The 59,641-nt window shown below is 37.9% G+C and overlaps 2 protein-coding genes across 3 annotated transcripts; both read right to left on the reverse strand.

Annotated features, from left to right (window-relative positions):
* Nucleotides 1-2,470: 2,470 nt before the first annotated feature.
* Nucleotides 2,471-27,802, reverse strand: LOC105358505 (adhesion G-protein coupled receptor G5-like). Its single transcript, XM_023950909.2, has 19 exons — nucleotides 27,639-27,802; nucleotides 26,397-26,500; nucleotides 26,185-26,254; nucleotides 24,837-24,871; nucleotides 22,967-23,001; nucleotides 22,429-22,499; nucleotides 21,691-21,725; nucleotides 21,020-21,095; nucleotides 20,049-20,190; nucleotides 18,747-18,857; nucleotides 17,855-17,980; nucleotides 17,215-17,260; nucleotides 16,993-17,087; nucleotides 13,832-13,947; nucleotides 13,475-13,743; nucleotides 13,290-13,389; nucleotides 12,493-12,622; nucleotides 11,689-11,845; nucleotides 2,471-11,474 (listed from the first exon to the last, which is right to left on the reverse strand). Exons 1-19 carry the CDS (start codon nucleotides 27,710-27,712, stop codon nucleotides 11,365-11,367), a joined length of 1,902 nt encoding a protein of 633 aa, XP_023806677.2. The 5' UTR covers nucleotides 27,713-27,802; the 3' UTR covers nucleotides 2,471-11,364.
* A 2,445-nt stretch (nucleotides 27,803-30,247) lies between these two features.
* LOC105358761 (adhesion G-protein coupled receptor G2-like) lies at nucleotides 30,248-58,829 on the reverse strand. Of its 2 annotated transcripts, XM_078944684.1 has the most exons (17): nucleotides 58,735-58,829; nucleotides 56,571-56,637; nucleotides 55,808-55,908; nucleotides 55,616-55,667; nucleotides 54,829-54,863; nucleotides 49,769-49,844; nucleotides 48,381-48,522; nucleotides 45,353-45,466; nucleotides 45,052-45,177; nucleotides 42,810-42,852; nucleotides 42,588-42,682; nucleotides 40,915-41,030; nucleotides 36,163-36,431; nucleotides 35,999-36,080; nucleotides 33,387-33,516; nucleotides 32,448-32,601; nucleotides 30,248-31,432 (listed from the first exon to the last, which is right to left on the reverse strand). In XM_078944684.1, the coding sequence occupies exons 3-17, from the start codon at nucleotides 55,905-55,907 to the stop codon at nucleotides 31,347-31,349; spliced, it is 1,620 nt and encodes a 539-aa protein (XP_078800810.1). In that variant the 5' UTR covers nucleotide 55,908; nucleotides 56,571-56,637; nucleotides 58,735-58,829; the 3' UTR covers nucleotides 30,248-31,346. The 2 variants fall into 2 exon arrangements, with proteins under 2 accessions (XP_078800810.1, XP_023809471.2); XM_023953703.2 differs by lacking the exons at nucleotides 55,616-55,667; nucleotides 55,808-55,908; nucleotides 56,571-56,637; nucleotides 58,735-58,829 and having other exon boundaries at nucleotides 54,829-55,539.
* Nucleotides 58,830-59,641: the final 812 nt, after the last annotated feature.

Genomic DNA, 59,641 nt, shown 5'->3' on the forward strand with positions numbered 1-59,641 from the left:
CCAAGGACACTGTTCAGATTCAAAAGAAAACAATAAAATCACAACATGTTTAAAACAATAAATTAGGTTAAAATCATTTATAAAATAAGATAGCAGAAGATGAAAAATTGTGATCAGGGGAAGCAAATTTAAACAGGTAGGTTTTCAGTCTGGATTTAAAAATGGAAAAGGAGTCAATGTTACAGAGGTCTGGGGGGAGAGAGTTCCAGAGTTTGGGAGCCGAGCGGCTCAAGGCGCGGCTTCCCATGGTGACCATACGGGCCGGAGGAACGGAATACTGAAGGGAAGAAGAAGACAGGAGAGAGAGAGAGAGGGAGTGTCTATATGGAAGAGATTTGATATATAAGAGGGAGCCAGGTTATGGAGGGCTTTGAACGTGTAGAGAAGGAGCTTGAATTGAATTGAATCCTGCAAGCTACTAGAAGCAAGTGCAGCTGCTGCATAACAGGAGTGATGTGATGGAAGGAATGAGTTCTGGTGATGATGCGGGCAGCTGAATTCTGGACCAACTGAAGTTTTCTTGGGAAGACCAGAGAGAAGTCCATTGCAGTAGTCGATGTGACCAGACTATGAACTAAAATGAACTTGACAGGTAGAGCTGAGTGTCATCCGCAAAACAATGAAAATCAATGCTGAATTTACGGAATATATTGCCAAGGGGTAGTAGGTATGGAATGGAAAAGGGGGTCGAGAACAGAACCTTGAGGAACACCAGAGCAAATGAGTGAGAGTTGAGATTTAAAGAATTCAGTTGGATAAACTGAGTGTGGCTTGAGAAGTATGAATGAGGAATGGAGATGCTGATGGATGTCTGGAGTTTTCTGGTTAAAGAATGACTGAAGAAAATTACAGTTGTCATCGGAATAGAAATGAGGAGGAAAACTGTTATGGCATTGAAAGATATTATTCATTTAAGAAAAAAATAATGTTAGAATTTCCTTTATTTGAGGGCGTTGTTGGACACCATGGCGTGAAGATGTGTTTCCCGAGGCTCCCCAGAGCAGCAACATAAATATCATTTTAAAGCACATTTATCCCATTTTATTTCTTTTTTCCACCAGCCTGAAGCATGTTTTTGATGTTTAAATAACCAAGAGGTCCATAACTTAACTTTTCGAGCCAGGAAGATAACTTTTTTTTCTCTACTTTTGTAGCAGGCCGCTACAGAGGCGCCGCTTTTTCCTCCGGATTCCCGGTCGGTTAGCAGTGCTAGCCTCAGCACGTTCCTCTGACTTGGATCCCATAAACAACCCTCACAATGCAACCGGTCCCCTACGACTTCACAATCTTCCACCGGGACAGCCGCCGTGTGAGTTACGCATGAGAAAGCAATATACGGAACTTTTCCCTAAAACTTGGCCGTCGCAGCTAAAGCTAATCATATCCGTGCCAAGCTAGTGGCGACTTCACTGGGGAATTAATCCGATTTGCAAATTCGCATCTGCGGTCAAAATGGGAGATAAAAAAGATCTTCGAAAGAAACGGGGACAATCTGAGGCGGGTGGTTCCCAGCGGCAGACTCCTGACCGGGGCTCTGTGTCTGAGGCTCATGTGGATGCAGTTATGACGGCGGCGGCCGACGGGGAACCCAATGCGGGTGCGCCGCTCAATGAAGCCACATTTACCAGGGCTCTGGAAGTTTTGAAGCGGGACATTTGTGATAAGCTGGACAGTAAGATCGATGCAGTTACTCATACGTTGCGGTTTGAAATCTCATCCGTGAAGGAGGAGTTTAAAGCTGCTGTATCTTCCCTACAAGCCACTGTCAACTCTCAGGGAGCCACCATCAAAGATCTGGAGGTCTCAGCCACAACATGCAGTGATGACCTGAGCTCTCTGCAAGCCACTGTGAAAACTCTAAAGGAGGAGGTCAAACACCTGCAAACCAAATGTGAAGATCTAGAAGGAAGATCACGCCGTAACAACATCCGTCTGATTGGTGTTCCAGAGGGTGCGGAAACCCCCGATCCCAGGGAATTTACCTCCCAACTGCTACAGGATCTATTGAAATTGGATGAACCCCCCCTGCTGGATCGCGCTCACAGAGCTCTTGGCCCAAAACCCAAAACAGGGGCCCCCCCTAGACCTCTGCTGGTCAGGGTGCACTATTTTCACATTAAAGAAAAGATGCTACGTCAGGCGGGGGCCAACACACCTCTCCTTTTTCAGGGCAAAAAGATCTCCATCTTTCCTGACTTTACACCTGCAGTGGCCAAGAAGCGCTCAGAGTTTACAAGTGTCAAGCGTCTACTGCACACCTGTCCGGGTGTCAAATTTGGTCTGTTCTATCCTGCAGAACTGATAATTACCCTTCCGGACGGGGCGGTGCGTAAGTTTACTGAGCCATCAGCAGCTACTGACTTTGCCAATAAGATTCTGGGAAACTCTACCTCCTAAGATGCACAACCACTTTTCATCTCACTAAGGTTTATGTGCGGGCTGCGTAATTTTTATTTATTTATTTATTTACTTTTTCTAAGCTTTTATTTCCTAACAATTTTTTCTTTTCTTAGTTCTAATATTATTCTGTTTATCTATGTTATTTTCTAGTTTTATCTATTTATATATGTATATACATATATTTATATATATATATATATATATATATATATATATATATATATATATATATATATATATATATATATATATATATATATATATTTTTTTTTTTTTACTTATTTATATTTTTATAGTATTTTCTTAAGCTTTAATTAGTAGAGGGGTGCCTTATTTTTTTTTGTTTTTATTTTATTTATTTTTTTATTATTTTTACTGAAAAAACACAATTTTTACTTGTATCTGTTGCTGCTCTGAGCCGACAGGAGCCGGAGCTCTGCTGGGACTTCAAGAGGTGCGAAGGAAGTGCCTAGTAGTTTGTAATGAGAGGGGTGCGCGCATCTTGTTTGGGAAGATGCTCCAGCATTTTGGGGTATGTTTATTTGGGTTTTTTTTGTTTTTGTCTTACTGTTTTGTTTCTCTTGGTCTTCAGATGTTTATCTTGTTCAGTGTCACACTTTATATACTACCTATCGTTTTGTTATGAGTGGCACAAGTAACCGACCAGCAGGTCGCTCTTATAAGTTTTGTAGTTGGAACTGTAAAGGTTTAAATCAGCCTATTAAAAGGAGCAAAGTTATTCGGCATCTGCAACACATGGGTGCTGAGATTGTGTTCCTACAAGAAACACATTTAAAAATCTCAGACCACTCAAGGCTCCGTAGAGGTTGGGTGGGCCAGTTATTTCATTCTGCATTTCCATCAAAAGCCCGTGGTGCAGCCATATTAATACATAAATCTGTTCCTTTTGTTCCCTCCAGCGTTATTGCTGACCCTAATGGTCGATACATTATTGTAAAAGGAAGCATATTTAACACCAAATTCATTTTTGCAAATGTTTATGCACCCAACTGGGACAATCATAACTTTTTTAGTTCCTTTTTCTCTAAAATCCCAGAGTTAACTTCCCATTTCCTCGTTCTTGGGGGGGACTTTAATTGTTGGCTTGGTCAACTAGATCGATCCTCAAATAAGCCTAGCAGACAATCAAATTCATCTAAAGTTATTAATACTTTTCTTCAGGAATTCTCAGTTATTGACACATGGGGTTTTCTTAATCCCTCACGCAGAGAATACACTTTTTTTTCTCCTGTACACCACACATATACTCGTATTGATTATTTCCTTTTAGATAGTCGGCTTGTGTTGCATGTTCGCTCTTGCTCCCATGATGCTATAGTCATATCTGATCATGCTCCAGTGATTTTAGACCTGGCAGTTGGCAAAAATTTCTCATTTCCTCCATGGCGCTTGAACACACGACTACTTGCAGACGAAAAATTTACAGCCTTTGTGGCATCTAAGATAGACCTCTTTATTGCCACTAACGTCACACCAGGTATATCTCCCTCCCTTCTGTGGGAAACTTTTAAAGCTTTCATCAGAGGGCATATCATATCCTATGCTGACTATGAGAGGAGGCAGAGGAGGGCAAAGGTTTTGGAGATCACCACGCGAATATTACAACTTGATGAGCTTTATGCTGCCTGCCCATCACCCGAGATCTATAACAACAGGTTGTCTTTACAGGCTAGGTTTGACCACTTATCATCAACTCAAGCTGAGGAATCTTTACTTAAATTGCAACACTCTCAGTATGAGTACGGAGACAAGGCTAGCAAATTACTCTCCCATCAGCTTCGTAGTGCAGCAGCAGCGCATCTCATTCCCCAAATTCAGACACCAGATGGAATCTCCACAGATCCTCAAATAATTAATAACCAATTTTGTGAGTTCTACTCATCACTTTACACCTCGGAGTGTACACCCAGCACTGCATCCCTGGACTCCTTCTTTAACTGTCAGAATTTTCCGGTAATTGAACATACATATAGCGATCGATTAGAGGAGCCCATAACGATTGAAGAAATTTTGCAGGCTATAAATAAGATGCAATGTTCTAAATGTCCTGGACGGGATGGGTTCCCTGTTGAGTTCTACCGAAAATTTATGCCTAAATTGGCACCTTTAATACTTAATATGTTTAAACACTCACTGGAAGTGGGTTCCCTCCCATTATCTCTCCGACAAGCAACTGTATCCCTTATCCTGAAAAAGGAAAAGGATCCTTTATCCTGTGGCTCATATCGCCCTATCTCCCTATTAAATGTGGATTATAAAATTCTTGCCAAGCTTCTAGCTATGCGTATTGAGGGAATTTTGCCATCAGTGATCAGTCCGGACCAAACAGGATTTATGAAAGGGAGATATGCCTTTTCCAATCTCAGACGGTTGTTTAATGTTCTCTATAACTCTTTAGACACCATCGAGCCTGAGTTTGTCATAAGTTTAGATGCTGAGAAGGCTTTCGACAGAGTTGAATGGGATTACCTTTTCTATGTCTTGGAGAAATTTGGATTTGGTAAAATGTTCACTTCTTGGGTCAGGCTTTTGTATACCTCCCCACTTGCCTCAATCAAAACAAACAACACTCACTCTGAATTTTTTCCTCTTTTTAGAGGTACGAGGCAGGGATGTCCTTTGTCGCCATTGCTCGTTGCTATTGCTATAGAACCTTTGGCCATCTCACTTAGATCCAAATGCCAGATTGCCGGAGTAACAAGAAATGGAATGGAACAGCGAATTTCATTATATGCTGATGATTTGCTTCTTTATATCTCGAAGCCCACTCTCTCTTTTCCTACTCTGCTCTCAACTCTTCACCAGTTTAGCCTTATTTCAGGCTATAAGCTGAACCTTGGGAAAAGTGAACTTTTTCCTGTGAATGTTGCTGCTCAAGCATATCCAACTGCCGTTCTCCCATTTCAGGTTTCACTAGATAGTTTCACATACTTGGGGGTGAAGGTTACCAGGAAATTTGAGAACCTTTTTAAGTCAAATTTTGACCCACTCTTAATCAAAATTAAGAGTGATTTGGACAGATGGTCGCTACTTCACCTGTCAGTAGCTGGCCGAATTAATACAATCAAAATGAACGTGCTCCCAAAGTTCTCTTTCCTTTTTCAATGCGTCCCTGCCTTTATCCCAATCTCTTTTTTCTGTAAGCTTGATCAGACTCTGTCTAGATTCATTTGGAACAACAAGCCTCCTAGAATTCGTAAAACATACCTCCAACGACCCAAGTGTGCAGGAGGGATGGCCCTGCCAAACTTTGTTTTATTACTGGGCATGCAATTTTCGCGTCATTAGGTATTGGCTACAGGCAGATGGCTTAGAGAGTGCCCCAGCATGGTTGAGCCTTGAGGCCTCTTCTTGTGTCTCGTCTTCTTTAAAATCACTAATCTATGCTCCTAAGCAATTACCGAGCCCTGAATATCACGATAACACTGTTATCAAAGCCACATTGAAAATTTGGTATCAATTTAGACGTTACTTTAAAATAAAATCTCTTTCCTTACAATTCCCATTGCAAAGAACCCTTCATTTCGGCCCTCAACAGTGGATGGAGCATTCTCCGTTTGGGTCTCCTTGGGTATCAGATCGCTCAAGGACCTCTATATTGAGGGCATGTTTGCCTCCTTTGAACAACTTACTTCCAAATTCGGTCTTCCAAAGAACCACTTTTTCCGCTACTTACAAATCCGTAGTTTTGTCAAGGAAAACACTCACCAGTTTCCATCCAGACCCCCCGACCATGATTTTGACAATCTTATGATTCCACCACCACTATCAAAAGGGATGATATCATGTCTGTATGAGAGGATATGTTTTATGTGCAAGTCTTCAACTGCGACGGTCAAAATGGCATGGGAACAGGATTTGGGTTTTGTGATCCAGGACGACCTTTGGGACAAAATCCTGAAGCGTGTCCATAGCTCCTCATTGTGTGCTAAACATGGATTGATTCAATGTAAAGTTTTGCACCGAACACACTGGACTAAATCTCGACTCTCTCGGATATACCCAGATATTAATCCTGAATGCGATCGTTGTCACCACTCCCCCGCCTCTTCTACTCATATGTTTTGGTCATGTCCATCACTTGCACAATACTGGACTAACGTCTTCGGATTCTTATCGCAGACCCTCAAATTGCCCCTCAAACCTGAGCCGTTAACTGCCTTGTTTGGGGTCATCCCCAATATGATAAACTTGCCAACACTACAATCTGATTTTGTGGCATTTCTCACTTTTTTGGCAAGACGCAGGATTTTGTTGTGTTGGAAGTCTCCCTGTCCTCCTACGCTAGAAATCTGGATCAAGGATGTTTTGCACTATAGTAAACTTGAAAAGATTAAGTTTACTCTACGTGGTGCCACGGGCAAGTTCTTTAAAATTTGGCAACCCTTTTTTGGACATGTTAACACCTTACAATCACGTAACATACCCACCTAGCTGGCTCTCATTTTCCTAAAAAATATACTTTTAGGTATTTCGATTATTTCGTTTGCGCTCACTCATTGTTACTTTAAAATATCACTGACCTGAACTATTTGTTCTCTATTTATGAAGACCCTCTTTATGTTTTTTTTTTTTTTTTTTTTTCTTTGTGTGTTCTAATGCTTTACACATGTCCTATTCGTGATCCCTGGAGAGTTTCTTTTGATATATCACACATGTTGTGCTGCCATTTTATTTTCTTAATTTTAATGATTCATTACTATTATTGTAAGTCTTTGGTGTATATTAGGCTTAGTGATGGGATGTGTATTGCCTTTCTGTTTGTTTTTTTGCTTTTGTTCTAGGTTTCAATGGGGGGGAGGGAAAAAAAAAAGTGTAATCATTGTTGTTATCATGTGTTTACTATTGCTGCTCTAAAATCCAATAAAAACAATTTTGAAAAAAAGAAAAAAAAAAGAATTTCCTTTATTTGCAAACAGTTCAGTAAAATAATGCTTAGCTGCATGGTAGCACATAGTACAGGTCATGCGTGATGGAGTGATGGTATGACTGTGGCAGTAACAGGGAATGGTATGGGGTATTTTGTTAATCTTATTTACTATTCTTACGTATTATTATGTGTTTGTTTTTTTATTTATTTTTTGTTTCCTTTCTTTATTATAAACACTTCTTTCAGTAATTTGTCTTTCAGACTTACAGAACTCTGTAATTATGTTTGTATAATGTTAAACTCAATAAAAATACCTTGGGTTAAAAAATAATTCTTTTTAGTGTTGGAAACCAAGTCCTTGTATTGTAAAATATGTCCTTTGTAGATTTCCTTCTGAATGGGAGGGTCAGATCTTTTGCAAAGCCAGTCTAACTGGCAGCATTATGCTTTTATTTTATGGAGTTCTGGAGTGAACCAGGGAGAAACAGACCGGGTTTTGACAGGAGAAAAATTGTTAAGAACATATAAAGGCTGTTATTATAACAATAAACCAGGGATGTATTGATGTATTTTTACAGCTTTCTTATATGCATTTTTTTAGCATAGCTTACAGTTCTTCTATGGATTTCTTTCATCCATAACATCCCATACAGACTCATGTAACTATGACAGCTGTTGAAAAATCCCTTTGGGCTAAGTGTAACAGGTTCAGTTTGGTCGTCATTGCACAATAAGGAGGACGAGACTCAATTCTGGTCACTGCATCTGTAACCCTTGTGCTATCCTAGGCACTTTACCGTTGGGAGTTGGGTCATCTAGACCCACTAAACAGTGCTCTGAACCTTTTTTCTTCAATGATTTGTGATCCTAATTGGTGTTCATGGATTACATGAAATCTTTCCACCTTTATCCACCTTCGTCATGGTAGGGAGAACACGACAATGTAAGGGTGGGGTCATCTAAAATGCCCCAAGGGTTAATGCCTTTAAAACAGTGCAAAAGAACATGGCATTAGTGGACAGCACAAGTGCAGCTCCCAGCACAGACTGCTCACTACAACTCAACAATTACAGTCATCCAAAAAATTTAATAAAATTACAATTTCTTCAATGAAATACACTCGGACACAACACCAAACTATAATAAAACAAAAAGAAACACACATACTTGGTAAATAAAACAGCATTTAAAATAATATAGTATTAAACAAAATAAAACAAAATGGCTGAAACCAACCTTTAAAACAGCGCAAAAGAACATGGCATTAGTGGACAGCACAAGTGCAGGGGGGTATTCCAGAAAGCAGGTTATGCTAGCTCCCACGGTAAGTTTGAGGCTAAGGAAGTTGATAACCTCAGCTTTTGGTTCCAGAAATGGAGGGATGTTTCAGGGTAGGTCAAGTTGCCATAGCAACTCATGCTCTGAACATAACCTGGTCTGAAGCAGGTTCAGTTGAAGGTTAGTTTGTTTTGAGAGAGGTGACATGGCGTGTCCATTTGAAGACGATTTAGTGGATGAAGAAGCTCAGATAATACTTTTTCCACCTTGAGAGGGTGATAAAACCACGTATGGATGTTGGAAAGATAAACTTTATACTTTGATCTAACTTAAATTATTTGCTTCAGTTAAGATAAATCATTTTTTCGTTAAGTCAGTTTAAAAATAACACATAGTTTTCAGACAGTTATTTTACTTTCATTCAAATTAATCTAATTAATTAGGAGTAACATTGGTGCTGCTGTTAGATCGACACCGCAATGGATTGTGGGATACCATTCCCTTTGCCTGTCTGGACGGATTTGGATTTAAGTGCGGTTGTTGACCAAATGTGTTTAGTTGTTTAGCTGTTTTACTGTGTTTCACCATGTTTTGATGAATTATTTTGTCCTACTAAGCTTAAGTCTCTCCACCATGAGTGAGAAGGAGGGAGAGGATGATAAGTTTATATAGCATCCCTACCACTAATTACTATACTGACAATGATGGAAATTCCTAAATAAATGTATGAACTTTAGGCATAACATTTTTTTTTTTTTATAAAAATGAGAATATCTTCCGGCTCAAACTTAGAGTTACAGTGATCCCTCGCTATAACACGGTTTACTTTTCACGGTTTCGCTACTTCACGCATTTGCAGCGTGCATTGTGTTCGGCATTCTGATTGGCTAAAAAGCCACTCTGCTTCTTCTCTACCTGTGCGTCAATAACGTTGCAGTTTAATATGTACACGTACGTAAAACAGCTTGCCAAATTTACATTATGTACTTGCAATTTCTCTTGATGTTGGCATGTCGGTGTATAAGGATGTTTTTGCGAAGAAGAAAAAAGAGCGACACCAACTGCCGATCACTATGTTCTTCTCCCGAACAAACACACCTGCAGCTGCACCGCGGGCTTTAAAAGAAAAATCAGGAGTCAGGATGCAGCGGCTCAGTCTGAACTTAGAGCAGTTAAATACACCCGAGTCACTATTTGTGCGACTGTACTTTGTATTTTTTCATAATCATCATTTTATATTTTCTCCCGTTTAATCCAATTACGCGGGTCGCGGTGGGCGGGGCTAATCTCCGCGATTTGACGCCTTCTGTTCACATTGATGATTAAAATTATTATTTGACAGTACAGTACAGAAGTTATTTGTTAAAAAACGTTTCTAAAGTACTTTGATTTGTGAAACAAATGCTTGAGCCTATAAAATGGTTTGTTCTTTCTTTTCAATGTATAATAGAGTATTTAATTGTATCATAATTGAAAAAAAAATAGAGGTTTCTACTTCACGGTTTTTGACTATCACGGGCTCTTTCTGGAACGTAACCCCCGCGAAAAACAAGGGTTTACTGTATATGAGAGTTCAAGAATTATAATTAATTAAGATGGAAAAAAGATTATTTGAATTGGGGTAATATGACATTTAGTTAGATAAATATGTAAATTTGAGTTGGATAAACAATTATTGAGTTTTATAGATGTAAGAAATTAGGTTGAATAAATTTAACTCAATTACTTGTTAACAATAGAAGTAATTCATTTACGGTAAGTTGGCAAAATTGGATAAGTTATATATATATGCGTCACAAGGAAAATGGAACTACGATCAGAAATTGTGCATTTACTTTGTTCTTCTACTACAAGCAGAAACTCTTTCTTTTGCTGATGCAGCCATATTACTTTTTTGATGGACGTATAATCTTTATACACCGTCATTACAAGCTCAGACTCCGTCTCACTTCCATCTCACTGAAGCATGGCGTTCTCTTTTGTTCAACACGCGTTTCCATGGTGACTCCGGAAATCGGCGATCCATTGAGAATGTCTTTCTGTACTTGACGTGCTCGTCCATTAACCCAGGGTTACCAAGTCGAGCGTAATTACACCAACTCATATCCGGGTCTTTTGGAACCGACACACCCAGAGTAAGCAAATTCAGGCGGATTTCAGCCAGAGTTCAGGCTGAAAGTCAGGCTAGTTTAAACATGCTTCCTGGAATACCCCCCAGCTCCCTACGTGATCAAAAGGAAAAAAAATGCCATTAAAAACTGGCACCAAAGAACACTTAAAAAGATAGTTAAAAATAAATCTAAACGATTCTACAGCAATTTCATGTCAATAGCATCCAATCTTTAATACATTTAGGAATCTAAAACCAATTTTTCAACAGCTAACTTAGAATATCGGGAGACCGCAGAAAACAACTCACCAGCAAAGACTGCTCACTCCAACTGAAGATGGAGGGGTAGTGGCCGCATGGTGAAGGCAGGGTGTGTCTCACTAATTGCCTTCCCTGCGCAACAGGTAGCAGTGTGAAACTAATTATTTTAATAAAATAATTGGAAGATTAACATAATATTTATATAATGTGTTACCTCAAAATAAAATACTTTCAAAATTAAATCATCACTGTAAAGTTTTGAGAATGTTCATAAAAAAAGAAAATCAATTTGCTACGTAAATATCTGCTAAAGGCACAACACCATAGTTAAAAAAAATGTTGCAAAGAAAGCAAATGTTATCAATGTCAGAATCACTGAACTCAGGTCCGGGACTGAAGAACAAAAGTCCACTTGGATGAGATGCTACTCCAAAATATCCAGGGAGCTTGTGGTGGTTGGTTTCTCACTTGGTGAAGTTGTGATGTCTTTGGTTTTTCTTAGAGAGAAAACGAAGTAGAGAAAGATGAAAAAACCTGCAGGAGACAAAAGAGAAATAAAGCTTAAGAACTCAATAATGAAATATTCTACAGTTTGAGGCCCATCAGGCCCAACACTTGCTTTGTGATTTGTGGAAATGTGCTGTTTTGAACACATTTAGAAAGAAATTGAGATTGATTTTGGTTTTATTTTGGGGGCCATCTTTAAATGTTGTATTTAGTTAAAAAATAAAATCTCAAATGTCCACACCTTGCAGTGAGTTCAAAATGCTGAAGACGTAGAGGCCAGGAGTGGTCAGTTGTCCAAACGAGAAGAAGATGATTCCCCAGGTAATCCCAAGCAGAGTGATGAGGACCAGCACGGTGCAGACGTTCTGCTTCAGTCCTTTCCAGTTCTTCTGCTTGAACTGAGGGACATGTAAAGAACACAAAATAATCAAATGGTATAAACTTGTAAAGCGCTTTTCTACTTTCCTCGAAGGCCCAAAGCGCTTTACAGTCACAGTCCCATTCACACAGTCACTCTCCATTCCCCACATTCACTGGTGCCAACTTTCCAGAAGTAATGTGGGGTCAGTAGCTGCATTTCCATGGACAAAAGTAATCGGAAAGAATGCCTGATCAGATTAAAAATGCGTCATGTGAACACGCCGTTCGGAATACTCTGCCCTGATCAGACTTGTTCAGATCAAAACATGGCAACCCAGTTTGTTTACAACGGGACTCTTCTGGTATTTTAACACTACTGCGCATGCCCAAATGTTTTATTACGCCCAAAAGTGTGACCATGTGAACGTTCGTTCTATATGTCTCGTTCTAGATGTGGAATTTAATCGGGCCATTGATCTGATCAAGATCAAGATATTTTGCATATGTAACCGCGGCTACGGTCTTGCCCAACACTTCAACACATGGACGGCAAGGCGTGACTCGAACCTGCAGTTTTCTAATCTGAGGTCGACCACCCCACCACGGATGCTGAATAACTTTGTCATTCAGTAAGCTAGTGTTCTAAAAATGAATAGAAAATAATACCCTAATTTGTGGATCTTACCTCTTTCTGACAGCAGTTTGTCATCAGATTTCTGACTGTTACCAAAAACACGACCATGACAAAGAGGAACATCAGACCAAACACTCCCACTGTGGTCACCCACTTTACGTTCTCATTGGTTATGTAGCATCTACAAAAAAGAAAGCAAAGAAAACTATTATAACTTAATAAGTTATTAAATTATAAATGATTTATTTCTTTAATCCAGGAACACATGTTTGTGTCATTGCAGTTGTAGGTAGCAATTCTTTTTTTAAAATGTAAGTGGATTTGCAAAAAAAACTGTTAATACCATTAGACCCCAATAATTTTGATGGATAAAATAAAATTAAAAAACTGCGATTGTCACAAGAACAGGCAGACAGCTGGATCCAAGTGCAGCAGGCTTATTAGCTCAGCTGAAAGTCTGCAAAGCTAAATCAGGGCCAGGCAGGCAGCAGTCAATAACAAGTTCATCCGAGGAGAGATAGGATGGTCAAAATACAGGCGAGGGTCGAGGCAGGCAGCAGGCAAATAGGGTCAGAAGACAGAGGACCAGGTCCAGAAATAACGCTCAGTAAGGTAGGCAGAGTGGCACAAACAATACTTCGCGCTGAGTTCAGTGCAGAACTTAAGTATGCAGCGGTTGATTGAGTGAAATGAGAGTCGGGTGTGGAGCATCCAGGAAGTGTGGTTAGAACTCTGGAGATAGTTCCCAATGGTGACCAGAGGGGGAGACAGTTCTGACTTCTGACAGCATTACTTTAAACTTAAAATAAGTTGCTAGATGTTCAATTTTGTTCTTTAGTTTTTCTTACATTGTACTATTAGTGGAGTTGGATGAGTCCACAACTGCAAATCTGCCATAAAACTCTGTGTTTATTGACAGCAAAATCAACACAATTACCGCTGGAACACCTGAAACAAACAAAAAAAATAAACAAAGAACTGTTTTTTCAATGTACACCATTAAACGTGTCTCCATTCAGCTAACGACACTCACCCCATCCCACCACACTGATTTTCAACATGTATCTATTGATGTAGATGTTGAAGACTTTGACGATGAGAAGGTAGAGGTGGAACCCCTCCAAGCCCATCCAGCAGAAGGTAGCTAACAGAGAGTAGTGGAGAGCAAGAGCCATGTAAACACAAAGGCCCGAAGAGGAGGACGCTGCAGCCATCTCACTGGGAAGGAAATGTAGGTTGAGGAGGATCAAGGCGATCGCCAGGCTGATGTGAATCTTTTTAGAATCATCAACTTTGATTTTCCTGTAGAGAAGATGTGATAAGCAATTGTTATTGAATACCATATATGGGTTGTAAGATGTAGGATATATAACAGAAAATACTTCAGTACCTCATTGTGAAGAAGACAAAAACTGTGACCACTAGAAAAAAAAGAGAAATACCGCAGCCGATCTCAGAAATGTATGACATTATCTGCTGGTCGGTGGAGGACAGGGAAGCGGATACCTGCAGGGAAAGTACATTTTGATATTGATCCATATAGTGGACATCAGAGCTACAAATGTATTCATATCAACCATCGTGTCAGACCCCCACCAAGTCAGAGTGTCCAGCGGATTTGCAATGGGACATTATACACTTTACAGCCCTCTTTGGGGTGGGCCAAGTCTTATATTTTGCTTTTTATATTCCTATTTTATGTCTGATTTCTGTATTGCCTTCTTTACAGATGTTTGCTAGTGCTGCTTTTGGGTTACATAAACTGAAAGTAATTCATTATTATTATTGTTTTTTAGCATATTTCTCAAGAAATTACAGCGCATGTGACCTGACATGGGTAAAAAAAAAACATAAATTAGTTCCTACGAAACATTAATTCATGTGATTAGTCATTCATAAACACAGCAATACTTGGATTTACAGCAGATACCTTCACATTTCTGTCTGTGTATATATAATGATGGTGTATGGAAGACATGGAGTATGTTTAGAGATCGGATTTATTTATTTGAAAAAGCTCTACAAAAGCATCGGTAATCACGTCTCCATGTCTGGGTTCATTCACAGTCTCTCCCGTTACGCACTCCGTCCTGCTGCAAAAGGCACTTCTGTGTTTCTGTGACCCACAGTAGTTCAAGAGGAGAAAAATAAAATCAAGAATCAAAATAGGCGATCTATTTATTATAGTCTCTATAAAAATAAGAAAAATATCATATGATTAACAAGGCCCGAGCTGGCTGCTTCCTCATGTCGCAGTGGCTCTCTGTCTGTCGGCCAGCCAGCCGCCCGGATGCTGAAATAGCAAGCTAACGTGCTCCGCTGCGGGCATAGCATAGTTTCTGTACTTATATTTGTCGTAAAAGATGTAAAGGAAAATTACTGATGGTTTCTTTTCAACATGTGGGCAGATTAAATAAAAGTTCTTTGTGCAATAGTCAGAAGTGAACATGTGAGGTTTTTTAAAAGAAAAATAATCTCTGAAATCAGAATTGACAAAGCCTCATGGATAAGAGGTGACACGTCTCCTAACTAAAAACTAAGTCCAGATGACATCCCCTAAACCTACCACTGTGATGGAATCAACCTAGATGAATGAGAGTCTTCATAAACATACTCGGAAATCACAGCAACTGCCCAACAGTTTATCCCAATATGGTAAAAATGTGTTTCTAATTGAGACCGTTTAATGTGCTTTACACTGTCAAACAGACTGTCATGGTAATTCTTTCAGTGATGCACCATATATACAGATACAAAATCAGGTGTCCTAATCATGTTGTGAAACCGGAGGAGCTTTGCAGAATCCAAGCGCGGACACAAAAATGGAGTGGCGCACTGGGTTTTAATATTATGTGGCAGAGGGGATGAATGGAGGGGAGGAGAAACGGCAGGCAGATGAGCAGACTGGCGGAGTTTTGCTGACAGACAGGGAGATAAATACACGGGCTGGCAGACTTTCACTCGTGAGGCACAATAATCTGGCGTTTGCCGACGGCTCCTCCTCTGAATAAGTACTCTCTGTAATGAGCTGCAGGTGACGAGATGATGAGGAGCAGGTGAGGAGTAGTCACTGCAGAGGCACGCCCACGGAACCACAACAAACCACTTGGTCTGGCCACAGGTGTATAAAATCAAGCCCTCAGACATGCAGACTGTTTTTACAAACAATTGTGAAATAATGGGCCTCTGTAAGGACCTCAGTGAATTCAAGCATGATACTGTCATAGGATGTCACCTGTGCAACAAATCCAGTGGTGAAATGTCCTCGGTCCTAAAAATTCCACAGTCAACTGTCAGCTCTATCAGAACAAAATGGAAGACTTTGGGAACAACAGCAACTCAACCACAAAGTGGTAGACCACGTAAACCAGGGGTCCCCAAATCCAGACCTCGAGGGCCGGAGTCCTACATGTTTTCCAACCAACCTGCCATTGAGGTTCCTTATTGGCTAAACACACCTGATCTAGGTAATCAGCAGCAAAATAGGCAGGGTTTCTAGAAAACCAGCAGCCCTGGATTTGGGGACCCCTGGCGTAAACTGATGGACAGGGGTCAGTTGATGCTGAAGCATAATGCAAAGAGGTTGCTGACTTTTTGCACAGTCAATTGCTACAGAGCTCCAAACTACATGTGACCTTCAGATTAGCCTAAATCCAGAATGCAGAGAGCTTCATGGAATGGGTTTCCATGGCCGAGCAGCTGCAATCAAGCCACACATCACCAAATGCAATGCAAAGCGTCGGATGCAGTGGTGTAAAGCATGCCACCTCTGGAGTCTAGAGCAGTGGAGATGCCTTCTCTGGAGTGTTGAATCCTGTTTTTCCATCTGGCAATCTGATGGACGAGTCTGGATTTGGAGGTTGCCAGGAGAACTAAATTTGGAACTGGATTGTGCAGAGAGTGAAATTTGGTGGAGGAGCAATCATGGTGAGGGCTTGTTTTTCAGGACTTGGTCCCTTAGTTCCAGAGAAAGGAACTATGAATGCTTCTGGATACTAAAACATTTTAGACAAGTCCATGCTCCCAACCTTGTGGGAACCGTTTGGAGCGGACCCCATCAGTATGTGACCTCACCAATTTGCTTTTGGAAGAATGTCTATAAACACTCCTCAACCTTGTGGACAGCCTCCTCAGAAGATTTGAAGCTGTAATAGCTTCAAAAGGTAGATGGACATCAAATTGAACTCTAAGGGTTAGGACTTCAGTTCATGTGGGTCAAGGCAATTGAGGCAATACTTTTGGTAATATAGTGTTTGTTGCATGAACAGTGTTTGTCAGTTACAGTTGGCCACTTTATTACCATCTGTGTAAAACCAATAAACTGCAATAGTGGCACTTTGAAGAGGCTTGGCTCCTTTTGTTACCATGCACTGCCGCCCAGCAGTTGCCTGCTTTTTCTGATTGTGGCCAGCCCAATGTACAGATTTAACAAAGAAAATATATTTTTCACACAACCTATTGATGCTTACAATAGGTTACTAAATTGTAAAGCATTTAGAAAATGTTAGCCTTAATAAGACTGTTGATTAAAGAAAGGAGGACCAGCCTTACCAGGAGTACACCAAAGTATGTGAGATGGTTACAAGAACAGGTGACTTGACTCTGATTTTTATCCCACAGGGTCAGGCAGCCATTACTGCTTAAATCTGGTGATAAAACAGTGATTTTTTTAAGATTACATACAAAAGACATAAATTCTCTGTTTTTTGTAAACTAAACCATAAACTTTCCAGCATTGACTTGTTTTGTTAGTAATAGAGTATCTTTACTCACTTCCAGAATCATCTAGGAACACACAGAGGGTTTTTACTGCTGATTGCTGTGACAAAATACAATCAAAACATTAAGTACCGGTATCTCTTTTTTCCCACTTATTTTTTTAATTTAAATTTTATTTTATTGGTTTCCTTTTTTCATACATATATTATTAGTAAGATTACAGGTGAGAATTAAATGCATTCAGGAACATAGTACACTATTGTTCTAGTGTCAGAATTGGCTGATCATTACATAAAAATTCTAGTTTGAATTCTGTTGTTTGTCTAAATGTATTTCTGTAGAACATTTTTTTCTAACATATTTATCTTATTAATTATCTTAAATAGCAAATTAAAACAAAAAGTACTAAAATATATTGTAAATAAAATAAATAGGTGGTGAAAATCCTTTACATTGGTTGGTAATAAAGGCTATAAATGGAGGTGGTTCTCACCTTAATCAGTACATTTATTGTGGCTCTTCTTATTTACTAGACAGATTTGGGTCAGTTTTTACATTATACAATTCAGATTTCTGGAGGAATTTCAAAATCTAAAAACACTAATGATTTATTGTAGTCTTTGGACGGTTCTGCAGTTTTAATAAGATGAAAGGCAGACATTATAAATGGATAAGTAAACAAAGACATAGTTACATTTTGTCCCAGTGAAAAACTCATGGTCAGGTTGACACGATCAGAAAGTCCTGAAATGGTTTTGTTGGCCACACTCAGGCCAACTAGTCTCTGCCCATACAGTTCAGACGTGCTGTTCTGAACAGTCTGTAAACAGAAAAAAAAAAAGAAACACAGTTTCATAATTGATGTAAACTGTCTCTTCTTATATGAATGGATAAATATTTACTATTGAAAGAAAGTGTCTAAAAATGTTTGGTGATATTTTCAGACTCCAGTGTTCATCTACGTCACACGTGTCAAACTCAAGGCCCGGAGGCCAAATGTGGCCCGCCATGTCACTTACTGTGGGCCGCGAGAGCATAAAAGTTTTTAATTTCTTAAAATATTTTTTTTTTAGTTGATTACATATTATTTATGTATAGCTGCAGTTGTAATTATTCAGTCTTTGGAGGTCTTATGCGTTTATGCAGACAAATTGTTGTCATCAAACCATCAGTTGATGCAAGGCTGTGTGCAGCCTTTTTTAGTAAAATGTAACACGTGTAATACATGTTCTTTCTAGCTCAGTTTTATGTTTTTTTTTCTTTTTTAACTTGGACAGTTTGATCGTGGGTTTTAATAAGCAGACAAAGCTTAAAAAGATTTATGCTAGAGTAACAAGCAAACATATGTTTTCAATGCAACTGTAATTGTACTTTAAAAAGTTATAATAAATAAATAAATTAGTTATTTAACATTAAGGAGTAGTTACATTTATTTTTAGTTCCGTTAGTTCAGTTACATGTATAAGTTATATCTGGCCCTATGGGGACAGCCAATATGCTCATGTGGCCCTCAGTGAAAATGAGTTTGACACCCATGATCTACGTGAACTAAAGCGAGTGTTTGATGTTCAACCGTGTTGTCTGACCCCATTTGGAAACTGAAGAATGCTGAAGATGATTTTGTCTTCCTTGCCGATATCCAAACTTTCCGGGAGGTAAACGCTCACCGTGGTGTTGGCACGTTGATATGTAACCGACTGTTCGTGAAAATAACAGCAAGTCAGATATATTTATTCTGTAGCAAAACATCCAACATTCATCCAACAACTTAGTTTTTCTGTACATTTGTTCTGATTTGTCCCTGCAGGAGACATTGCAATGTAGGCAGGCGGCTGTAAGGTCAAATCCTCAAGTCATATTAGCAAAGATTGATGCATTCAAGTTCAGTTCCTTTGGTTTTATTATACGTACAATTATTCAGTAACATAATAGTTCAACTCTGGTCTTCATGTGAATTTCTCCTCTGTGAGATGAATAAAGTTCAATTCTTTATTTGACAACATTTGTAGTAAGGCATCAAATGTCTCAAATTTATTTAAGATATTCAGCCTTACTTTATTTTAATTAAAAAAATAATTGGAAGAATTTCATACATTTACATCAAGTCTTCTAAAATTTTCACAACTGCATTTTATCAGCTATGTTTGCTTCTCAAAATTCATCAAACACTGAACTAATTCTAATTCTAGAGGACTTGGACTCTCATGGGATCCAAAAATGCTTTATTGCATCACTTGGAATTGTAAGTTTGTTTTGTTTAACTGCAAGCAAAGACAAAACCAGTTAAGTGGTCATATTTCTGCTGAAACAATTTTTACTGGAAAATAGAAGCATTTTAGGACATTATCTACAAATAAAGGTGTAATATTCAGACAAATACATATCCTGGCTGTAAGTTAAAACCTCACTTAATGTCTTCTATATTTAGAATTTTGCTGTGCATTTACATCAATGTTCCAATAAAATTCCAAAATATCTCTTCAGTCTGTAATTTTGAAATATTTCTTGTTTACCCAAATTGAATTGAATTTTATCTTCATTACTAGACTAATTACAAAAACGTTTTTTATTTATGTATATTTTTTAATAAGAGTTTGAATTGATCGATGACACAGGGAGTCGTTTCTTTTTATTTATTTTTTAGCCATGGTTAAGCACAGCTCTCTCAGACACGTACCACAGTTTTCACTGAGGTTGATGTCTGAACCTGCACTGGACCACTTGATTATTTTCTGTATTCTAAAATACAAACTATGCTTCATGATCCAAAATCATGCAGACTTTAACGTTCAGACATATTCCTGCAACAAGTTTCACCTGAAAACACAGCTAACTATTTTTCTTAAGTTTTGCTCTTGCACGAACACAAACAGAGCAGTTTGTTTTACCATATTCTTGTCAGAATGAAACTCAGTTTCATTGAGGGTTTCACCAGGCTTGTACAGAAGCGCTGAATAGCTGTCACCAAACAATAGAGTGGATTCTGACACGTCCGTTTCTTCCAGAACATCTTTTACTTCATTAATGTCCCTGGGAAAAAAAGAAGTTAAGCCTTAGCAGTCTGGGCCTTTTTGAGCATTTTCTTTACTAATTTAAATTTTGCTCCAATATTTTACATGTCAAATAAGGTTTTTGTGGAAACCTATTATATTATTTTTTTTAGTTCCATACAAGCCTCTATTTTTTTAAATCTTTTTCATTATATTGCACAAAAATGATGCATTAGACCTAAAACTGTACAAAGAAGTAATTCCAAAAATAAATATTTTCTGTTTCTCTTTACTCTGGCAGTATTAGAGCATGGAGATGGTTTGGTTGCCTTAACACTCGCCTGGTATTAAGATTTCAGATTTAATAAAATATAATCATTATTCCATAAGAAATGGTGAGTTTCTTTTTTTCTTTTATGTTTTTGTTTTGTTGTGCTACTTTTTAGAGGATAGCTGAGTAAAAAAAAATATCATCATAGCCACATTTTAATTCAAGGAAAACCAGGAGTCTGCTGGAAAAAATAAAGTTTGCAAGCGTCATTTTTGTATTTGTAACAAAGGTTGGTGTGTTATTTTTTGCTTTTTCTATTTCATTTTCTTTATACTGATATTAAATCCTTTTTTTAAATGTGCAACAGCAGTAATTTTCTGTATTAGTAGACCATATTTTAAATAACTAGTAACTAAACACTTGCTTTTACATTTACTTTTGTAATACTAGTGTTTTACTGACACAGTCACATTGAAAAGTAATTTCATTTGAAACAACAATTAACAATAGATTTATCCATTTACAAATCTGACCCAAAATATTTAGAAACCAAAACAATTAAATTACATCTTTTACATATGAAGTGTAAAAAATTTACCTTACAAAGTTTTGGTACATTCCACGCTTACAAAGGTTGATGAAACTTTCTACAGCACACAGTGACTGGAGAAGACCTGTTAAAATATGAATCTATATTTATTAGAATAAAAGCAGAACATGAGTTGATTGTATTACACAAAAACAAATAGCTCATGTACATTAACTTATGACATTTAATATGATCATTCTTACAACTTTTTTTTTATCAAAAAGAGTTACCTACAGTTCCCACAAACATTGATTCAATGTGCAACTTTTTAGATACAAAGATGTAAGGTTACCTATTTTCTTTTAACATCCATTTGTATTTTTGTTAGATGGAGTCATGTTATTTTTCTTCGGTCTCTAGATTATTTGTGTTGCATTCTGATTTCTTTGTTTTTTGCAGGTTGGCTGTGACTCCTCCCAAATAAACCCCGCCCTTTGTCTGTGGTTCACCTGGAGAGAGTCAAAGCTGCCTGATCGTAAATGTTAGTGTCTTAATTTATGATGCTCTTACTAAATTTTCCATGTTTTGTCTGATTTTGTTTCTAGCTCTCATTCCAGTTCAGTAATTCCTCGAAGATTTTTTTTATGAAATGTTTGTTTGATAAAAGAAGAGTCAAAGTCTTAACCAACGTGCTGTATACCATTCATAACTATCAAGATAATTTTTACTTTTGGACTCACCATTATCCTTCTTGGAGTCGTCATCGCATTTCTTACTGTAAAATAAACAGAATCCATAAAAATTCTAAAGTGGATCATGCTTGAAATCATGTCAGGAGTAGAAAGCAGAAATACACAGTTAGACCTAATTAAAATCATCGATTTATTTCCTAACACTTGATTGAGAATACAGAAACAAACAATGCAAACATGGACAGATTTCTGTTCTACCACTGACACTAAAAGCATTTAATTAACCTTTTCATGATCATTACTTACAAATTCTAATATAATGAGCAAATCAGCTTAAATTCTATACTTGTACATACTCAATACTTGATGTTGAAGGTCAGTTAAAATCCCAACACTGACATTTTGTTGACTCATGGTCATGTGTGTTTCAAATGATACTTTGGAAACATCTACATGTTGAGGATTCAACACGTTGGTTAAGCCGTCACTTTGTTTAGGACTGTAAAGCACAAAAGCCTCTTCATGATCACACATGGTGTGATTACATCACTTTGTTTATGGCCAGACTGGAGGAAAGAGGATCTGGTCTTTGGAGACAAAACCTCAGCTCACAAGTACCTGCCTTTACACTCACCTGGTCTTGAGATTTCAGATTTAACAAGATATGCAAAGCGTGCATTATTCCATAAGCCGCTCACATTTATCCATTTACAATTCTCACCCATAATATTTAGAAACCAAAACAATCTAATGACCTCTTTTACATATGAAGTGTAAAACATTTACCTTGAAAGTTTTTTTTTTTCCAATACACATCTTGATAAAATTTTCACCGGCACACTGGGATTTGGATGGACCTGTTGAAATATTTTTCTATATTAGAATAAAAGCATTATCTGGATAATTTCTGGGTTGACTGTATCACACAAACATATAGCTCACACATACATAAACTGATGACATATAGTACGATAATTCCTAAAACTTCTTTTTTAGGTCTCTGGATTATTTGTTTTTTAATTGTGGTTTGAGTTTTTTTTTGCAGGTTGGCTGTGACTCCTCCCATATAAACCCCGTCCTCTTTCTGTGGTTCACCTGGAGTGAGTCAAAGCTGCCTGCAGGTAAACGTTAGTGTCTTAATGTATGAAGCTCTTTCTAAATTTTCCATGTTTTGTCGGATTTTGTTTCCAGCTCTGATTCCAGTTCAGTTATCCTTCGAGGACTTTTTATGAAATGTTTGTTTGATAAAAGAAGAGTCAAAGTCTTAACCAACATGCTGTATACCATTCATTACTATCAAGATAATTTTTACTTTAGTGCTCACCCGTGTGCTCTTCTGACATGTTCTTGCATTTGTGACTATAAAAAAAAAATCTGTTAAAATTCAGAAGTGGATCATACTTGAAATCATGTCAGGAGTAGAAAGCAGAAATACACAGTTAGACCTAATTCAAATCATCTGTTTATTTTCAAACACTTGATTGAGAATACAGAAACAAACAATGCAAACATGGACAGATTTCTGTTCTACCACTGACACTAAAAGCATTTAATTAACCTTTGATAACTGATTATTACTTTAAAAACTCTAATATAATGAGCAACTCAGCCTGAAGTCTTTTTCTAATACAAACTCAATACTTGATGTTGAAGGCCAGTTAAAATCCCATCACTGACATTCTGTTGACTAATGGTCATGTGTGTTTCCAATGATGCTTTATTGATTTTGGGTTGACTGTATCACACAAACATATAGCTCACACATACATAAACTGATTACATATAGTAAGATATTTTCTACACATAAAACTTTTTTTTTTTAAGTCAGAGTAGATTTATCAAAAATAGTTACCTAAAGTTTCCAGAAACATTGTATCTAAAAGTTTATGCAAACTATTTAGATACAAAGAGGAAAGGTTTACCAATTTACTTTTTAACATCCATTTGTATTTTTGTCCTTGGTTAGGTGGTGTCATGGTTTGTGTTTTATGTGTCTAGATTCTTTGTTTTGAATTATTTTTTTTTGTTCAGGTTAACTGTGACCCTCCCAAATAAACTCTGCCCTCTTTTTGTGGTTCACATGGAGTCAGTCAAAGCTGCCTGCATGTAAACGTTAATGGTTTAGGTCGTATTTGGAAGACAGAACATTCTGTGTACATTTCAGTCATGTTCAGTCTTCCTTTGCTCCACTACGGGGTCCCACAGGGTACAGTCCTTGGGCCTCTGCTTTTCTCCCTTTACTTACTCCCCCTGGGTTCCATTCCTAGAAATCACAAATGTGCTTTTTATTGCTATGCAGATGATACCCAGATATATGTGCCATTAGCCAAGAAGGCTGCCTACTCCATCAGCCCTCGAGCACAGATGCTATGTCACCTTTGCACAAATAGTTTGAGTGATTAAATTAAATATTACACATGGGTCGGTCCGAATGCATGAGCATGCGTGTGTGAACATCAGTTGTATTGTGAACATGTTGACATGTTTTGTATGTGGGCTTTTGTGGAACCCACAGGTATGTTTGTGGCATTTGGGTGTGTGTGTGTGGACAGGGCACGCCGCCTTATGGAATTAAAATACTTCTAAACCTTACTGTGATGATTGTAAACGTCCAGCAACTTGTTGCCTTATGCTGCTCCATGGTTCTACCCCCCCTCCCTTTCATCACCCTCCTAACCCCCCCCCCCCCCCGTCATCCCTCTCTCTTCTTCTCTTGTTTTCTTTTCTTTTCCGTCCGGTCCAACAAAAGACTGTTACAGATATGAGTAAGATTAATAAAGTTTAGCCTAAATTACAAAATGGGTTTATTTAATACACACCTAGTGTATTAAATATTTCATAACCTAATTGTAACAGTAAAATACAATTATTACAACTCGGCTGGATCACTGTAACTGTCTTAATTATTGCGTCTCCCAATCGCCCTAGTCCCGTCTCCAGCTGATGCAGAACACTGCTGAATGTTTGTTAACTGGAACGTGGAAGAGAGAGCATATTACTCTTTCTAAGAGTAATATGCTCTCTCTAAATTGTCCATGTTTTGTCTGATTTTGTTTCTATCTCTGATTCCAGTTCAGTAATTCCCCGAAGATTTTTTTATTAAATGTTTGTTTGATAAAAGAAGAGTGAAAGTCTTAACCAACATGCTGTATATCATTCATAACTATCAAAATAGTTTTTACTTTTGCACTCACCATTTTCCCTCTTGAACATGTTCTTGCATTCCTCTCTATGAAATAAACAAAATCCATTAAAATTCAGAAGTGGATCATACTTGAAACCATGTAAGGAGTAGAAAGCTGAAACACAGACCTAATTAAAATCATCCATTTATTTCCTAACAGTTGATTGAGAATACATAAACAAACAATGCAAACATGGACATATTTCTGTTATGCCACTGACACTAAAAGCATTTTATCAATAATAAAAATAATTGATACTTTATTTGTCCCACAATGGGGAAATTTTTCTCCCCATTTTGACCCATCTCCTGGGGGGAGCGGTGAGCTGCAGGCTGGCCGTGCTCGTGGGGCGACAGCTGGCTGGGGAGAGCGGGAATCAATCCGCCAGTCCTTCGTTTGTTGGACGACTTGCTCTACACTCTGAGCTAAACTGCCACCCAATTAGTTAACCTTTGATAACTGATTATTACTTCCAAAACTCTAATATAATGAGCAAATCAGCCTGAAGTCTATACTTGTACAAACTCAATACTCGATGTTGAAGGTCAGTTAAAATCCCAACACTGACATTCTGTTAACTCATGGTCATGTGTGTTTCAAATGATGCTTTGGAAACATCTACATGTTGAGGATTCAACACGTTGGTTGAGCCATCACTTTGTTTAGGACTGTAAAGCACAAAAGCCTCTTCATGATCCCACATGGTGTGATTACAACACTTTGTTTATGGCCAGACTGGAGGAAAGAGGATCTGGTCTTTGGAGGAGACAAAACCTCAGCTCACTAGTACCTGCAGCTCCAAACCACCAGGGGGAGCACTTATCTCATGCTTCAGTTACTAATCTGCAGCAACAGTAATAAAACCAACCATCAGAGACAGAAAGCAGAAACTACTTGGCGGTTGTTCAGATTAAATTTGTTACAGCTGCTGATTTTAGGACAATCATCTCCTGGGTCTATAAAAATCTTGAAGATGAATCATCATCAAGGATACTTTATTTTGATAGACTCTAATGCTGAAGCTCCATCAGCTGTTGTATCCATGTCCTCTATTGAGAGATTTTAGTTCTACTGAGTGACTTTTGGATTTTCCACAATCCACTATAATCTAGAGGAGACAGAGCTTTTTGGAATGGCTGCTGATGGATCCTGAATTTGGTCTCTGAGCATCAGAGCTGCTGTAGTTTTTCTCAGTTTAATGCTTCACTCAAAAATCACATCTTTGAAATAGCCTTTGAAAAAGCTAATGCAGAAACTGTTTTGCCCTTTAAATAAAAAATAAACCTGTGTGGTCTCTCTGGGATTGATGTAACTGTGCTGCAGAAATAAAGTTAACAACAATTACATCGACATTTACCTGATTTCTTTTGGTGATTTTCCATGAGTTCCATTGCGGATCATCTCTTTGTGTTTTTCACAGTTTTGGGCTAGAAGAAAAAAGAAACCTAAATTTGACATTTCTATTTATGTTAAAAAAAATTGTACTGTTAAGAGCATAAAACACAAAATAACATCAAGTTAGATGAACAAAAATAATATACAAAAAACATTGTTCAGAATCAGACTTACTTCCATTTGATATATTATCGCAGAGGCTTTGAAAATACCTTTTTCTACATTGACTATCCGAGACGCAAATGACCACCAATCCCCAAAATATCCAAAACATCATCCTGTGACATGAAAAAACTCAGATAAATAGGCAGAACTTGTATTGGACTTTTCTTTAGTATTCAAAGTGTTGTTATGCTGCTTCTCATCTACACACTTCTCAAACAAACCTGCATCATTTTACACACAAACAGGGAAGATCTAGACCACTTCACCAAACCCAAATGGTTTTGGGTCACCAAGAACACGGCTGCACATTTTAATATATAACTGCAAAAACGTTACTATAAATGATAAAAAAAAAATGATTAAGCGAAAGCAAAAGCTTTTTTTCTTTGAACCCTTTACAATTAAAAAAAAATAGTTAAGTCAAATACTTAAAACAATATTTTTCAAATTAAAGAAAATACAAGAAAAAGTTATGTTTAGCCCATTTCATTGACTTATTTGTTTTTCTAAAATCTACATCAAAACATGGATATACTGTATATATATTAGGGTGGTCCTTAAAAGTGGAAGTTGGAAATTCTAAATTCCAACCCATCAATTTGGTTGTATTAGCTGAGAAAACTCTCCTTGTGATTTTTTGTCTCAATTGGACAATATTTACCCCTCCCTCAGTGACCTTGAAGTTTTCCCCTTCAGCCCCTATGGTGCGCATTGTCAAGGAATAAAAACAACATAACAATTAAAATTAGAATTACAATGAAAGTTTTAACATCAGAACTGATCTCAAACAATTTAATCTACAATTCTACATGTATGAAAAAGAACAGATATCAATGATGAAGAAAATTGTAAACATTCAAAAAAAACGTTATATAACTGAGTATGCTTGTATTCATGTTTGTTCTAAATGTGAAAAAAAAATTCTTAAAAAGGTGATATTCATATTCCATATCCAATCTACAGTCTCTGTCCCAAATATTTGTTAGTGTTCACTTAGAGACTGCTAAGCCCATTTATTGGCAGCCAGCTTAGTTCTCAATAGTCTTCTGCTGATGCACCATCCAGTCTCATTGAGTGAGGGGTAAATGTTGTTGGAATTGGAAAAAAAATTACAAGGAGAGTTTTTTCAGCTATTCCAACAAATTTCAGGGGTTGGAGCTGAAAAAATACTAATTTGAAAATTCAATTAAGAAAAATTAAGCTAAAATGAACTCATTTTTAAACCGTAATCAATTTAAGGATAGAATCTACCTCGGCTGTACACGGTGAAGGTGGGTACACCCCGAAAGAGTTTGTCTGTCCATCACAGAACCACAAACACTCATTCACCCCTAAGGAAGAATTCAGAGCCACCGATCAACCTGTGAAGCTAGAGTGTTAGGAGAAAACCCACACATGCACGGTGGAGAACAGACAAACTCACACAGAAAGAACCCAACCGTGGTTAAAACCAGACAGGAAACAGTTCTAACTATCCAAACAGTTCTAACTACCACAACACCACAGCTTTCTTTTAGTTCTAAATGATAAAAAGAAGGGCTTCCCTTAAAAAAAACACTTAAATTGAATCATAAATTAAAATAAAAGTTTCAAAAGCATCCTCAACTTTCAGGTCCAAGTAAACAATTTCTAACTCACCTTATCTTTACGACTGAACCCACAAAATACATTTTAATATTTCTTTATGTAAAAATCAAAACAATTTTTTTTTCATATTTTTGGTTCAAACAAGAAAGTTAACCGAATCTTACCTTACAAGTCATGTATTTCTGTGAGTAGATGAGACAGCCAGAATGAGAATGAGGAGAAGTGACTGAAACTTTTGAGTCTGAAAAACATGTAAATGACAGAGGAAAACAGGAAGCATCCAATGAGGTAAAACACCTATTTTCTGTTTCCTCTAGAACAAACAACTGTTGATTCATGTCACGAGCAAAAAAAAAAAACCCAAATATTCAAAGAAATTACACACTGTAGAATTTTGTGAGTAAAATTCTAACGTACCCGTCAGCTTGAGAAGAAACATTTAACTTTATGGGAGTATTTTAAAAAGGTGTTAAACACTGTTTCTATATAAAAACAGTCTGGCTTAAACTTTTATTCAACTTTAGAAAACCGGCACATTCATTTATGCACTAATTTAGCTTTTCTTTGGATCTTCATTCTACGGTGGCCCAGAAGGGTCACAACACAACACATTAACTCATAACACAACACAATAACTCACAGAACAACATATTAACTTACAACACAACACATTAACTGCAACACATTACAGTTGTTCTTAAATGATAAACATATTTAACAAAAGTGTCCTCCATGTTCCTCAATGCCTGAACACCACACCCTTTTCTAAAGCTACATAAACACACCACACCTTACCCCTTAAAAACTCAAACTTACACAGCAAAACAGCAGCTCGAAGCTTTCAAAAATGCAAACACTACACACATCATTACACTATTACACACACATTATTACACACCGCAAAACAATGGAAAACACAATGCTCAATTTGTGAGTAGAATTTTTATAAACTTTATAGTAATGGGTGTTTTTAGATCTCTGCAGAGGATTTGGCATTTAGAATTGTGAGTTTCATCTGATGAGTATAAATCTATGGTCAATTCTGCATGTACACTACTGTAACACATCTTAGTGCAAAAACAGGATCTATTGCGCACTATACTCTTGAAAACATGATCAATTCAATTCAATTCAGTTGTATAGCCCAAATTCACAACAACAGTCGTCTCAATGGGCTTCGTATCGGTAATTGAAAAAGTGAAACATGAACTCAAAAGGATCATGAATACATAGAGTTCAATAGTAAAATACTAAAATGAACTAACAAACTGACCAAACTAAACTGGCATCCCTGCCCTTAGACCCCCCTTCGCAGTAAGGAAAAACTCCTAAAAAAAAACAGATTCCGGAAAAAACGAAGAAACCTCAGGGGTAGCCACATGGAGGGATCCTCCCCCAGGACGGACAGGCGATTTACCAGAACTCTTAGAGAAGAATTAACTTATCTAAATCTACAACTACATGTATAAAGTCCAGCAGACGAGCTTCATCCAGCCGTGGTTGGGGGGACAGTCAGGGGCGCGAGTCGAGCCGGAGGCAGGAACCACAGCCAGGTGTAGAAGCAGGAGCAAAGATGAGGTACACGGCCAGGTACAGAGCAGAGACGAGCCAGAGGCAGGATCCACAGCCAGGTGTAGGAGCAGCAGCAGCTTCTAAGTTACAAATGTGACACACACAAAAGAAGACATCAAAGAGATATTTTTGTAAGTTACGTTTTCTTTCTGTGCGGCCCGGTACCAAGTGACTCACGGACCGGTACCGGTCTGCGGGCCGCTGTTGGGGACCGCTTTTCTAGATGGATGGATAGACGGACGGATGGATGTCCCTTGTGAAACTACATGTCTGTCTGTTGACCCATATATCCATCAAATCCCACACAGTAGATTAAAAGACACATTTAATGTAGAATAAATAATGTAAATATCGTGAAATACAATAATTAAACTCATAAAGCAATAAGTTCTTATTCAAACCAATTGTGTGGTGTTTACATTTTATTAGAGCTTAAATCTGCTCACATTTAGTTCTGTGTTTTTTTTATTGCAGCTTGGGTTAAAGCCTTAGTCCCAAATTGTATCTTAAAGTTGTATCTGTTTACAGGCATGCTCTTGCAGAAAGAACACTTGTGTGTTGTAAGTGGTGCTTTAAGTACCTGGTAATATTTTTGAACAGAAAAAAAAATCTGTAGCTGTAAATGTTTTTCACATGTTTTAATATTTATTAGTCAAAAATCTACTTTCCAAAAGGAAAAAAAAAATTGATGTTGCAAAAGTACAAAATAATCCTGCATGTGAAACCTTTTTTTTCCCAAATACAAAAAATTTATGCAGATTCAAAACATATTTAAACGTGTGCACATTATGTACTAACTCAAAAATTGAAGCTTTGGTGCAATTGCAATACAGAAGATCTACCTCACTTCCAGGTAACCTGGGTTCTTGTGTCACTCACTTTACATGCTACACAACACTCATGTGTTGGTGCAGAGTGAGGCCGGTCTCTACGAATCATCCATCTGTTTACGTGCTCTCCCCCTGGCTTACAGCCCCTCACACCCCCAACCTAACATCAGTGGTGAAACAGAAATGGTGAGCAATAATGGAGCCATCCAGCCGTACAGTTTGGAGCCAGAGACCAGCTTGGATGAGGTCAATGAAGACGTATGGATCTATTTGTATACAAGCGGATGCAGAATGGGGCAGAGCAGAGTGGCTTGTGGCTTGCCGTAGTAACTCCTGATTCACGGTGATATGAATACAGAAATTCTCAGAAAGGCAATTTTAAGCTGCAATTCCTTTAAACGTCTCCTCTATCATGAGAAAAATACCCCAAGAACACGTTAAAAACACAGAAAAACACAGTTTTCATTGGACTGGGTCAATACAAGGAATACAAAAAAGGTGATACAAGAAAATTAACAAATAAAATCCTCTGACTCAAACAGGAAGACAGGAAATCCCTGAAACAGCTACAGAACAGTTGAAATCAATCAAACTAGTGACAGGAGAAAACAATAACTTAACAACACTTTTCCAGCTTTGTCCTTGATCACCTTAACCTGCTACACGTCCTCACATTTCTGTTTCCCCCCCTCACATGTTGAGACCCAGCTCTCCCTCTTTTGGGTCCAACAATTTATAAATGAATACAATTTTTAAACCACGTATAAAATAGAAACTTATCACTAAAACTATAATAAGGAACACATGACATAATCTGACATTAGGCCACTTGGCCACTGGCTATTGGCTTGGACAAAAAACAACTTAAAAATACAACATCCACTTAAGCATAAAAAAAACATTACAGTATATATTATTCAAATGCAGCTCTATTGAGCAGCAAGCTCTAACTTCTAATAGTTTAAAAGCCCTAAGAGTTTGTTTTATTTCCAGTTGTCGTTTCTGGGTCTTTGATCTTCCTCAGAGTCAACACAAAGTAGAGAAATATGAAGAAACCTGCATGAAGAATGAAGGAAAAAAGTAAAGTCAGACTGTGAGCTAAAATGGGTTCAAGCAATACGTAAAAAATGTGAATAAACGGTTACTGGAGTCGCTTTAAGACCAAATTATTTGTTTTTTGTCCCTTGTTTTTCTCTCAGGTCCATTGTCTTTAAACCATCACCGTCACTGATTTTAACAGTTTTCTTAACTTTTCTGTTTGCGTTCTATCACACTTTTACTATATCTTTTTAATCCAATGTAACAATTTTCCTGAACAAACCTTCCCTTTTAGAGCACAGGTGTAAAACTCCGTGCCTCTGGGGACATTGTCCTTCATGTTTTTTAACTAACCCACCATTATAGCATCTTACTGGGAAAAAACACCTGATCCAGGGAATCAGGAGCCTGTGAAGTCTGTAGTCCAAGACGCCTGTTTTAGAGTATCTTTCACCGGCTAGTGTCAGTCACCCCTAAAAATGACTGTCTAACCTCTCCATCCATCCATCCATCCATCCATCCATCCATCCATCCATCCATCCATCCATCCATCCATCCATCCATCCATCCATCCATCCATCCATCCATCCATCCATCCATCCATCCATCCATCCATCCATCCAAGCATGTCTCCTGTACAGAAACGTGGAAATCATCACATCTACAGAAATCTTTGATCGATCATTTGTCTTGCTGTTGTGTTTGAGGCCACAGCATTGCTGGAATCTACCCAGCTGCTGACAGTCACTGGTAGGATCATCTAACCACTTCTGTCCCTTAGATTGGAATGCTGTGATTGTTACAGACAAGTCAAGAAACCTTCCTCATATATTACAATGTCCTACATTTGGCAGTTTTAACAACTTCAGACAGGGATATCTCTACAAAGTAGTACAATTTGGAAAATACCTAAAAGACATCACATTCTATGCCTAATTCTGAAATATGTGAAATACATGACACAACATATTGGTCTTTGTTTTGTTAACTACACTTCAAAATTTACCAGTTGAGAACAAAGACAGTGTGTCACCTTGCAGTGAGTTGACAGTGGAGAAGATGTAGAGGAGAGGAGTCGCCTGGCGCCAAAATGTGAAGAAGAAGCAGCCCCAGCCAAGGCCAAGCAGAGTGATGAGTGCCAGCAGCATGACTGTGTCCTGCATTCTGTTATTTTTCATTTGTCCAAACTGATTAAAAATAATTATAATAATAATCAATAAAACAATTAAGGACATTTTGGTCAAGTAGAGGTGGATCAAACATAAGCTCTAGATCTGTAAACAATTCTAAACTTTCTACCTGTGAACCTTGTGCTATCCTAGGCACTTTAACGTTGGGTCATCTAGACCCACTAGACAGTGCTCTGAACCTTTTTCCTTCAATGATTTGTGATCTTTACTGGTGTCCATGGATTACATGAAATCTTTCCACCTTTATCCACCTTTATCATGGTAGGAAGAACACGTCAAAGTAAGGGTGGGGTCATCTAAGATAGCACAAGGGTTATACTATTCAAATTAGTCAGCTTGTATTGTTCCACACATTTTTTTTTCTTGGGTTTTTAGGAATCCAATAATATTCTAAAATTAGACAAGTTGTAGAAGTTCAACAACTAAAAATTGTGACAAATATGGCCATATTGTTACTGACAATTTTTTTAAACCCTCCAGTTAGTTCATTGATGAATATTTCTTCTTTTATGTCAAATATTTTCTTGAAATCAGATCATAAATTCAATTAATCTTTATGTTAGACAGCCATATGGATCACTTCTTTACTGTTTAAAAACTGATAAAAAAATAAGATTACAATTGTGTCATGAAACTACAGTGAACAAAGAACATTGGCACCAATGAAAATACACTTTACATAATAGTAAGAATTACTGCAGAAGAAGGATAATTTCGTATTGTCTTAATTGTATGAAAATTCTATGAATGTGAAAGAAACACCAATAAAGAGTGAAACTTACCTCTTTATGATGCTGGTTAGTTATTAGATACTTCACAGTCATAGAAAACATGACAGTGTTAAAGATGAACAAAAGGGCGAACGGTCCCAGCGTGGTCACCAGCCTCACTTTACTGTCAGTTATGAAGCACCTATTGGAAGAACAATGACATTTACCCTTTAGAATTATAATTGAAACACCTCTGCAAATTATTGCAGGATTTTGTGGGGCGGTCTATTCCACCTCATATCTTAGGTTTTCTCCATGCGCTCAAATTTTGCTATGAATTTAGAATCTAAGTTGAAAGAAATATTGTACAATTTCTTTTTTTAGCTACTGTGGGGTGCAGTTTTCTTTTTGACCTGTAAAAAATCAAAGTCCAAATTATTTTCAAATTATGATGACTCTCTGGGTGGGCATAATGCTTTTAATCTGCTGTTCTGATTGTCAAAAATAAGAGACATTTTGTTCATTAAGATATTTTCCTTTTTTGTTTAATTGGCAGATGGGTGGATCAAACATTTACTTAACAAAACTGTCACTGTACTTTGTCCAGTCAATTCACTATTTATGAAAAGTTTTAAACTGGTTAATTTACTTATTTAGCTTTCTGCATCCACATTTGGTCAGAGATTTTTGGTCCAGTGCATATTTATGTTTTTTTTTTAAGAGAGTTAAAGTGGAACATAGCAAATGAGGGTGTAAAATGTATCAGCATTTCCCATAATTTTCAGCTGTTTTTAGAAGAATAATAACTCTTTAACACCAGAGCCGTCCACAGCAACATCAAACTTACATTACTTTTTGAACTACTACTTTCTGACCGTTTTCATGTAATTAACATAATTCCAACAGATTCTGACTTTCCTAACATAAAGTGTTGCAAATCGGTGCAAAGCCACTTTTCTCTGTGTCAGAATCAGTGGATTTACATTGATTGGGAAAGTACTTTACTATTATAAAGTGTCACATCAACACAAGGATGCTTTTCTTAGCTTCAGAATCAGTTGGAATTATATTAATTGCGTAAATGGTTGAAGAGTTATTATTTTCAAATGACATCAACACTGAAACGAAAGCTCCGGTGTTAAAGGTTTAAACTTTTTTTTCTCTCCAACTAAGCTTGTCTTGAGGTCCAGCACCCATCTTGACACTTAGGGTGTATTCAGTCTAGAGAAGTCTGTTGGTCCGTATTGAGTCCAGAACGTTGCGTTTGGTTTGTATTCAGACTGCTGTCAAGCTGACTTTCCTGTTTCAAACCAAAGCTTGTAAACAAAACCATGTGACTAAAGATTTCTTCAGTCATTGGCCAGGAATCGCAAGGGCGGGGCAAAGCAAGGAGTGAGAGGAATCATGGAGGTGCAGTCCTTGTTGGAATAGTTCACTTATTCAAACTTTATATTTCGCTGACCAATTTTGAATGTCTGTAACTACTGTACAACAGTTTTTACTTTGGTACGGTGGAGGTGCTCTGCAAGGTGATTGCTGAGATTACGGTGACTAAGAAGGTACGCTGATAATTGTTTATGACATAGATTGTCAGGAAAACAGAGTGAGAAGCAATGTGTATCATGTTTAAAGTAGTTTTAGTGCGCCTGCATTCATCCGACCAAATTTCCATGAGTTGCTATGTCTCTGCATTGCTTCTCTAGTTATTTCAGAATCAGTAATACTTTTTTGATTCCACACGTGTGACATTTGTCCACACGTGTGACATTTGTTGCTGTTAGGATCACTTTTAAGATTTTACTTTTGGTTTTTAAATGTTTGAACGGTCTGGCACCTCAGTATCTCTCTGAGCTGTTACATGTGTATCGTCCACGTCGAGTCCTAAGATCTGAAGATCAAATGCTTTTAATGGTTCTCAGGACTCGGCTTGTGACTCGGGGAGACAGAGCCTTTTCAGTTGCAGCTCCTAAACTCTGGAATGCTCTCCCCTTCTCTGTGAGGTCAGCCAGAACTGTCAGTGATTTTAAGACATTTTTGAAAACTCATCTTTTTAGTCAGGCTTTTAACTCCAGTGAGCAGATTTAGTGGGTCAGCTTGTTCAATTTATTCTTTTACTGTTTTATTGTTTTTATTGTTTCTTTATTGTATCATATTGTCTCTGATTTTATGTGATTTTATGGGAAGCACTTTGGTTGCTCTGACCAAAAAGTGCTATACAAATAATAAATTGATTGATTGAATTGATTGAACAATAAGGAAAATTTGTAACAAGATGCTCTTATAATTACAAGTTTTAGAACTAAAGATTTGATCTGTAATTCAAAATAACAATAAAGCACTGTAACTATTTCATATGCAAATAAAGAAAACAAAAGATGACTTCACTGCCTAATTTATTATAAATTGGTCACAAGCATAAAGGATTATGTAACATTAGAAAAAACTGAGTAAAACAGTGCAATAGATTGTGGGAGATATTGGGCTTTGCGTGATTTGCTGCTGCTGCCACCCAGAATAGAGCTTTTACACTTGACACAAAAAAATAAATACAATAAATTGTGACTAGAAGAGCATGAAAATCTGAAGAATTAGGAACATTTATTCTCAAATGCTGGGACTTCTTAGTTTTGAAAGACTTACATTTTTTAAAAACTTGTGCTTAAAAATTAAGAATCTTTTCTTACATACTCCTGTTGGTCAACTTTGCGCATCCATAATACTCCTTATTTATAGACAACACAATTGATACAATGACTGCTGGAACTCCTGAAACAACAGGACAAAAAATGAATTTAATCTTCTTCAGGTTCAGTTTCCTAAATATTCAAAACTACACGAAATCACTCACCCCATCCAATCACGCTGACTTTCAGCAGGTATCTACTGATATAAATGTTGAAGACTTTGACTATGAGAAGGTAGAGGTGGAACCCCTCCAAGGCCATCCAGCAGAGGGTGGCCAACAGAAAGTAGTGAAGAGCAAGAGCCATGTAAAGGCAAAGGCCTGATGAGGAAGATGTTGCGACCGTCTCATTGGGTAAAAAATGTAAATTGAGGAAGATCAAGGCAAACACAAGGTTGATATGGATCTTTCTAGAATCATCCACTCTGATTTTCCTGTCAGAAGAAGAAAACAAGATCAGGTAACTATTGTATAGATTGGAAAACCTATTTTACAAAATCATAAAGTCTCATCTCGCTACAATAGCTTTCTTTCAGAGAAAGGCAATGTTTCACTGGATGTTTGTTCTGTAGGAAAGTTTTACTTTAAGGGTTCATCCAGAAGACTAGATTCTTGATATAACTGAGTAGATTCCTCAGTTCTAAATTCCAACGGGGATCCAAGTCATTTGTACATTTTGTGGTTTTTAAAAACATTGGATAAATGCTATGGGATCAGATTCCAATGTCTGCAATCTGCTGCTTAACAAAATGATTGGCTAATGTCCTATTACTTCAATGGGAGTCAAGGTATCATTCATTGTTTGTGTGTGAAAGGCACATTAGTGCTCCACTCCACTACATCTCACATCCACAACACTCAGGTCTTTGTCACCAAGATGACACACTAGTCTCTTATGATGTTTCAACTCAATCCGCCAAAATTCCCACAAAATAAGCTACAGAAATGGTGAAGACAAGCCTGGAACAAGACCCAACCCTGCCAAATAGAACCAAGCAGACTTCAGAACACATTGGAGATCTGCTGGACATCTACCTGAACACCTGTTTCCAACTTTAGGGAAGTTCACTCTTAGCGTTAGAAGACGATAAGGCAACTTCAACAGTTTCATTATATAGTAAAAGTGAACACATCTTTCCCACATCACCATGGTACCATAGAAACACACATGCTAATTATCAGCAATGTGACAGCATCTGATAATATGAGCTTTGCTCATCAGCCCTCATCTTAGCTGTGTGTGTCAGAGGTTTGCCTGGCTGATACCCCAGAGAAGTGAAATCTTGACAAAGAAGTTTTTAACAAAAGAAAACAAAGATGAAAAGGGAGAGATATGTGGTTAAGGCTATTTGTTGCAGCCAGGATCTATACATTTGTAAAACTAAACAAACCTCAAAGAATAGACCTTAAAGCAGCTCTGCTTGTGTACAAGTCTCTCCATGGCCGAGCACCAAAGTACATCTCTGACATGTTAGTGCCATATGAACCATCTCGTACTCTGAGGACCTCAGGGGCCGGCCTCCTGTTGATGCCCAGAGTCAGAACTAAACAAGGGAAATCAGCGTTTCAATATTCTGCAGCTAAAATCTGGAACAGCCTCCTTGAAGTCGTAAGACAGGCCTCTTCTGTGTTCATGCTCAAATCTAGACTTAAAACATTTCTGTTTAGCCGTGTATATGACTGAAAGGTCCTATCTGCACTTTTTCTTTCCTTTCCTTCCTTTATTTTTAAATAAATTTTCAATTTTTTTCTTTTCTTTTAAAATAAATTTTACGTTGATTATTTCTATTAAGTATTGTGATTTTAATGCATTTTTCTATTTTGCGAAGCACCTTGAATTACTTTGTGTACGAATTGTGCTATACAAATAAACTTGCCTTGCCTTCCAATATTGAATTGAATTGAAAACAGAAAGGATTGTACAGCACAGGATAGCTACAAGTTTAGGCCAGAACTCAACAGTTCATCTGAAAAACCACAAATCCTCTGTAGAAGAGAATACATAGGCTCTGGAAAAAGAGGACAAAAGGTTTAAAGGAGGAATCAAGGACGACATCTATGCCTAATGAGACATTTCCTGTCTCGTTTGTAAAATTACGTTATGACAACTTTGCCAGGGAGACATTTACGTCTGCCACACAAACAATAAACCTCTCCTGGGTGCCCTCACCTCTGAGTGTTGGCCTCTCCAAATAACAGGGCAGTACTTCACTATTCTGGTAAGCACTGGATTGTTGACATCTACACACATGACATATAGTTGGTGTACTTTTTTTTTTTTTTTAACTTGTTCTGTCCAACAGCTGAGCAGACAGATTAGAGCTGAAGGCTTTTTGTGTTGGACAGGTGTTACTATCACAAAAAGAGGTTATATAGCTTCGAGAAACTAGAGTGTAGATTTGTATAAACCCCTTTTTGTCATATTATTTTTTATTTATTTGTTACATTTAGTGTGTGTGGGGAGGGAGAGGGGAAGAATGTGAGGGGAGGGTGGAAGAGAGTAAAAGGAAGAAAGGTGAAAAGGTGGGGGATTCAAGCACTGATTTGAATAAGTTATTATTTTAAGCTTTAACAATTATACCAGATCTGCTGGAAAGACGAATGTTACATCAAAGGTGAAAATCTGACACTAAGATGAGCGGAAAAAAAATCTGTCCATCAATACACTGTGGGTAAGGAGGAGGGATGAAGCAGACAGGGAGCAGTGTGGCAGTGTGCATGTGCACGTGGGGGTGGAGATACATGCATGCTGCCGACGTGAACCGTGTATTCATGAGGGGAACCAGATCCTACCCAGCCAGACCGGCCAGACCAGGAGAGGGGAGGAGAGCCCCCCAGGCCAGAAGCCCCCCCAGCACCCGGACCCAGCCAGCCCGGGAGGGGAGGAGGAGGGGACCGCCCACTCCACCAGCCAATGCCCAGAGGCACAAGCGAACCCAGTGTCCGGCCCCCAAGCCACGAGACAGGAGCTTAGCCGTACCAGGCGGCAGCCATGGGGGCCACCGGGCGCCGGACACCGAGACAAAGGCCAGGGACGAAGCCAGGGCCCCCGGAACCCATGAGTCGGCCACCACCCGACCGGCGCCCCGTCTCCGCAAGCCAGCCGAGGCACGCGACCTAAGCAACCCAGGGATCGCCACGCACCCACAGCCACCCCCCATAACCCTACACACTACAACGCCCCCCCCCGCCATAATATCTGAGCCCCCCTCCCCAACCCTCTCAGTGCCCTCCCCTCTCTGTGATGGGGAGGGAAAGCCCCAGAGTGTCCCAGCGAGCCAGCCCCCAGGTCCGTCCTACCCATGCACTCACGCACACATACTCACAATCATCTGGTTACCCTCCCTCCCCCCGCCGCCACGCAGTAACCCCCCCCCAGCCGGCCGACCCCCAGCTCCGTATGCCCGACCATTCCCGCAGCTGACAGGATACCCATAAGCCCGGCCGCCCTGAGAGGACCAGGCGGGTGAAGACCGGCCGCCCCCCCCGACCCCACCCATGTATGGAGGTGTGGGAGTGCTGTGTGTATGCTGCAGGTAAAATAGGAGGTCCCCAGTGTGGGGGGCTCCACCGCTGCCAAGCCGCAAAGCCCCCCACTCCGGGGTCCCTCCGTGAGTGGTGTGTATTTGCTGCGTGTGTGCTGCTAGCATGCAGTGTGTGTGTCTACAGAGGAAGTTAAAATTGTGGGGGGGGGCAGTGAAAGGTGAGCACGGATGTTTCACCGTGTCCCCTCCACCAGACCCTCTCCACAAGGCCCTAGATGAATCAGAGTGTCTAATATGCAAGTAAAAAGCGGGGAGGAGGGCGGGTGCCAACGAGAACCCAGAGAGGGGCATCCCCAGTGAGCCCCGCCAGCATACCCCTACCATCCAGGACGCGGAGCCCTATGTGCCTGTGTGCAATATTTGTTTGGGTGAGAGCGGGGAGGAGCAGGCGGATGGGCACAACCGGGGGAGAAGGCTCCCCCGAGCGACCGGCCCCCCAGCCGGCCGCGGTAGGCGCCCCCCCTCCCAGAGCGGCCAGGCAGCCAGAAACGGCAAGCCAGCCGCAGATGGAGGCCAGAACCTCGTAGCGCCGAGAGACAGCCAGCAAGGAAGGGTCCCCCTGCCCCTCCAGGGGCTGGACCCCCTGCCCCTCCAGGGGCAGGGGGTCCAGCCCCACCATTCATACCCTGGCCTCCCTAAGGACTAGCACACCGCCCCCCCAGCCCCCCCCTCCCCCCACCAAAACAAAAAATAATTAAATAAAAAAATTAAATCATAATAATAAGAATAATCAAATTAATAACTTTATTTGATTTTGTACTTTTTTTTAACCACATCTTTGAAGCAGTCAGCAAATAAATAACATGATTTCTACACCATCAGCTAGAACTGAAGAAACTACTCGGATAACCAACCAAATATAAATTTGTTTATGGCCATTTAAACATGTAGTTGTAGATTTGGATGAGCTCATTCTTCTCTAAGAGTTCTGGTTCATCCCCTGTCCATCCAAGGAGAGGATCTCTTCTGTATGTGGGAACCCCTGAGGTTTCTGGAATCTGTTTTTTTTTGTAGGAGTTTTTCATTACTGAGGAAGGTCTAAGGGCAGAGATGCCCAGTTAAGTTTAGTCTGTTTAGTTTAGTTTAGTCATTACCTATTGAATTCTATGACTCTGTGTTCTTTATGATTAATGTTTATAACATAACTACTGATTTGAAACCCTTTGAGATGACTTTTGTTGTACCATTAGGCTAAATAGATTAAAATTGAATTGATTTGAAATTTATTTGAAAAGAATCACTAAATCCCAAAATTCAGAAAATAATTCTGTGACTTAAGAATTAAGTAACAATAGCAGCAAGATGACAAACAAATATGATTATAGAGTGTGATTTTGAAAGAATATCATTTTCAAACCAAATAGTTAATTACTTGTGTGTGAAGAAAAGAACAACAGTGAAGACCAGAGCTGTGAGGGAAATTCCACTGCCGATCAAAGTGATGTAAGACAATCTCTGTAAGACTTCAGATGACAGGTTAATGGGTACCTGAAAAACCAAACAAAAAACAGCTTTTTCTTTATTTTGTGACCCATAAAATTATCTGCTGTCATTGTAATTCTTTCAGTGATGCACCATAAATACAGATACAGAACCAGGTGTCCTAATCACTTGGCCTGGCCACAGGTGTATAAAATCAAGCCCTCAGGCATGCAGACTGTTTTTAGAAACATTTGTGAAATAATGGGCCACTCTCTGGAGCTCAGTGAATTCCAGCATGGAACTGTCATAGGATGTCACCTGTGCAACAAATCCAGTGGTGAAATTTCCTGGCTCCTAAATATTCCAGTCAACTGTCAGCTCTATCAGAACAAAATGGAAGAGCAGCAGCTCAGCCATGAAGTGGTAGATCACATAAACTTATGGACAGAGGTCAGGGGATGCTGAAGCCTATAGCGCAAAGAGGTTGCCGACTTTAAGCACAGTCAATTGCTACAGAGCTCCAAACTTCATGTGACCTTCAGATTAGCCCATGAACAGATCGCAGAGAGCTTCATGGAATGGGTTGCCATGGACGAGCAGCTGCAATCAAGCCACACATCAATCACCAAGTGCAATGCAAAGCGTCTGATGCACCTGTGTAAGGCGCACCACCACTGGAGTCTAGAGCAGTGAAGATGCCTTCTCTGGAGTGATGAATCCCATTTTTCTATTTGGCAATCTGATGGACGTGTCTGGATTTAGAGGTTGCCAGGAGAAAGGGGACTGCATTGTGCCAATAATGAAATTTGGTGGAGAAGGAATTATGGTGTGGGGTTGTTTTTCAGGACTTGGCCCCTCAGTTCCAGAGAAAGGAACTCTGAATCCTGAAGGATCCTAAAACATTCTGGACAATTCCATGCTCGCAACCTTGTGGGAACAGTTTGAAGTGGGCCTCTTCCTTTTCCAGCATGACTGTGCACCAGTGCACAAAGCAGGGTCCATAAAGACATGGATGACAGAGTCTGGTGTGGAGGAAATGGAGTGGCCTGCACAGAGTCCTGACCTGAACCTGATAGAACACCTTTGGGATGAATCAGAGCAGAGACTGAGAGTCAGGTCTTCTCCACAGACATCAGTGTGTGACCTCACCAATGTGCATTTGGAAGAATGGTCAAAAATTTCTATAAACACTCCTCAATCTTGTGGACAGCCTTCTCAAAAGAGTTGAAGCTGCAATAGCTTCAAAAGGTAGATGGACATCAAATTGAGCTCTAAGGGTTAGGAATGGGATGGCACTTTAGTTCATTTAGTAATATAGTGTTTTTCTGTTCCATGAAGTGTTTGACAGGATCAGTTGGCCACTTTATTACCATCTGTGTAAAACCAATAAACTGCAATAGTGGCACTTTGAAGAGGCTTGGCTCCTTTTGTTACCATGCACTGCTGCCCTGTTTCTGATTGTGGCCAGCCCAATGTACAGCTTTAACAAACAAAATAATTATAATAAATATTATATTTTCACATAACTTATTGATGCTTAGAATAGGTTACTAAATTGTAAAGCGTTTAGAAAATGTTAGCCTGAATAAGACTGTTGATTAAAGAAAAGAGGACCAGCCTTACCAGGAGTACACCAAAGTATGTGAGATGGTCACAAGAACAGGTGACTTGACTCTGATTTTTATCCCACAGGGTCAGGCAGCCATTTCTGCTCCAATCTGGTGATGAAACAGTGATTTTTTTAAGATTACATATAAAAGACATAAATTCTCTGTTTTTTGTAAACTAAACCATAAACTATCCAGCTTTGACTTGTTTTGTCAGTAATAGAGTATCTTTACTCACGTCCAGAATCATCTAGGAACACACAGAGGGGTTCTGCTGATTGCTGTGACAAAACAAAATCAAAACATTAAGTACCTCATTTTTACCACTTATTTTTTTAATTTAATTTTATTGGTTTACTTTTTTATACATATGTTGGTAAGATTACAGCTGGGAATACAAAGCATTTAGGAACAAAGCACACTATTGTCGTAGTGTCAGAATTGGCTGATCGTTACATAAAAAATCTAGTTTGAATTCTGTTGTTAGTCTACATGTATAATAGCTAACAAATTAAAGCAAAAAGTACTAAAACACTGTGTAAATAAAACAAATAGGTGGTAAAAATCCTTTACTATGAAAGCGATTCTGTAGCATAATTAAAAATAAAAGTCAAAACCAGAAAGCTTTTCCATTTTCAAAATGAAGCTGCATTTTTTTGACTCAAAATTAAAATGAAAAAGCAATCCACCAAAATGCTTTTTCATTTTCTTCTTCAACACCGCTTATTCTGTCACTTAATAAAATGATAATGAAAATGGTATTTGACATTCCATTTTCAAAAAGTTTTCTGGTAAATGTGTAGCAAGATTCAATTAGAAATATTTAATTTGATCATTAAAATGGATTAACAGAAATGCTTTTTCATTTTCAAAATTTAACTGCATCAAATGACTCAAAATTAAAATGAAAAAGCAATCTTTCAAAATGCCCTTCGATGATGACGTCAGTGCTCACTGTTCTTCTGCACTCTTTGCCCTCCCCGCAGTGTTGTTAGATTGGGCGGTTTTTGTTCTAAATTTGCGGATAAAAATGGCTTTAGGGGAGTAGGCAAAATATATTACCGGACTGTGTGGCTGTTGGAGTTCGGCAAAGCTTCTATGTACTTGAGCTCCGTGAACGCACCAGGCCGAGTGTGGGAGGAGCTACCAGCCAATGTTTTTAGCCAGATCGCTACATGGAGCGTGTCTGTGTCACTCACTATCTCACTTACAATGCATGGAAGACATTGAGATTATTGAGAGATCAGGTTTAGTTATTTTGAAGAGTTCTAAATGGTAATCATGTTTCTGTGTTTGAGTTCCTCCCAGAATTCTCCCAGAGAGTCTCTGCATCAGCTTCCAGGCATGACGGCCGCTGCGCTGCAGGCTGCGGTTTTCCATCTCTCTCTCTGACCGAGTCTGAAAGCTTGCTTTTCTGCATTAACCCAAGAGGGAAAAAATTTAAACCAGATTTATTATTATTGTATCAATGAAAATTAAAAAAAATATCATAAGATTAGGGAGAAGGGTTTAGGATCAGGCTAACACGTGTCAACAACAACATTAACCTTGTGATGCATTTAAACTCCGTACTGCATAATCTTGGCTGTAAATATGTGGGAAAAACTTCAACCTTTATTTTGTCTGGACACGATTGGAAACACAAATTTACATGACTGCACGGTTTCTCAGGACTGCCCGAAGCTGCACTACCGCCTTCAAAAGCCGCCTCAAAAGCTACTCCTCTGCTCAGAGACTCGGTTCCCGGGAGACACGGTCAGACGGACTGAAGTCTGAAGTGTCCTCCGGAGCATTGAACGTTACAAAGCACCCTTCCCTTCACTTCACACAAACACGAAGACTGCACTGCACTGATCAGACATGCTTGGCTCGCGCAGAGCATGTAGCCACACCGAGTTAGCACTGACATCATCGCCCCGCCTCCCTCCTGGAAATGCTCACTGGTATTGAATTTTGCTACAGTTTTTGCGGGGTGGATTTGAAAACGAAAATGTAATCCCCTCTATCCATTTTCACTTTATGTCACAGAATGAGCGATGTTAAAGACAAAAATGAAAAAGCATTTCAAAGGACTGACATTTATTTCGAATTTTGAGTCATTTGATGCAGGTACATCTTGAAAATGAAAAAGCATTTCTATTAATCCATTTTAATGATCAAATTAGATATTTCTAAATTAATTTTGCTACACATTTACCAGAGAACTTTTTGAAAATGAAATGTCAAATATCATTTTCTTTATCATTTTAATTAAGTGAAAGAATAAGCGATGTTGAAGAAGAAAAGAAAAAGAGGCTTTTATTGTGGCTCTTCTTATTTTCTAGACAGAATTGGGTCGGTTTTCACATTTTATAATTCAGATGTCTGGAGAACTTTAAATGTCCAAAAAATCCAGACTTGTTAAAGCCTTTGGACGGTTCAGTTATAATAAGATGAAAGACAGAAACCAGAAATTGATAAGAAAACAAAGACATAGTTACATTTTGTCCCAGTGAAAAACTCATGGTCAGGTTGACACGTTCAGAAAGTCCTGAAATGGTTTTGTTAGCCACACTCAGGCCAACTAGTCTCTGTTCATACAGTTCATCTGTGTTGTTCTGAACAGTCTGTAAACAGATAAAAAAAAAAGGAACACAGTTTAATAATTGATGTAAACCGTCTCTTCTTATAAGAATGGATAAAAAAATGGATAAAAAAATGTTTGGGGGATATTTTCAAATTCCACAGTGTTCATCTATGTGAACCAAGGCGAGTGTTTGATGTTCAACCGTGTTGTCTGACCCTATTTGGAAACTGAAGAACGCTGAAGATGATTTTGTGTTTCTTGCCAACATCCAAACTTGCCGGGAGGTAAACGCTCACCGTGGTGTTGGCATTACGTTGATAGGTAACCGACTGTTGGTTAAAAAAAGTCAAAGATTTATTCTGTAGCAAAACATCCAAAACATATTTTTTTTTTGAGGTACCCCTCAGTTAAAGAAAAAAGGTCCACAATACTCACTGAAATGACTTGAAATGTATAAAAGTAAGAGTAAATTAAAGTTTATTGAAAATTAAATAATCAATATCAGCCATTAATTTTTATTTGTTGATTAACAGAACTATTAAAATAATAGACAGACTGACTGATTATGGGTTTAAAAAATAGCTGTGATGTCAATTAAAGGACATATCTAAGTTCATCATGACCCCCTGGGCAATTAGTTCTCAGTCTTTTCTGGAGGTACCATCATTTTTGTCCAGCCCTATTTCATTAATTTTTTTTTCTTCAATAATTCTGTTAATCAACAACTCAAAAGTAATGGCTGATTTTGATTCTTTAATTTTCAATAAATTGTAATTTATTGTTATTTTTGAACGTTTCAAGTCATTTCAGTGAGCATTGTGGACTTTCTTTATTTAACTGAGGGGTACCAACAATTTTGTCCACCACTGTATGTTTTATTTATCAAAATTCATCAAACACTGAACTACACTGACCAAAAATATAAACGCAACGCTTTCGTTATTTCTGCCATTTTTTATGGTATGAACTCAAAGATGTGAAACATTTTTCACATGCACAAAAAAACCAGTTCTCTGAAATATTGTTCACAAATCTGTCTAAATCTGTGATAGTGAGCATTTCTCCTTTGCCAAGACAATCCAACCCACCTCACAGGTGTGCCATATCAAGATGCTGATTAGACAGCATGATTATTGCACAGGTGTGCCTTAGACTGGCCACAAGAAAAGGCCACTCTGAAATCTTCAGTTGTTTCACACAGCACAATGCCACAGATGTCGCAGGTTTTGAGGGAGCGTGCAATTGGCATGCCGATAGCAGGAATGTCCACCAGAGCTATTGCTAGGGAATTGAATGTCCATTTCTCCACCATAAGCCGTCTCCACAGGCTTTTCAGAGAATTTGGCAGCACATCCAACCGGCCTCACAACCGCAGACCACGTGTAACCACACCAGCCCAAGACCTCCACATCCAGCATGTCCACCTCCAAGGTCATCTGAGACCAGCCACTCGAACAGCTGCTGAAACAATCGGTTTGCATAACCACAGAATTTCTGCACAAACTGTCAGAAATCGTCTCAGGGAAGCTCATCTGCATGCTCGTCCTCCTCATTGAGGTCTCGATCTCACTCCAGTTCGTCGTCGTAACCCACTTGAGTGGGCAAATGCTGAGATGCGATGGCGTCTGGCACGTTGGAGAGGTGTTCTCTTCACGGATGAATCCCGGTTTACACTGTTCAGGGCAGATGGCAGACAGCGTGTTTGGCGTCGTGTGGGTGAGCGGTTTTCTGATGTCAATGTTGTGGATCGAGTAGCCAATAGGGCGAAGAACACAGGTGCATTTCATTGATGGCATTTTGAATGCACAGAGATATCGTGACGAGATCCTGGGGCCCATTGTTGTGCCTTACATCCAACAACATCACCTCATGTTGCAGCATGATAATGCACGGCCCCATGTTGCAAGGATCTGTACACAATTCTTGGAAGCTGAAAACATCCCAGTTCTTGCATGGCCAGCATACTCAGCGGATATGTCACCCATTGAGCATGTTTGGGATGCTCTGAATCGGTGTATGCGACAGCATGTTCCAGTTCCTGCCAATATCCAGCAACTTCGCACAGCCATTGAAGAAGAGTGGACCAACATTCCACAGGCCACAATAGACAACCTGATCAACTCTATGCGAAGGAGATGTGTCGCACTTCATGAGGCAAATGGTGGTCACACCAGATACCCTGACCCCCTCAATAAAACAAAACTGAAGATTTCAGAGTGGCCTTTTCTTGTGGCCAGTCTAAGGCACACCTGTGCAATAATCATGCTGTCTAATCAGCATCTTGATATGGCACACCTGTGAGGTGGGATGGATTGTCTTGGCCAAGGAGAAGTGCTCACTATCACAGATTTAGACAGATTTGTGAACAATATTTCAGAGAACTGATTATTTTGTGTATGTGGAAAATGTTTCACATATTTGAGTTCATACCATAAAAATGGGAGCGATAACAAAAGTGTTGCGTTTATATTTCTGGTCAGTGTAATTTTAATTCAACAGGACTTGGACTCTCATGCGATCCAAAAATGCTTTATTGCATCACTTGGAAATTTAAGTTTGTTTTGTTTAACTGCAACCAAAAACCTAAAAATATTTGATAAAGCAAAGACAAAACCGGTTAAGTGGTAATATTTCTGCTGGAACAATTTTTACTGGAAAATAAAGCACTTTATGACATGGTGTAATATTCAGAAAAATTACATATCCTATGGCTTTAAATTAAAACATTGTTTGTGTCTTCTTTATTTAGGATTTTGCTGTGCATTTACATCAATGATCCAATCAAATTCCAAGATATCTCTTTAGTCTGTAATTTTGAAATATTTCCTGGCTCACCAAATTGAAGTGAATTGCATATTCACTTCTGGATTTATTACAAAAAAAGTTATTTATTTATGTATTTTAAAAAAAAGAGTTTTAATTGATGACACAGGGAGTCGTTTCTTTTTATTTATTTTTTAGCCATGGTTAAGCACAGCTCTCTTAGAGACGTACCACAGTTTACTGAGGTTGATGTCTGAACCTGCAATGGGCCACTTGATTATTTTCTGGATTCTATAATACAAACTATGTTTCATGATCTAAAATCATGCAGACCTTAACATTCAGACACATTACTGCAACAAGTTTCAACTGACAACACATCCTAGCAAACTATTTTTCTGAAGTTTTGCTCTTGCGTGAACACAAACGCAGCAATTTGTTCACATTTGGAAGCAGCTTTTGAGACAAATAATGTTTTACCATAGTCTTGTCAGAATGAAACTCAGCTCCACTGAAGGTATCACCAGGCTTGTACAGCAGCACAGTATAGCTGTCGCCACACAATAGAGTTGATTCTGACACGTTGGTTTCTTCCAGAACATCTTCCACTTCATTAAAGTCACTGGAAGAAAGAAAAAAAAAGTTGCGCCTTTGTAGTCTGGGCCTCTTTGAGCATTTTCTTCTTCTTTATAATTTACTCCAGTATTTCACCTGTCATATAAGGTTTTTGTGGAAACAGTGGATTTTCTTTTTAGTACAACCCCAGCATCTTTTTTTTACTCACACATCGATTTTATTATGATGCACAAAAATGATGGAATGACCCTCAAACTGTAAAAATAAATAATACATTTTTCCCTGTTTTTCTTTGCTCTCGCAGTGAAAGGTATTAGGGCATGGAGATGGTTTGTCTGCCCTACCGCTGCAGTTGATCGGGAGATTGCAGGTTCCATTCCCACTTTGCCCACCTTGTTGAAGTGTCCTTTGCAAAGACACCAAATCCCACCAAATTCCATCGATCACCGGCTGGCGCCAGTGATTGGCAGCGGAGCCGCCATCAGTATATGAATGTGTGTGTGAGTTGGTTTGTGACTGTAAAGCACTTTGGGCCTTCGAGGAAGGTAGAACAGTTCCATATACGCCATTTGTCTTGAGATCTGTTTGACAACATATGCAAAACGTGCATTATTTTATAAGAAACGGTAAGTTTCTTTTTCAAAATAAACTGTTTTTGTTTTGTTGTGTTGATTTTTAGAGGATAGGTCATCACTTTTGCATCACTTTTATATTTGTAACAAAGGTTTGTGTGCTATTTTTTGCTTTTTCTATTTTATTTTCTTGAAACTGATAAATCATTTTTTAAATGTGCAACTGCAGTATTTTTCAGTATTATTAGACCATATTTTGCATAACTACAAAATATACACTTGCTTGTACATTTACTTTTGTAATACTAGTGTTTTACTGAATGTTTATGTGAAAAGTCATCAGTCACATTGAAAGTATTTTCATTTGAAATTAAATTAAAAATTAAAATGTGATTTAAGGATTTATTAGATTTATCCAGGGAGCCGGTTTAGCTCGTGCTGGTTTGCGGCGCCTTCCGTCCGTGAAACCCGGGTTCGACTCCGGGCTGCTCCCTGTTCCCTTCTCTACCTCTGCCGGTTCCAAGCCCGGTTTGAGAAGGTTGCGTCAGGAAGGGCATCCGGCGTAAAACATTGCCAAATTTACCATGCGACTCGTTCGCTGTGGCGACCCCTGATGGGAGAAGCCGAAAGTGGAAGATCCATTTTCAAATCTCACCCACAATATTTAGAAACCAAAAAAATGAAATCATCTCTTTAACATATGAAGTGTAAAAAATGTACCTAAAATCGTTTTGTTCCACTCCAGGCACATGCGTGCTGATCAAGCTTTCCATAGCACACCGGGACTGGAGATGATCTGTTGAAATATTTAGCTATATTTAATAGAATAAAAGCCGGATATGAATAGTTTCTGCGTTGACCGTATCACACACAAACATTTCAGTAAGTCCCCAAGGACTTTTCATGAAATTTTTGTTTGAAATATAATAATTATAATAAACGTTATTTGTATAGCACCTTTCGAGATAAAAATCATAAAGTGCCTCACAATAAAACACAATAAAACACAGTAAAACACAGAATATAAAAAAAGAATGAAGAAAAAGCAATTTTGAAAAGATAGGTTTTTAGCTGTTTTTAAAAGAAAACACTGAGTCAGCAGATCTGAGGCTGAGAGGAAGGGAGTTCCAGAGGGATGAAGCCACTGCTGCAAAGGCTCTGTCACCTTTAGTCTTTAACCGGATCCTCTTTACAACCAGCAGACCCTGATCACATGACCTGAGGGACCTGCTGGGAGTGTTCGGGTGCAAAAGGTCTTTTATTTAGACCGGTGCTTGGCTATTGGAATGGAATGGAATGGAATGGAAACAAGTTTATTTCGAATATATATATAAAAAAACAAAACAAAACAAAAAAAACACACACATAAAAAAAAAAAAAGAGAATATAAAGAAAACGTTCACGCTCAAGAAACCGTTATAAACACAAACAGAATTTTTTTTTCTTTTTTTTTTTTCTTTTCTTTTTTCCATTTATGGACACATATATTATAAACAATTATACAATTATACATATTCGCAAAGGAGTGAGAAGAAGTATTAACTTATATAAACTCACCCCCTATTCCTCATCAATATTAATTACATTAGCAAGCAGCTTCTTTATTTATATACAATATTTTATAAGTTATAATAATTTTCATAGAGTACTGTCCTAAATACTGAGCATGAATTATTATTGAAAAATACCATGCGCATATTAAGATAAGAATAATATACACATCCATATTTTTACATATTTATACTTACATATATATATACATCTAATATCCATCCGATAAATTTGAATATCGTTTTAAAATCATATTTTTATATCTTATTTCAAACAGTTTTAGGGATTTCATCTTATATACTGTTCCACAGTTTTGCTCCACAAATAGAAACACTGAAACATCTTCTATTTGTGCGTGTTTTGTATATGTAAAATTTCTGTTTTCTTCTCAAACTGTACTCTCCCTCTCTTTTCATGAATAATTTTTGTATATTTGCTGGTAGTATGCTGTATGTGGCTTTGAACATGATTAATGCTGTACGCAGCTCCACCAGAACTGTAAGTTTCAATTATTTTGATTGTAGGAATAATGCCTGTGTATGATCCAGATAACCCACGTTATGTATGAATCGTATCGCCCTCTTTTGAAGAATTTACAGTGTATGTAATAATGTTTTATATTTGTTTCCCCCTACCTCCACACAGTAGTTTAGATACGGTAGTACCAGGGAACAGTATAGAATATAAAGGGATTTATAATTTAGGACAAATTTTGCTTTATTTAGCACTGATATGCTGTTAGACAATTTTGATTGTATGTGTTTGATATGCGCCTCCCAACTTAATTTATCATCAATTACAACACCAAGGAATTTACATTCATATATTCTTTCAAGTTCTACCCCATCAATCGTTACATCAATGTGCATATTTTTTTTACAGTTACCAAACAACATAATTTTTGTTTTGCTCAAATTCAATGATAACTTATTAATATTAAACCATAGTTTCAACTTATTCATCTCTTTTGTTACATCTTCCAATAGTTTGTTTAAGTCATCACCATCACAGAAAATATTTGTATCGTCTGCAAATAGAACTAATTTAAATATTTCAGATACTTTACATATATCATTAATATACAAAATGAAAAACTTGGGGCCCAACACTGACCCCTGTGGGACAAGCAATGTCCAAACATGCTGAACAAACATCTCCCAGCTTCACAAACTGCTTTCTCAAACTCAAGTAGCTTCTGATCCAGTCTAACACTATCCCTCTAATACCATATTGTTCTAACTTATTCAGTAATATATCATGATTAATAGTATCAAAAGCCTTCTTTAGATCAATAAAGATTCCAGCAACATATATTTTCTGATCAATTGCATTTGTTATTTGCTCTATAAAGTCTATGATTGCCAATAATGTTTATCTGTTTGCTCTGAATGCGTATTGACTGTCACTAAGAAGTTTGTGCTTTTCCATAAATGCATCCAATCTACATTCAAAAAGTTTCTCCAATATTTTGGATAACTGTGGTAATAAGTATATGGGTCTGTAGTTTGTGAAGTTGTGCTTGTTCCCAGTTTTATACAGCGGTAGGATTTTGGCTATTTTCATGCTGTTTGGAAAGGAACCTGATTGAAAAAAAAGTTACAGATGACCACGAGTGGTTTCAAAATACCATCAATCACTTTTTTCAATAAAGCCATGTCAATGTCATTGACATCAGTTGAATTTTTTTTACTCATCTTTTTGACTAACTCTAATATTTCCTTTTCTGTGACACAACTGAGAAACATTGAACTGGGATTCCGACTGATTAGTTCATGGTACTGGTATCCAGATGGTCCTGAATCAGAGAGTATTTTTGCTAATTCTGGTCCAACATTTACAAAATACTGGTTAAAGCTTTCAGCCACATCCTCCATCTTGTAACTTTCCTTTTCATCATAAATGAAATATTTAAGATAACCATTTTCTTTGGTACCCTTTCTAATAATTGCGTTAAGAATGCTCCAGATGTTTTTCATGTTAGTTTTGTTTTCGTCAAATAACTTATCATAATATTCTTTTTTGCATCTTCTTATAATATTGGTTAATTTATTTCTGTATTTTTTATATCTGTTTTCTACCCCTTTAGTTCTTTGTTTTAAAAACTCTTTGTAGAGACAGTTTTTCTTTTTACAGGCATTTTGTAGCCCCTTTGTAACCCAGGGGCATTGGCCATAATTTGTTTTTCTTCTAAATGCTTTGATAGGACAATTTTATCAAATAATGATTCAAATATTTTTAAGAAGGATTTTTAGGCCTCATTAACGCATTGTTTGTTGTAAATTTCATCCCAACTTTCGGCTAATAGATCATTTTTGAATGCATGTATGGATTCCTCATTTTTACCCTCATGTACTGTGTTGACTTGTTAATTTCTGTAATTATCATCGTATACTGTAAACATTGGAAGATGGTAACTTATATCATTAATTAATAATCCGTTGAGAGCTGTGTATATTAAAATCAGGATTTTAAAATGCACTCGGCACCGGATGGAGAGCCAGTGCAGCTCGATTAACAACGGGGTAACGTGTAAAAACTTGGATGAATCAGTTTTTAGCCTTGCATTAGAGTTCTGGACAACCTGGAGTCGTTGTAAAGATCTTTTGCTTAAGCATGTGAAGATACAGTTACCATAATCTTGATGAGAAGATATAAAAGCGTGGATCAGCATCTCCATCTCAGAACGCAACACAATTGGACTCAGTTTTGTACACCAGCAGAGACTCTGTTAATGCGTACGAAATTACAAAAACAAAACAATTATGAACAACAGGGATGAGAGTAGACGAGCGGCCACATACACCGGCGCCATCTTTCCCTATACAGATGTTATGACACATAGAGCTGAATATCATCAGCATAAAAATGATAAGAACTATCATTAAAAGAACTTAAAGTATGCTGCAGAGGCAGCAGATATAAAATGAACAATAAAGGTCCCAAAACTGAGCCTTGTGGCTCACCACAACTGAGGGATGCAGAAGAGGACTTAAACTTGGAAAAAGCAACAGAAAAAGATCTACCAGTCAGGTAAGATGAGAACCAGTTTAAAGTAGAACCGGATACCCTAACCCAATTTTTTAGCCTGTCCAGGTGGACGTAATGGTCAACGGTGTCAAAGGCTGCGGTCAAGGCCAGTAGCAGTAACAGAGCATTTTCCTGCATCACTCTGCATCAGGATGTCATTAGTGACTCTGAGAAACCCGACTGAAACTGATCTAAAACGCCATGATTGTCAAGAGCAGTTGTAAGTTGGTTAGCAACAACTTTTTCTAAAATTTTGGACATGAATGGAAGATTATAAATAGGTCTAAAACTGCTCAATAGGGAGGGGTCAAGCCCAAGTATTTTAAGGAGAGGAAGGACGACAGCTTTCTTGAGGTGCTCAGGGACTTGACCAGACAGCAAGGACGAGTTAATTATTGACAGGACACAAGGAACGATGGACTGGAAGACATCTTTGAACAGAGATGTTGGCAGCACGTCCAGAGAGCAAGAGGATGACTTCATTGTGCCAACTAATCTGACTAGCTCAGATAGAGAAACAGGTGAGAAAGTGTCTAACATCACAGGCCGTAGTGGACTAGGAGCAGAACCAGAACCAGCTGTGTGACACAGAGACCTTCTCACAGATCTGACTTTTTCAATAAAAAATGATAAAAACTTATCACAATCATCTTTTGAATGGATGGGAACAGCAGGTGGACTGGGCATCACGATATCACTAATGGTGTTGAATAGCACTTTAGGATTACCTCTGTTTTTGAAAATGAGATTAGTGAAATATACAGTTCTCGCATCTCTAACAGCACAGTTAAAAGATCTTTAAGGTGAAGTAGATGAACATGTACGTGAGTTGTTTTCCATAAACTTTCAATTTTTCTGCAAGATTGTTTCAGACGGCGTATGTGGTCTGAAACAAACCTGAAATATGTCTGAAAGAAATGAATGCAAAAAAGGTGCAGGAAAAAGAGGTATCTTTGCCGATCAGCGACAGTCCAATAGCAGTGTGAGGCGGTCATAAATTAAAACAGCTAAAACCTCGTTTCCACAAAATAAAACAAAAGCACAGAAAGAAACAGAACTGTCAATTTCGGTGAGAGTGTCCTGCCGGCAGCAGCTGAGCCAAACACAGGCGCCATCTTGCCTCCCAAGACGAGTGAAAGTCTTACACCAACATGTTGTATACCATTCATAACTTTCAAGTTAAATTTTACTTTTGTGCTCACCAATGTGATTCTCCGACATATTCCCGCATTTCTGTCTATAAAAAAAATAAAAAAAATCTGTTAAAATTCAAATGTTGCTCTTACTTGAAATCATGTCAGATGAAGAAAGCTGAAATACACAGTTAGACCAAATTAAAACCATACATTTGTTTTCTAACACTTGATTGAGAATACAGAAACAAAAACACACATAGACAAATATAAAAAGTAATGTTTAATGTTTAAAATAAATCAAAAATTAGTGATGGGATAGAATAGAAAAGAATATATTTCTTTACTGTTGTCAAACATCTCCAAATGTTCAAGTAAAATCCAAAGTGTTGTTCAGCCAAAGCACACTTTAGTTTTAGATAGATAGATCAGATGACTACACGGATTCAAATAAGAAAAAAAAATATGGACAATAAATAATTTTCCCTGTTTCAATTTTCCGCCCTCTTAAGCCCAGCGGCCCCATGCAATGCATATACTGTATACCCACTTTTTGCGCCACTGGTCCTACTAAATAACTTTTGGATTTTCCACAGTCCACTGAAATCTAGAGGAGACAGAGCTTTTTAGAATGGCTGCTGATGGATCCTGAAGTTGGTCTCTGAGCATCAGAGCTGCTGCAGTTTTTCTCAATTTAATGCTTCACTCAAAAATTGCATCTTTGAAATAGCCTTTGAAAAAGCTAGAGCAAAAGCTATTTAGCCTTTTAAATAAAAAATAAAACCGTGTGGTCTCTCTGGGATTTATGTAAATGTGCAACAGAAATAAAATAAATAACAATTACATTGACATTTACCTGTATGCTTCTGCTGATACATGACTTTCACGTTTTTTTCTACAGTTTTGTTCTAGAAGAAAAATAAACCCATTTAATTGACATTTATATTTATGTAAAAAATTGTTAAGAGCATAAAATACAAAATAACATCAATTTAGATTATTAAAAATGATTAAAAAAAACATTGTACAAATACTGAATCAGACTCACCTGATTGGTCATCATCTGATGACCATGGTTCACATTTAAATTCTTCATCATTTTTTGAGACACAAATGACCACCAATCCCCAAAATATCCAAAACATCATCCTGTGACATGAAAAAACTCAGATAAATAGGCAGAACTTGTATTGGACTTTTCTTTAGTATTCAAAGTGTTGTTTTTCTGCTTCTCATCTACACACTTCTCAAACAAACCTGCATCATTTTACACACAAACAGGGAAGATCTACACCACTTTCCAAACCTAAAAGGTTTTGGGTCTCCACCAAGAACACGGCTGCTCATTTTAAAATTAAACTGCAAAAACTTAACTATAAATTATTTAGAAAAAGAAAAAATGATTAAGCAAAAGCAAAAGCTTTTTGCTTTGAACCCCTTACAAAAAATAGATCAAGTCAAATAGTTAAAACAATATTTTCCAAATGAAAGAAAATAAATGAAAATGTTCATTTTAGCCAATTTTATTGTTCTCTTTTCAGATTTTCTAAAATCTACATCAAAACACACACATATATATATATATATATATATATATATATATATATATATATATATATATATATATATATATATATATATATATATATATATATATATATATATATATATATATATTTTCTATCCAAAAAAGCTTTTGCGTGATCAATTTAAGGATAAACTCTACCCTGGCTGTACATGGCGAAGGCGGGTACACCCCAAAAAAGTTTGTCTGTCCATCACAGAACAACAAATACTCATTCACCGCTTACCTTACAATTCACGTATTTCTGTGAGTTGATGAAACAGCCAGAATGAGAATGAGGAAACCTTTGGAGTCTGAAAAACATGTAAATGACAGAGGAAAATAGGAAGTGACCCATGAGGTGAAACACCTATTTTCTGTTTGCTCTAGAACAAACAACTGTTGATTCATGTCACAAAACCAAAAAATCAACATAATTCAAATAATTTAGTGAGTAAAACTCTTACGTACCCATCAGCTTGAGAAGAAACATATAACTTAATGTGAGCATTTTGAAAAGGCTTTAGACACTGTTTTTAAAAAAAAAAGTCTGGCTTAAACTTTTGTTCAACTTTAGAAAAGTGCTGCATTCATTTATGCACTAATTTAGCAATTTTTGCATCTTTAATTAAATAAATTAGAATAAACCAGCCACACTTCAGTTCTGCCTCAGTAATATTTCTGCTTTCATTTGACCTACCTTGACTTCCACTGTATGGAAAACAAAACTATGTGTCTATACAAATAGCTCAAATAGACACACATTCTTTGTTCAGCATTTGGAACAGCTTGCACAACTGTCAGCAGCAGTATTCAAATGAGGATTTATTGTGGTTTTGCATTGGGTAGTTTAGAAACTTTGGAAGGTTAAACACCTAAAATAAAATGAAACCCTCAATCAAAGGATTAAAAATACTTGGTCTTCAGCAAAGAATGTCATCCAATGATATAAATTTGGGAGTCTTTGCAAAATGTTGCTGACAAAACAGTGCAGCATCCACAGCCTGGAGATGGAGATGAGCATAAGAGGACGTAAACAGTAAAACATTACAAATGTGACACACACACAAAAAAATATATCAAAGAGATATTTTTCAGCTTTAATGACCTCAACCATGATTCCTCATCAGCCATCAACTTCAGAATCTCTTCAAAATGCTAAAAAAAAAGGCAATATTGATCAGTCATTTCATAATGAAATGATTTGGTATCCATGGATTTGTGCCAAATTTGGGCTCTTAGCCTTTAAAAATAAAAGAAATGAACCGACAATTTTTTTAAATTTCTTTTTTGCATGCTCTTTTTAGTCATGTTTCCACATGATGGGACAGTTTAATGATCTTCTGCAGTTCAAACGGAACATCAAAATGGGGAAGAAAGGTGATTTAAGTGACTTTAAAGGTGGTTGTTGGTGCCAGAAAGGCAGGTCTGAGTTTTTCATAAAGCTGCTGATCTGGTGGGATTTTCCTCCACAACCATATCTTGGGTTTACAGAAAATGGCCAGAAAAAGAAAATAATATCCAGTGAGTTCTGTCTGCAGAAATGCCTTTCTGATGCCAGATATCAGAGGAGAATGACCAGACTGATAGAAAGACAACAGGAACTCAAAGAACCAGTGGTTCAAACCGAGGTCTGCAGAAGAGCATCTCTGAACGCTCAACACGTCCAACCTTGAAGCAGATGGACTACAGCAGCAGAAGACCACAGAGTTACCAGATCTTAACCTAATAGATCACATTTGGGATGTGGTGGAACGAGTGACTGGCATCATGGATGTGCAGCCGACAAATCTGCAGCAACTGCATGATGTTGTCATGTCAACATGGACCAAACTCTCTAAGAAAAATGTTTCCAGAATTTTGTTGCATCTATGCCGCCAAGCATTAAGGCAGTTCTGAAAGACAAAGGGGTCCAATCCAGTACTAACAAGGTGGACCTACTTAAGTGGCCAGTGAGTGCATTGTGTTCAAGACAATTTTTCATTAAAAAAAATTTTAAACTCATTCTTTATTAATAACGCAAGCTTCTTCTATTACAAGAACACACTGGATTTATTAATAGTCTATTTCCTTTAGAAAGAGCTCAAATGTCATGTAAACAAAAGAGCTGGGAAAACCTGCATTTTGTTTGCAATGTAATTTCAAAACAGCCATTAATTAAAAAAAATTATAAACAACAGAATTTCATGTATGGAAAATAATCATCAAAACTTTGTACAGGCTAATGTTTCTGCTTAGCTTTACATAAAAACTTTACATGAGTCAGAAATTTTGATCAATGAAGGCTGGTACACATGTAGGTCTTTTTAAAATATAACTTAAGCTTCATTAGTGAAAACAAAAAGATTAGTCTTCTTTATTTGCTTGAAATCCAAACATTTAAATGTGGACAAAAGAGAAAATGAACGTACCTTGAAGGATGCTGAGGTCTTTTTTGTAAGTGAACAGAGCACAAATGATGTGACAGCCAAACTTGAGTTGCTGAACAAATGGAAGTTAGAGCTTTTTCAGCAGACCTATAAGCAAATGACATTCAAAAGTACTCAAAATAACAAAGACATATCTGTACTCGCTAAACTAGTTCTTCATTTTTAAAAAGTCCACTTCATCTTTGGGCTTATTTGCTATGCAAAAAAAACAAAAACAAAACACAACATGGCTTTGTTTGAATTGGCTAAAGATTTTGGTCTTACACTTTTTCTTAAACAACACATGCACAGTTCTAAAGCGTTATCCAGTAGTCCAGTATTTATGCTTTCACTTTCTGTTTGGTAAAAGGAGGTCTGTTTCCCAATAATCCTATCAATCAAGTTTTTTATTAATATAAAAATCAAACTCTTAATACACTGATTAATAAAATCAAACACTATTAAAAACTGTAAAGAGAAAAATAAAATATAAGTTTTGGATTCTTGCAACACATTTACAGCACTTGCAGAACACTTACAGTCTATAAAAACACTGAACAACAAACTACACCAATCAGAAAAGTAAAAGAAACAGCTGTACTCTATAATCAATTAGATGGGTGATCAATAGGACAATTATTGAGGATTTCTTTTGGTAGTAACAACAAAGATAAATGCTTAACTGATACCAAAACAATACAATGTAGGGGTTCTGTCTTAGGTTAATATGTAGTTTTGGTTTGTAATTATCCAAAATTCATGATGATATATTTTTAAGAAAACAAAGTTTCAGGTCAAATGTTCAATAGGTTCAGCTTGCCCCTACTGTGGGCATTCCAAAAATGGGAGTATTCTAGATCAGCGGTCCCCAACCTTTCTTGCACCACAGACTGGTTTAGTGACAGACAAT

This window comes from Oryzias latipes, chromosome 3, assembly GCF_053564925.1.
Source record: "Oryzias latipes strain Hd-rR chromosome 3, Olatipes_Hd-rR_3.1".
In the NCBI taxonomy this organism is placed as follows: Eukaryota; Metazoa; Chordata; class Actinopteri; order Beloniformes; family Adrianichthyidae; genus Oryzias; species Oryzias latipes.

Excerpts from the sequence above, each read along its gene's own strand:
- LOC105358505 (XM_023950909.2), bottom strand. The coding sequence starts at position 27,712 with ATGAGTGTTTGTGGTTCTGTGATGGACAGACAAACTCTTTCGGGGTGT. Across the intron at positions 24,872-26,184 it reads AAATCACCAAAAGAAATCAG|AGAGGAATGCAAGAACATGT; the intron begins GTAAATGTCGAT and ends TTTATTTCATAG. Across the intron at positions 11,846-12,492 it reads CAAACTGCTGTCAGAAAGAG|TTCAAGCAGAAGAACTGGAA; the intron begins GTAAGATCCACA and ends CATGTCCCTCAG.
- LOC105358761 (XM_078944684.1), bottom strand. The coding sequence starts at position 55,907 with ATGATGTTTTGGATATTTTGGGGATTGGTGGTCATTTGTGTCTCAAAA. Across the intron at positions 45,467-48,380 it reads TTCATTCTGACAAGACTATG|TCGGTTACCTATCAACGTAA; the intron begins GTAAAACATTAT and ends TTTAACCAACAG. Across the intron at positions 42,683-42,809 it reads GTTCCTAGATGATTCTGGAC|ATTGGAGCAGAAATGGCTGC; the intron begins GTGAGTAAAGAT and ends TTTCATCACCAG.